This window comes from Prosopis cineraria, unplaced genomic scaffold (assembly GCF_029017545.1).
Source record: "Prosopis cineraria cultivar Desert tree isolate PC_DT_omini unplaced genomic scaffold, ASM2901754v1 PC7, whole genome shotgun sequence".
NCBI lineage: Eukaryota > Viridiplantae > Streptophyta > Magnoliopsida > Fabales > Fabaceae > Prosopis > Prosopis cineraria.
In genome coordinates this window covers 2193221-2265309 of record NW_026555338.1, presented here as the reverse complement: position 1 = coordinate 2265309, position 72089 = coordinate 2193221, and the positions used below count along the sequence as shown (strand labels likewise).

At 34.3% G+C, this 72089-nt stretch overlaps 1 non-coding gene across 1 annotated transcript; it reads left to right on the top strand.

Moving 5' to 3' along the window:
* The first annotated feature begins 37500 nt into the window (after positions 1 to 37500).
* Positions 37501 to 37607, top strand: LOC129316982 (small nucleolar RNA R71). The gene has a single exon (XR_008594890.1). It is a non-coding gene; the product is annotated as a small nucleolar RNA R71 (small nucleolar RNA).
* Positions 37608 to 72089: the final 34482 nt, after the last annotated feature.

The following is a 72089-nucleotide window of genomic DNA, read 5'->3' as shown; positions in this document are numbered from 1 at the left end:
TCACAAGCAAATTCGTCAACCTGAATGGCATTACCAAAAACTTAAAATGGCCATATTGAGTATGAAATGCCATCTTAGGAACATGCTCAGCATTAACCTGTAGCTAATGGTACCCAGATTGCAGATCGATCTTAGAAAACACTAAAGCTCCTACCAATTAATCCAACAAATAATCAATCCTCAGAAGCAAGTATTTATTCTTCACTGTCACCTTGTTTAATTGCTTGTAGTCAATGCACAACCAAAAGTTGCTATCCTTCTGTTGCACAAATAGGACTTACGAACCCCAAGGTGACACACTAGGGTGCATAAAGCCTTTCTCTAACAACTCTTCAAGCTACTTCTTAAGTTCCACCAATTATGAAGGTGCCATTCAATATGGAGCTTTCAAAATAGGCTAGATACCTAGTATTAAATTGATAGAAAATTCCATTTCCTGCTCCGATGACAAACCCTAAATTGCATTCATAAATACCTCCAAAAACTTATTCACAACTCAAATATCACAAACATTACTATTACCATTACCTTCCATTGTTCTATGTTTTAAAGCACTAAAAAAATTCAATGGAATAAAAAAAAAAGCTCACAACTAAAAACACAACAACACACAAGATGGTAAATGAAAATGAAAATAGAGCACACTTGTTTTTTGAATTTTTTTCAAGTAAGAAAATGACAATATTAGCAAAAATACAAAACAAAAAAGAATGAATTTAAGATTCCAAAGAAAATTTAAATATGAAAACCACAAAAATTGGAGTACTAGAGAGTAAGAAATGCTCATTTAAAGTTATATTCAGTATTCTAGAGGTTCTGGTGTTGGTACTCTAGAGTCAATGAGATTGTGAGCTATGCATTAAACATTACCTATGTCCAAATCCTTTAAAATTTTGAAATGATGTACCCACAAAGTAGAGGAATAGTTTGTAAAGATTTTAGCTTAATAATCATCTTAGTAGTTCCTAGAAAATCACAAAAAATGGTCAATAGCTCTGAAGAATCAAAACTTTCTCCAAATGACATAGTAACTTTCTAACATTCTTTGGTAAAGGTTAATGGCAAAATTAAAGAAAATTACAAACATAAGGAGCCAAGATAATACAATGAAGAAAATTTTGAGATAAGAATCAATTAAGTTAGACACATAGAGAAGGAGATATGCTCACTCAAATTTAGCTTAGGATTTTAGACTCCTCTAGAAAGGATTCTTGGACCCTATTAACATGTAACATTTGTGTAGAGCACCTCCCACGTCCAAAAAATGTGAAACTAGTCTTGAATTAAAGCTAAGATGTGTAGCTTTTGAATAAATAAAGTTTCAATTCCAAAATCCATTGGAGTCATTTTCCAGTTCAATTTAGAATTTGAATGATAATCCTGGTGATAGAAGCAATATTGAGTCTTGTCTAGTTTGTGCCTATCTCATCCTTTGCTCTAAAATTCAATGAAGAAAAGTGAAAATTCAAAGAGAAAAAAATTAAAATAATGGTCAGTAAAATGATATGATTGGTTATGTTGCTATTAAATGCTCAAAATAACAAAAGGAAATAAGAGAAATAAATATATTAAGATGATATAGAACAAGAATCTTGCTCTATATTTCTCTCAATAGCCACGCTTAGGAGAATCTCCAAAGGGTTCGAAAGACTATTTTATTAATGATGATATGCTAGTTGTAACATTTTGAATTCATGATTCTAGAATTAAGTGTCAATAGGGATAAATTAGTAATTTCATGTGAGATTAGGGTTTTAGATGATGAAATGTTATTTTGACTCTTTGGGATAGTGCATGAATAGATTAGAGTGGGAGAATGTTGTTGTGAAGTAAAGAATGTAAGCGCAGTGAGGAGTTTCCTCACTGTGCCACATGCCGCGGCTAATGCTAAGTGTGCTGGGATGCATGGTGCAGAATTCTAATGGATGAGAATGTGTCCAGCTCATGAAAAGTAAAGAAAATAGAGAGAAAGAGTGTGAGAGAGTGAGGAAGAGAGGGAAGCTCTATTAGGGCAAGATATTTTAGAAGCAAAGATGATGTTTTCAACTTGTTGCTTATTGAGTAAATCTTGGACTGCTTTAACCTTTAATTCTATACTAATTTCTCTTAGTTTAAACTACCAAAAAATTGAATTTAGAGGTTTTATGGGGTTGATTTCTTATTTTATAGTAATAAAAAGGCTTTTTGGAGTAAAATTAAGACTTGGCAACAAGTTTCAGCTTAAATGGTAAAGCTTTGAAGCTATAGACTCAAATTATCTAAATTAGAAAGAGAAAATAAAGAAAAATTTGGAATGATCATTTTAAAGTTGCACTAGATAACGTGAATGGTTGGAAGGTTGGAAATTGATTTAGATAGGGAAGTTGATAGCATTTAGGTGTTTAGTTGTTGAAAATGGAATTGTTAGTCAATGAGATAATTGACTCTAGTTGTCCTTAATTGTGTAGATTACTATGTGCAATGTGTTGAATAGTAAAAGGAGTTTTGTGTGAGCAAGTGTATCATGGGTAACTTTTCTTGAGAATAGAAGGGTTGAGGTAATTATATAGTTTGTTATGTTTATTAACTATTATAATTGTGTAGAAGTAAATATGTAATTATGATTTCAATGCTTGCAAGTTTTCTATACATGGCTTTGCATTATAAACCAGTTTTGGCATGTAAAGTGGTTTTTGAAATTCTTGCTGAATAATTATTGGGTTTCGAATGAAACAAATATATGTTATATATATGGTATATATAAAGTGTGTAAAATTTTATATTTATTAACTATTATAATTGTGTAAAAGTAAATATATAATTATGATTTTAATGCTTGTGAGTTTTCTATACATGGCTTTGCATTATAAATCAGTTTTGGCATGTAAAGTGGTTTTTGAGATTCTTGTTGAATAACTATTGGATTTCAAATGAAACAAATATATGTTATATATATATATAGTATATATAAAGTTTGTAAAATATGAAAAAGGTAATTTATACATGATAAAAGTATGATCATAAGGGTGAGAGTTGACCTTATGTGTATATAGGGTGTGTGTGAAAATAAATCCATATAGTCAGGCTAGCACCACGGGACATTCAATGCAATAAATTATATTAGACTAGCACCATGGGACATTTGGTACAACACTTTATTGGGACTGTTACCATAGAACATCCAGGTAATCTGGAAACTCCTTGTGCCTAAAAGGATGGGCGAGTTTGATTTGAGTGTTCATCAATCGAGTGGATCCATATGTTAGGTGAGACGAGGTATAGCGCAGTCTAGTCAATGTATCTATTTCAGGTACAGAAGGCTTTAGGTTTGAATCCTTTTACCATGATGTGATATTCTGCAGTGCATAGACCCACCTATAAAACACCTTTATCATAAGTACATGTGAAAGGGGAAACCATAGTTTGGAAGTAGGATAGAATACCTTTGGTTGAGTGTTTTTACCATTAAAGGTCTGCTTGGGTCAATATGTGATTGACCCATTAGAGTTTATGATTTCAAATCAGGGAGCTTTGGAAGATTGGCTAATAGATGATCATGCTAGTAGTGGTAATTGTGTAAAAACATTTGGAAAGAGGAAGATTATGTTTATATTTGATATATGAATTATTATTTTGGTTTTGTTTACTTATATGTGATTGTTTGTGTTAGTGAGCATTTAATGAATTATTTTAGTTGTTGAGATTTTGATCTCACCCATGGTTATTTATATTTTTATAAGTTTTGACATTAGCAATGCTAAAGGGAAGGATCTGGGTTGAGATTAAAGATTTCTCATTAAAGCCCATTGTAAGAATTTGTGGAATGACTTTAAGATATAAAGTATATTTGTATACATAAGTTGCTATAGGGAATTGGTATGTGTGCATAGTTTTGTGAATGTGTATGTGTATGTGTGGCTTTGGCATTCTAGCCCTATTGTTTGTGTTCATATGTGGTTGAAATGAGAATGACAATGTGGGCTGGGAAGGAATTATATGTGCATGTGGATAGATTAAAAGTGTGATGAATGGGAAGTTTGACCAATTATGTAAACTTATGCAGAGTAATGTAGTTATGCCCAAGTATATGATAAATGGACAATTTACCGGCCAAACTTGAATATATGTGTGATAATGTATATATGAATGGTTGATCATATATAAATTGTCTTATTAGACATGGCCAAGGCCCTAAAAGTGGTTAATGACTTATGGTTTCAATTGGTGACGCTTAAGTGGAAGATTTTGACTTAAATTGATCAAAATGCACTTAGGTGTCCAACTTTTAAATAAGATATTGAATTTAAACAAAACTAGTGTCATTGATTAGATTATGAAACAGGCTTTATATGGGTACTTTTATTACCTTAATCAGACATCGAATGTGAAAACAACACACGTCTAAAATTTACATTAAAACTGTTGTTTTGACAACAGAATCTGATGTGCGTGGCCCAGTGCATGTGTCAACATGCCTTGGTGCATGGCACAGAGCCAATACCAGTGCCTCTATGGTATGTACCGCAACACATGCGGCACATGCCATGGTATATGGCTCACAATTTGAGTATCTTAAAAATGGTTTTAAAATGCTTTAAGTTGGGATTCTAGCCCTTTAGAAAGATTTTAAATTTATTTGTTAGATGGCATGAAAGATTGAATGGTAATGTTAGAAAAGGGCATTACACTAGCTTTTAAGGTGCTAGTCATATATATATATAGAGCCAAGTACAATTCCAAATATTAAATGAAATATAGATAACTAGATAATGGAATAAAATATCCCAAAATCTATATATGAATAAAATACTGAATAAAATATAAAAACTAATCATCTAAATATAGTGTCCTGAAATCTACCCTAAAATAATCTTGAATTGAATAAAATCAAATTTAAAATATTCCTAAATCAAATAAAATCAAATTTATCTTCTGACACTTCCTTCTTGAATAAGTCTTTAATGGAATATTATCTGGGATCTTATCATTGCCCTCCCCTTGAAAACTCAACTGTCTTTAAGTGAAAAAGAGGGAAACTGAGCTCGTAAAAGATTGTAGTCCTCCTAGCTTGACTCTTCCATAAGTCATCCTTGCCATCACACCAATAGGTCTAGCAAGTAATGGTGAGTCCAACGATGACCTAAGACTTGATCAAGCAACACATGTAACTCAAAATAAGCAAATAGTAGTAACGAAGTTGGGATAATAGGTAAAGCCATCCCATAAGCAAGTCGAAAGAGAGAGACATGGAAAATAGGGTGAATCTGAGCATTTAAAGGATGTTCTAATTCATAAGCTACCTTCTCAATCTTCCACAGGATCTTGTAGTGAGGTGATAATTTTTCAAATTTTTGCTTAGAGAGTACTATTGGCAAAAGGGCTGTACTCACAACTAAACATCACCCTCTACATATTCAACTTCTCTCTTATGCTTGTTAGCATGAGCCTTCATTCAATCTTGATCCTTACATAAATCATCTTTTAGAAGCTTGCCATAACTGAGTTGTTCATGTGCAAAATAGCAAAGATATGCTTCAAGACCTTAGTTGACCACCTCTGTTTAAACATTTATTTAGGGATAGTAAGCAATATTCATCTTTAACTTGGTTTGGCTCAGTTGAAATAATTTTTGCCAAAAAGAGATCATAAAAATAGGGTCCCTATTAGAGACAATTGAGTGAGGTACCCTATGTAGTCAGATAATTTATTCACAGAAAACTACCACAACATTCTTTGTAGTGTAAAGGTGTGCAAGAACAATAAAGAAGGGATACTTAAACAATCTATTACTACTAATATGGCCTCAAAAACTCCTAACTTTGGCAAACTAGTGATGAAATCTAGTAAGATGTCCCCCCAAATTTGAGAAGGTATACAAAAGGGTTGAAGAAGTCCTGTAGGGGCTAAAGTTTGATACTTATTCTGCTAACAAGTGGCATAATGTCGCACATAGGCCTTCACATCTGCCTTCATTATAGGCCAATAAAAATTCTCTGAGAGTTGCTTAAATGTTTTGAGAAAACCACCATGCCCACCAATAGTAGAAGAGTGAGCCTTTTTTAGTAGCTTTGGTCTCAACTAAGATGTGTAAGGTATGACTACTTGGTTATCATAGAAGAGCTTTTTAGTCAACTAGATGGAATCTTGGTCAACATGACCAATCCTTTTGCAAATCCAAAATTACCTCGTTAGTGAAGGGATCTAAAGCTAACTCAGAGGAGAGATCACATAATTCAAGGCCAAAAGGCACTGCAATTTAGAAAAAATCTGCATGTTAGGGTTGTCTAAATAAGGAATCCGCCCCTTTATTTTCCACACCTGCCTTGTGGATGATAGAGAAATTAAAGGGCAAGAGCTTAAGGATTAACTATTTTTGAGTATTAGTTGTATGGCGTTGTTGTAGTAGATATTAAAGACTAGCATGGTTTGTCCTCACAAAGAAATGGCTTCCAAGGAGATAATAGCGCTATTTTTGTATTGCTAAAACTAATGCTAGAAGTTCTCATTTCTAGGTAGACTTATAGTAGTTAGAGACAAAAAACCCTTTACTGAAGTAATCAATGGGATGATTATTTTGCATGAGGATAGTCTAATCCCTTTTGTAGATGCATCACATTCAATTGAAACTCTTCCTTAAAATTAGGCAACTGTAAAATGGGTGCCATCATCAATGCAAGCTTACGGTGATTAAAGGCCTTATGAACTTATTCTAACTACAAGAAAGGCATCCTTCTTAGTCAACTCAATAAGGGGTGCGCTATAATCCCAAAATCCTTCACAAAACATCTGTAATAACTTGCAAGGCCCAAGAAACCATGTAACTCCTTTGCACTTTTAGGAGTAGGCCATTCCTATACTGCCTCCACCTTTTTAGCCTTGACTTCAACCCCTTGGGTAGAAATTTTGTGTCCCAAGAAGGGTACTCGGGGTCTCCTGATAAAGCATTTTTTAAAGTTGACATAGAACACATTTTCCTGCAAGGCTCATAAAACTATGCACAAGTGATCCTAGTGTTGTTGAAAACAGGAACTATACACCAAGATGTCATCAAAAAATACCAATACAAATTTCTACAAGTAAGGCTGAAATAAATTGTTCATAGCTAGTTGAAAAGTGGTTGGGGCATTAGTTATGGTGAGTTCATAGTGCCTAGAATGAGTACAAAATGCTATTTTATGAATATCCTCAGGCGATATCTAAATTTGGTGGTATCCAAAATAGAGATTAAGTTTGGAAAAATAAACTAACCCCATATAACTCATCTAATAACTCATCAATTTTGAGAATGGGATACTTATCTAGAATTGTAATGCTATTTAATTTTTGATAATCCACATAAAAATGCCACAAACCATCTTTCTTTGTAGTCAATAAGACTGGGCTTGCAAATAGGCTGGAACTAGGTCAGATAAACCCTTTTTTTTTTGTAATTCTTCAACTTGGTTCTCAATTTCTACCTTTTGGTAATATGGGTACTTGTATGGTCACAAATTAAGAGAATTGACCCCTAGTAGCAAGGGAATGGCATGTGAGTGGTTTCTAAATAGAGGCAAATTGGTGGGTTCTTCAAAAATCGATAGGAATTCTTTAAATAGTAGTTCTGGGTTAAAATATTGAAATTGGTTAGAGACAGTAGAAGCCTATATTTGTTGTAGTGAATTAAACTAAGCAGCTTTAGTGTTATTAGGGACTCCTTAGAGCTTATACCTCTTGCCATTTACCTAAAAAATCATAAAGAGTTTATTCCAATTAGCTTGCACCATATTGAGAGATTCTAGCCACTTAATACTGAGTACCAGGTCAATCTATCCAAGAGTAAAGGGGTAGAAGTCTTCCTTAATTGTTAGCCCAATTAGTTGAAATTTAATATCTTTACATATTCGATTGCAACAAACAACATTACTATCCCCAATCTGAACTTTGAAGGTGGAAATAAAATTAGTAGACAAGAAAAAATCTTTTACTAATGAGTCTAAACTAAAATTATGAGTGGACCCATTATCTACTAACAATAATATTTCACGTTTTCTTAAAATGCCTTTAAGCTTCATAACAAAACCCATGGTACTTCCCAGGATTGCATTTAAAATGATTCCAGCTCCTTTATTATTATTTTCTTTGACTCCAGTATCTTTAACAGGGGTATCAGTTCTTTGCCTTCTTCAATAATTTCCATAAACAAGAAGGAGTTTTTGTAGTGATGCCTAGGCCTAAATGTGTCCCCATAGAGAAAACACAAGCCTTTCTCTTTTCTCCTCTATTGTTTGGCATCTATGGAAGAATTTTAGGCAACGTTGAAGCCACAAATCTAAGCACAAAGGAAGACAATGCTATCGGTTTGTGCATGCTCGCTAAAAATACAGTCTTAAAATTCTTTTAATCTCATGCGGGAGGAAGAGATGTAAGATTAGACCTGTTTTGAGTCTGAAAAAAATTAGGCTTAAGCCCTCATGGTTGTAGCTTGCCTTTAAAGTCTAGGGCAAGACTCATTGCCTAATAAAGTAACTTTAGTATGTGGATATGCATGTTAGCTCACAGCTCTTCATGCAATCCATTCAGAAATACTCCAACCAAGCAGTGTTCAAGCCCATGTTTAACTCAAACAGATCGTTTGGCAAACTCTTGGTGATACTCATGTACTAAGCCTTCTTGTTTGATACTATATAGGTGTTCATCAGGATTCAAGTATTCTGGGGGTCCAAAATTTTCTTGAAAAACTATAATGAGTTCATCCTAGTAGTGCAATATTCTCCCATAGTTAATCTAGGCAAATAGATCAAGGGTATCTTCTTCCAAAGCTATCAACGCCACATCCACCTTCTCTTCTTCTGGTGTGTCATAATAATTAAAATATTTTTATGCCTTTAAAAACCACCCTCATTGATCTCCTCATTGAATTTTGGAAAGTCAATTTTAGTATGGTGATATCTACTGTATCTGTGGTTTTCTTGTTTGTCTTCACTTTCATCTTTACAGTAGTGTTTGCGATGGGTCTCCTTTGACTTCTTGTGACTTGTTGCCTTTATTGAATGCAAAGGCTTCAAGAGCCTTTACTTTCTCTTTTAAAAAAATCAAGAGTTTCGAGTCTAGAAGCGATTGTGGCTAGATGAGTTGAGTCACTCAAGTTTTGATTTTCTGGGGAGTTGGATGAGTTGTTAAGGGGGTTGGTTTCCTAACTAGTACGTGTGGTAACCATGGTTCTGATACCAAATTATTAAGTGCTCAAAATAACAAAAGGAAATAAGAGAAATAAGTCTATTAAGATGATATAGAATAAGAATCTCATTCTATATTTCTCTCAATAGTCACACTTATGATAATCTCCAAAGGGTTTAAAATACTATTTTATTGATGATGATATGCTAGCTTTTAAGTTGCTAGTCATTTATATAGAGCCACATATAATTCCAAATATTAAATGAAGTCTAGATAACTAGATTATGGAATAAAATATCCCAAAATCTATATCTAAATAAAATATTGAATAAAATATAAATAAAATAAAATACTGAATAAAATATAAAAACCAATTATCTTAAATATAATTTCCTGAAATCTATCATACAATATTCCTAAATCAAATAAAATCAAAATTAAAATATTCCTAAATCAAACAAAATCAAACTTAATTTATCTTCTAATGCTTCCTTTTTGAATAAGTCTTTAATGGCATATTATTTAGGATCTTATTAGTTGCTTCCAGCAATGGCACCACTTGAAAGCCCTAAGTTGTTTTAAGCTTCTAAAAGAAACTAAGGTCTAAAAGTATGAGCACCCTAGGTCATTCTATCCTTAAGGAGTAAGCATTTTGCAACCAAATCAAGCCAATGACCATGACAAATTAAAATTCTAGAATTGAATTGAAGAGTTTAAAAGAGAATTTAGATGTTTATGTTTGATTTTAATGTGAAGAAAATATGTAAAATCAACCAAGTATCAAAGTGGCTTTCCAAGATTAGAATCCACCAATTCCATCCTTGTTCTTCCTCTTTGTTTTAGATTCAATTGCCTTCTTCAATTTGTTTCTGAAGGTGTCTTAATGACCATCAAGATTAGGTGATAGCGATTAGAACCTAGTAACAACTTAGAATCCAATGTACAAACCACCTAAATAGATGCACTAATTTGTGATTCAATCCTTGAAACTAGTCCTAGCTCTTGGCTTGATCATGTTTATTACCTTAAACAATTAAGATTATGATATTAACAAGAGTTTAAGACCTAAATAATAGCTAATGCATCTACAAATAACAAGAGATTGAAATGAAAATATGTATTCATTCATCAAGACCTTGTGGCATAAACACAAACACTTAGAGTGCATAACTAGTTTGAGAATTAAATACATATCTCCTCCTCTTTAAAACATGAATTTCAACCATAATGATTAATGTAAGACCTATAATCAATCATTAAGAGCATAAATTACATAATTAAAGAAGGAGAATAGAAAAATTCAAAACAATTAAAAGCAACAGAAAAGGTTTAGAGAGCTTAAGGTGTGGCTTCGTCTTCCTTGGAAAGCTTTAATAATCTAGCCTCTCATGGTGAATTGTCCTTCAATCCAAGCTTGAATCCTCCCTGAGGTGAGTTCAATGACTTCGATAATTAATTGAGGTGAAGGTTTATGGCTAGAAAAGTGTGAGAAAATGGAGGAAAATGAGAGAAAATTCAGATGAAGTGGTGCTGAAAAATTTAAAAAAGTGAGAGAGAATAGGTGTGAATTGTAATGTGAGAAATGAGTGAATGAGTATGTGCATGACCAAAAACCCCTATATTCAGCTTGTGATGTTGTAAAATGAGTAGAAATGAATGGGTTATAGGTGATTAAAGCCATAAAATATCTGAAACAACTTAACAAACTTGGTTAGGAGGTTCAAGAATTAATGTGGCCACCATTCAAGCTAAGTTAACTTGGATGCACATGTAGTACTTGGAGGATGCTCTATACATAATTAGAACTCACTAAAACTTATAAACAGATAATTAAAGGGTGATTAAGGGCTTTTTGGTAAAAATCCTCAATGCTTAGTTCCATTAGAAGCTCTTTGAATTAACTCTTACACGTGTCACTCTAGGGGTCTTCTTGCTTTATAGTTTGTCTTATAATCCCATCTCTTAGACATTTAATCTTCATCCAAACCCTTGTTTGCACCTGCAATTATACACACAAGAGTGATCAAAGCATGTGTGGAAAATTTCAAATCAAAACTCAAAGCCAATTGCAAGATACAATGCCATTTCCAAGCTCCTAAGTTATAAAATATGACAACATAGTATTAATCTCTTTGTCTTGAAACATCCTATAACTTATGTCTTTTGATGTCTCTTTATAACCTACAATGAGTTTAAATCTCAAACTTGTTTCATTGATCTTAAGAACATAAAAGACACAAACTAAGCTAATATCCCAAATTTGCCTAAAAATTGTGAAAATGACTAAAATACCCTTAGGTTATGAATGAATCCTAATTGATTCCAAAGGCCTAGAAATACCTAAATATGTAAGAATTGAGTTCACATGGATGTAATAATGTAAGAAAATCATCATAAAATGTATGTAAATAATAAAATACGTCAAAGGATTCCTAAGACAAATAGGAAATCTAGATCTAATATGATAGGACCCAAACAGAAATGGTACCTATATTTGAACTGAATCCTAGTAATGAAGTTAGTGGAATTTTTAGAGATCACTCTTTCTCAAGATCAAAATTGAGAATGCCATCAAAAGCAAGGATGTGACAAATATTGTAAACTCCTAACTCAAACCGGACTTTACCATTTCAAATCACACAAACAATAAATCAAAATCAGAGTAATAGCCCTTTTATTTGTTTTCAAATCACAAGATCTTGACTTCCTAAAAAATATATTCAAATAACAGGGCTAGTGGAAGCACAAACACAATCAAAGACTCAATAAGATACAACTTCTCAACCCTAAAAAAGGGCCATGCACCATAATTTGTACCCCATGCACTGTGGCATATGATACAAAGCAATGTGCTTTGTTTTTATCTATGTCATGCACTGCAGTGGGTACACTGTGCATCACAGTGCATATGACAGCAAATTCTGCCATCATATGACAACTTAAAAGATGAACTTTCATTACATGCCATTTCTATATCCGACGTTCGATTAGAGTGATTCAAGCACCCATACAAAGCTTACAATATACACTAGCTAATGGAATAAGTTTGAACTCGATCTAACTGTCCGATCTAAAAGTAGACACCTAGGTGTAAAAAGTCACTTTTTCTTTCAAAACTTTCATCTTAAGTGCTCAATTCTCATTTCTTATCCCATTAGACTACTTCAAGCCTTAAACCAATTCTAAAAAGACCACATATAACTGACTGACACCTCATACCACAAATATCACATCAATTGCCCATTTTGGCCTCTCAAGGCCATATTACACAATTGTAGACTTATATGAGGAATACACATATATAACACATATTCACATATATATAACTAGACTTGTTCTACTTTCAACCCTCCGACTCTCATATATAGGGCTCCACCTCACCATATGGTCAGGAATCACATCTTACTCGACTCTTCCAAATGGGGCTTCACCTCACCATTTGTGTCAAGTTCTCATATAACAACACAATTCACAATAAATACATAATCATCACATCAATTCAAATATATATAAGTAGAACAAGTTACATAACAACACAGATTTATTTGAATAACATCTAGGGCTACCCATGTATCCTTCACTGGGGCACCCTCGGCGAGATGCACATCATATACATATATAAGCAAGTATTCATAACATCATTCATGTACACATTCACTTATGTATCCTAGTTGGACTCTACTATCACAACTTATCATACATTCATTTACACAAATGGTAGTCATACTACTACCAAGTGAGGCTACTCTTTCCTCAATTCCTTTCCCAGCCTTCTTGTGCTCTCTTCACCTATGTTCAAAAATAACGAAGTGAGACATACGTTCCAGTAACTCAGAGGTAACCCCAATTACTGGTTAGTAAGCAAAATTATAAACAAGCGATAAAGTAGCATGTGTAATAGTAAAAGCAATATTGTATGCATACACATGAATTCATTCTCATCAATCTCGTTATGCTCATACAATGCATTCTTGGTTCCATCCAGCTGAGTAATCTCTATGCCCAGACCAAGACTTCAAGTGATAAAGAACAAGGCCCACTATACCACTGCTCAAACCAGATAATCTTATTTGCATATGGGTGGTCTCCTAGGTCTATTATGGCAAAATCAAGCTCTACACTCTAGATCATCAGAACTTCCTAACCTTATATACAGTAGGACCATGACCCCCTACCCCAGTCTAGGGTAACCTTGTGGTTCATTCCATATCTTAGGTTCATCGTGGCAGAGTCAAGCTTTATGCTTTGGATTATTAAGATTCTTGTCCTAGGTTTGTCCTAGTAGAGTCAAGCTCTACGCTTTGGATCATTAGGACTTTCTGAACCTCTTTATAGTAGGGCCACATCCCCCCACCATAATCCAGGGTATTCTTGCAAATACGATGCATGGCAATGCACATGCCACCTCAAATTTATTTTAATCAATACTCACATACCCGCTTGCATATACTTTCATAATGTTGCTACTCTATCAGTTCACAATACAATGTATGTAGTTATATTAAAATACTTGCAAACAATTTCACAAACAAACAAGTAAAAGGGTTACTCCAGTTACCTTTAACCCTTACTGCAAAGGGTTACCAATCACTCTAAGCTCTTAGGGGCATAGATTTTCACAAGCAACGCTACAACTGTAGATCGTACACAACACAATGCCCCCTCAGTCAATTCTTAACCTCTCACATAAGCATTAATTTAAATCAACCAAATCCCTTAACATATAAAATAGTTCAATTGAATCCTTTTGAATTTACTTATCCATTATTTATAGTCATTAGCCCTATAGGCTACTCAAACAACCATATCAATCTCCTAACACATTATTCAACCAAAATCTTGCCATTTAACCTATCTTTTAGGCTATATTGAGCCTAAATCCTCAAAGCTTATCCATTCAACTCCATATTAGTCACAAAACCTTAGTTTTATATTCAATATCCCATTTTAACCCCTTCTTTTAGATTACAACACCTTAGAACTTCATGATTTGATTTCTCAACTAATGAAATTCAACAAAAATAGGGTAGAAATGAAGCTTATGATTGCACGATACTTACCTAGCAAGTTACTAATAAAAACAAACTCTTAATAGTTGGATAAGGCTTGCCCTAGTAGAGATGGACTCCTCTTCCCCTCTAGATGCATTTCCAGCAATTCCTCTTCTGATTTCATCAGCTGATCATGTTAGCTTTAAGTGATCCCTAGACAATGCACAGTGGCACATGCCATTTTCATTATGGTGTATGGCACAGTAAGTCCAATCTTACTTGTGCTTGTGCATTATGCCTCGAATTGTCATTCTACCTTCAATCTTATCAATACAACATCCAAACAATACAAAACATCAACTCAACACCAAATCACAATCAATTCACTAATTACTAATTTATCCTTGATTAGCAACTAGTTCATGGGATTGAAATTCAAAATGTTACAAATATCAACCCATCAATATAACACACACAAGTTCTTGTTGTAGTTAGGGCCAGTCCCATTTTAGACTTCAAATGTGTGTCAATAACGAGCTTATAGATCTTGGGTGAAACTTGGCTATGATACTACTTATTAGGAATAGGAGATGATCACTATCTAGTTCTAATACTATTTGTTAAAAATGAGGAGCGATCACCTATAAATGGGGGGAGAAGGTAAACGAGTAAGAGTTTAGAAGATGTAACATCTTGAGTTTTCAATTTAAAAATTTTTAGTGTTCAAGAAGGGTAAATTGGTCAAAATAAATAATTTATGAATTAATGATGTTTATAGGTCATTAATGAGATTTTAGGATCATTGGACAGCCAATTGAGCTATCACATACCTAATCAAAATGATACTAAATTAACCCTAATATAATATAGGGCCAACCTTGGTCATCTCTTAAAGAATGGTTTGAGTTCAACTAAAGGTTATCTAATCGAATAAATGACCTAATGAGTGAAAGTTTGATTACCTAATTACCTACGTAATTACCTAATTCACAAGTAATTAAAATTGCTGGCTAAGGTGAATGGTGTGGACTTCCTTTTTTAAGAATGTGGAACCTTAGAGATTAGTTAATTTTGAAATCATTATCCTCTTATGATTAGGCTAAATTAAGCTTCCCTTTCCTCTTGACCAAAGTTGTCTTGACCTAAGTATTGGATCATGTGTTTTAATGATTATAAAACTAAGAGAAAAGGCATTTGGTATGTGTGCAAATATATAGAATCATGGATGAAAACAAAACCTTAAGAGTATGAAGAATCAAGAGAAGATGAAGAAGTTTAGGATAACTAATTTAAATTCTCTTAGATTCAATGTGAAAACTTAGAGAGCCAAATCACTTTTCTTAATCATAAAATAAATGCATCATATGTCTCTCTTATATGTATTAAGACTCATCTAAGTATGTTAAATCTTGTAAACAATGTCCTTCTTGCGTGTTGATTTTCATAAAAGTTGATTGCATGGTGAGAGGCAGAATCACACGTGATTTTGCAGGTTACTCATGAGTTTTTGCATGTTAAGCATACTGGCAGCTAAATCACGTGAGTGTGAAGAAGTGCTTCGCGCATGATTAAGTACTTGTATTATGTGTTGACTTAAGCTTTATCTTTGTATACAAAACCACATGTGAAAGGTTTTACTATCCAGGCAAGTTTTAGCATCTATGTTTCAATGCATTGTGTCAAGTGTAATACCACGCATGAGATTGATGGTAGCCACGCATGATTTGTCACTTGTTGAACAATTACACTTTGTTTTATTGAGTCTTAAATCTTCTCAAGTCAAGCTAAAATTGTTCACTTGTTTGATCATTAATTCATAAATCTATATCTCTTGATCATGCAAAATCTTGCTTGAGTTATGTGAAGTTCCAAGCATGAAATTGCACCAGACAATTTTATGCATTAATGCTTGTAATTTCACGTGTGATATCATTCTAGTCTGACACAAGTTTTGATCACAAAAAATGGCTTTGGCATCCTGCCAGCCATTTCATGTGTGAGACAGTAGAAGTTCTATATGTGATTTGTCACATAGAACTGATAATAGTTTCTTATGTGCAAAACCACGCATAAGAGCTAATGGTGCACTCACAAGTTTTAGCACTCTGATATGTTAGTATATTCATAAGTGTAAAACCATGTGAAACAGCAATGAGGTGCCACACGAGAGAGTAATGAGGTACCACACAAGTTTTAGCACATAGAACTGAATGTATATTTATAAGTGCTAAACCACATGAGAGAACAATAAGGTACCACGTGAGTTTGAGCACACAAAACTGAATGTATATTCATAAATACTAAACCACGTGAGAGAATAATAAGATATCACATGAGTTTTAGCACACAGAATTGAATGGTTATTTAGAAGTGCAAAACCACACGTGAGAGAATAAGGTATTCACACATGATTTATCACATTCAATTCTCTGAGACCTCTTTAGTGCAAAATCATGCATGATTATACCAGTTACTCACAAGAAAATGCACCAACAGATAGAATTGAAGGTATTGCATAATATGAAATGAGTATGTTGTGCATGGAAAATGGCTTCAAAAAAATGAATCTATAAAGGTATCTTTATATGAGTAATATATGGTTTGGAAACAAGCATACAATTTGTGTGAGAAGTGTGCGCATGATCATGTTAGGGGCTAGGAGTTCACCTGTAGGAAGGAATAGTGAAAGTTCATATAGCAAACATTCTCCTTAGTACCTGTAGATGTACAGTGTTAGAGAATCCTCTCCTTAGTGCCCATTTGAGTATGGTGTTGGACATTTGTGCTGATGCGGTGTGTATTGAAATTTGGAATCTTTTGATTCTCTTTTTCGATGACTTCTTTGATAAGGATATGACAAATTTTATGGCATGTGTTTTGATGTTTTTATTGTGAGATTTCAAGAATCTTTATAGAGACTTAAATTAATCACATCATCGTGTGGGATAATAAATCCTCACAGATGTCATGATTCTTAATTTCTATAATAAATAAATGATTTTTGTAAATAATGATATAATACACAATTTATAAAAATTAATTAATAAAATTAATATATTTAAATTGTAATCACATTTATCGATTATATCTTTCAGTCACGTGAGGTTTTTGAATTTTCGTAGACTTCTAAGATAATCATATTATCGTATGAATCAGTAAGACTTTATAAATATAATGATTAAGTTTTTAAAGAAATATGTAAATTATATACATACATAATAAATCTAGTAAATTAATAAAAATATATTTAAATAAATTTAATTCTTTTATCGTGTGAGATTTTAGAATCTCTACAGATATTTAGGATAATTATGTTACCATATAAGTTAGTAAGGTTTTGTAAGTATGATGATTAGTATTTTTCAAAAAAAAAGTATGTACATACATACTTAAAAAAACTATTACTAATTTTAAAAATATGCATAAGAATATAAATAAATAAATTAAGTTGCTAAATTCTTTCATCGTGTGAGATTTTAGAATCTCCACAGATATTTAAAAATTACATTACCATGTGAACCAATAAGGTTCTGCTAGTATAGTGATTAAATTCTCAATCATAAAATATAAAAAAATAATTTTAAACCCCTTTCTTTTCTTTATTTTAAAATTTTAAAATTGAGAAAATAATTAAAATTAAATTACTTTTTACAATTTAAAACACACATCTCAAAATTTTATAATTTGTTTTATTTACAAAATGGTGAATTACTTCTGATTAATTTCTCTTTAAAAAATATTTTCACCAATAATTTTTAATCTCGAACTACATGGACTTTGATCCCTATCACAGGGTAAATAAGCCTCAGAATGATTCTGAGTCAAGTCCTCCCTTGTAAATAAATAAATATTTCTCACTTAATTATTATTATTATTATTATTTTATATCAAAGACGTGAATAAGAAAGGGATAATTAAAATAACTTTAAAGCCATATTAATTTAGCATAACAAATTTCAGGTAATTGTTCTCACAAATGGGTGTTGTAGGGTGCCTAACATCTTCCACACACTCAATCGACTCTCGAACCTATTTTCTGATTTTGCAAATCATCCTTATTCTCTTTTTATTGGTTTTTCAAGATTTATTTCAAAATTTTAGTAGCGACTCCCGTTTCATCTAGTTCCTACCTCAAAGGCTGGAACCTTTGCTCTCGCGTGCTGTCCTTGTCACATTTTCGGGTGTGACACTATTTATTTTTAGAAATTCTAGTATGAGTTTGCCTAAGTTGTATCAGTAAGGGAAAATTATTTCATAGATCCTTGTAGGATTTAGAAATATTTGCTGAAGTTAGTAATTTATGTACTATATAGTAGCAACACAAGAAAATTGTTTATAGAATTTGAATTATGCAACTGCTTGTTAAGTGGTGTTTTTCTATCTCTATCACCACCATGTTTGGCTACAATTTGCTAAATTTGGTAAAGCTTAAAATGTTAAGAAGATGTTAGGTGATGCGAAACTATTAATGTTGAGTCTATTTCCTTACCATGTCCTTATGTGGAGTCTAGTGCATAATTTGTCTTTTTATAGTGGACTTTGAACATTGATTACAAGCCACCCATTGTTAAAAGTAGAAGCGGTGATATTTTTGTAATATTTGCTACCACGATAGGACTTTTAGCGTCGATTTAAAATTAAACTGCTATAGGAAAAACTTCTAACATATGGTGTAATTTAACCTAATGTCAAAAGGTTTGAAAAATTAAAAAATAAAATAAAATTTTTGACTTTCAATATCAGGTGCTAAGTCACTCGCTGTTGAAAATCAACTTTCAACAAGGGGTACCACATCACCGACTGTTGAAAGTGTTTTAGAATATTAAAAAAAAAAACCCACCTCCTGCCTCCTTATTTCTTTGTCCTCTCAAATCCCTTCATCTTCTTCCTTATTTGTCTTCATCTCCTTGGCCCCCTCCCCCTGTCCCTCCATCGGCCTTGTCCCCCAACTCCCCTATCTTAGCCCCCCCTCTCCTTTCATCGGCCCCCTCCCCCAGCTCCCCTCCTCCTTCTTCCCCCCCTCGGTCGATTGGCCTCCCTCATGGCTCTTCCTCCTTCTTTCCTCTGTCCAGGTAATTCTCCCTTTCATTTCTTTTTTTAATTTTTAATTTATATATATTAATTATTATTTAATTGTAGTTTTATTTTTACTTATTTTTTAATTACTTTTATTATTATTTTTATGTAAAATTGTTGTTCTTGTTATTTTTAGATGTCTAATATTTAGGATAAATATGCCAAAATTTTATTGATATTAATTGTTGTTGGGAGTACTGTTAGTGGCTTCATAAGGCCTTAATTACTTAAAATATATTATTTAAATATATTATTTTCCATAAATTACTTAAAATCTTAGGTTAATTAGGAAGTTACATTTTTGAAATAGTTTGAAGATGATGATATGTACATTAACTTTATTCTAGTTTAGGTAGTGACATAGAAATTGTAGTTGGATGAATGCTAGACGAACAAGTGATGTGTATGTTATTAGGTTGATCGAGTTTTTGGAACTTGCTAATTAAGAAAAATGTTGTTGACAATAATGGGAGGTTCTATTGTCCTTGTGTAAATTGCTTAAATGAGAGGAGACTAAGTACTTCTAAAATAAGAGAAAACTTGATTTGTGATGGGATTTGCAAGAATTATACGATATGATTTGGCTTGATGGACGATTGAAAAATCATAGTAGTTCATCTTAATATGTGGAAGTTGATCATAATCTTGATGATGAAGTAGATATGGATGAAGATCGATTAGAGGACATGATCCATAATTTAAGGAAGATGCCTTTGAACGAGCACGTGTGTATGATAACTTATGTACTGATGTAGAGAAGCCTTTATACCCAGGGTGTACAAATTTTAATCTATTGTCTAAGGTGTTAAAATTAGTTATGTTGAAGGCAAGAGTTAGGTAGAGTGACCAAAATTTTACATGGTTACTAGAATTACTCCAAATAATGTTTTCAAAAGGAAATGTACTACCAAATTATTATTATGATGCTAAGAAGATCTTGTGCCCAATGGTTATGAATTTTAAAAAGTTACACACATGCCCTAATGATTGTGTGCTATATAGAGAAGAACTTGAAAAGGAGGAGAAGTGTTTAAAATGTGAGGCACTATGGTACAAAGAGAAGGGGGCTCCTGTAAAGGTCTTGTGGTATCTTCTGATTATACTAAGGTTTAAGTGCTTGTTTGTAAATACTAATGATACGAAGAACTTAAGATGGCATGTAGATGAGAGGATATCTGATAGAAAACTTTATCATCCAGTCAATTCTCCTTAGCGGAAGAAAATTAATCAATTGTTTTTTGAATTTGGCAATAAATCAAGGAACCTAAGGCTTGAACTTTCTACTAACAGAATGAATCCTTATAGTAGCCTTAGCAGTATACATAACTTATGGCCTATTCTTTTAATGATTAATAACCTATCACATTGGCTATGCATGAAATGAAAGTATATAATGCCATCAATGTTGATTTTAGGACCAAAGCAATTTGGAAATGATATTGATATTTACTTAAGACCATTTGTAACATCTTAGAAATATAAACCCGATCAACTAAGTTTAATTAGGGTAATTAAGTGAATTGATGTGTGTATGTCTAGAGGGGTTTAATTTGTGTAATTGATTGTGATTTTAGCCCTAAATACAAGTTTGAAGTGAAGTCGGGCAATTTATGCATCAAAAAGGGAGAAAGAATTGAGGAAAAGTCCTCTGTGTCATATGTTATGGTGTAAGGAACATTTGTCGCAGTGCATAGAGGCAACTAATATGAGTTGAGCCTTTCTATGCCATATGGTGTGGTGTGGGCTATGTGTGCTGTGGTGTACGGCCAAAATCTTGGTTAACTAGCTTGTGTTTATTTGAAAAAAATAAGAAGAGAGGAGTGAAGGAAAACAAGAGTACACCCATTCCTTTATTAGGGCACAAATTTGGGGATTATTAGAGATATTTTGAAGCTTCCCAAGAGACAAAGTAAGAACACTATGCTTCTCCCTCCCTTTTCCTTCCATTTTTATGAAGGTTGAAGGTAGGGTTTGAATTGGGAGAGTGATTCCATATGAGCTATGGGTCCAAATCTAATGGCTAAAGCATGAATAATAAGAATGGTTTAGAGTATTTAAACCCTACATTAATGAGTTTGAGAGTTGTTGATTGTTGGGAGCCATTAATATCCGAAAATGGAAAATGGCAATAATTATAGTTATTAGGGTTGTGCTGAAGTCATTAATGGTGGTTTAAAGAATCATTTATGTCAATGTGGGTCAATGGGACCTAGTAAACCCGTTGGGTATGCTTGGGAGTGATCTTATGACTTTGATGAAAGGGGGAATGTGGAATTATAATGTTGAAAATTACCAAAGATAGGGTAATGATGTTATCCTTATGACATGATTGTAGATTAACTCAATTAGCACCATTCAAGCTTGAGAATAAGCTTTGGAAGTTAGTATTTTAAGGGGTAAACCTTTGAACTCTCAAAGGTTTGAGGTAACTGGAGGAAATCTTATTGTATAGTTGTATGTTAATTATTTGTTTATTGAACTAAATTGTTTATAGATTTACTCGGGTGCTTGAGAACCCATTAATAAAAATGTAGCAATATGATGTATTGTGATGTGGATTTTATATAAGAGTATAGAGAAATAATATGCATGTTTGTTCAATTATGACTAATGTTGATATTTGAGAACATGCTTTTATGGAAATGATGAATTTTAATTGATATGTGTTGTATAATGGAGAGAATATGATTATAGATGATATATGATAAGATTGTTGGTTGAATTACATAATATGTGTACTACGTGCATAGCATGATCATTAGCAGGAGTTCGCCTAGGTAGAGGAGTAGATTGATAAATTCACATGGTATTGGCAGTTTACTGTTGGAATTGAAAGCTTGCCTTAGCACCGACTGTAAGAATCAAGAGGTAACCATTATCCTATGGTTGATTCAGGATTGTCCTACTTGTTCTTCAAGGGACTCAAATCTAACTAGTCTCTACTAGTTCATGAGAAGGCTAGATTAGGAGTACAACACCCTATGGTTGTTAGTGTTGGGGGAAACTGTGGTACACAAGTGAGTAAGTTAACCCTGACCCAGTAGTTCCTCACAAGTAAAAGGCTAGATTAGTCCAAGTTACGGATATAACCACTAATAGCCACCAATTTCATGTCGAATGTAACAGGAGGGTATAAGGTTAGCATTGATTATGTATTTAGTTCTAACCACATGGCTGTTATTATTGTGGTCCGGCATGTCTTAAGGGTGCATTGTTGTTATTTTTGTGACCCCAAGATGTGAATAATCGTGATATGTTTAATGATTGCATGCCCAGTAACATGGTTTTTATTATTGTGGCCAAGGCTATATTTGCTATATGTATGTTATTTGAATTTATTACCATTTGCATCCATTTTTAATTGATATGCAATTATATAAACTAGGTCAACTTTGGTTACTGAGTGGTTATATACATCCCTCATTTTTCAATATTTTCAAGGCCTAGTTCATCGCATTAGGATTAGGGAAAACAACCAGAGGCCTAAGGCTAAGTGAAAATTGTTTTAGTAGGCCTCTAGTTTATATTCATATGTGTATTGTGATAGTTAATTTGCCAATTAGGATTTTATTCCATCATTTTTACTAGCATTATTGTTGTGAAAATCATGTATATTTTATACCCTGAGTTAGTGAGATGTGGTTGTGAAACTTGTATAAGGTTGAAATACTACTGTAAGTAGGGAAAAGTATGTTTTGGTAGTTTGGATGAATATTAATGATTTATGCAAAATTACCTCCCTCTTTATGTTGAATTTATGATATATGTGTATTGGAATGGTTGTAGTATGTTGCACGAGTCCTAAATGGTCTACCAAGTATGGTTTGAAGGTTGGTGTAGGCTTTTGGCACATGTATAAGAGTTTGTGCACCCTAGTTATGTGTATTTGTGAAAAAAGAAGTGAAATTGATATTTGGTGTCCAACTTTTGATAGAAAAATAATTTGATTTTAAAACTTGTGCCATTAGCTAGAGCTGAGAGAAAGCTCTTTATAGGCATATAAATCCCCTTAATTGGACGTCAGATGAAAAATTGGAATGTGTTAGAAGTTTGTCCCTGGTACTATCATTTAACAGCAAAATTTGTTGTCAAAATCATGCAATGTGCCATAGCATATAGTACAGAGGCAACACACCACGGCGCACCTACTATTTTCTGGATAGTTTAATCTTTTGAAGTTATATGCAAATGTTTTAATTCTTTCTTGATTCTCATGCTTCCGTAAATATTTTAAACTCTGATTTGAAAATATTAAAAGTGTATTGATCATTTTAAATTGTGAAAACTTGGTAATCCTTATTGGCTTTAGACCCTTAATTACCTTGGAATTGATAATTAATTATGTTTAAGCAATCAGATTACAACTTGGTATCAGTTTCTCTTATTTTGAGGACTGGTATATGGTTTGTATATTAGAAGTTAAGTTTGCTTGTGAATTGTGCATTTTCATATAAAAAGTTAGCAATTAACATTATATACATATTGTTTTCCCTATTAAGCTAGTGCTAACCCTTTTCCTTTTATGGGATAACTTCCATCCTTAGGAGGGAAGAATAGTACAGATAAGGAATAAGGCCAGCAACATCCTGGCAAATGTATCAAGGCAAGAGTAAGAAGTCTTGATACAAGAAGAGTATATAGTTTTGAGTGAGCAACAAGTTGAATTAGGACAAGGCTCGGAATGAGTTGGTTTAACATCCTCAATTTTAAATCCAGATTTTTTAAGCTTAAATAGACTAATAAAGTATATCTATGAGGTGTGTGGCCAGAGAGGCCTAACAAGCTTATTTGGTCTTGATTTAAGTTGTAAACATGAGTCTAAAGGAGAATCGGGTCACTTGGGAGTAGAAGAGGAAAAATTTTTGAAGGGAGTAATTCTGTGCCACGTACCGCTGCGTGGGGTTGGTCCGCCAGGGCGCATGTGCGATAGCGCGCCTAGAAGAGGCTCTTTGTGCCATGTGCCACGGTTCATTATGCATTCGCTACGGCGTATGGTTAGAATTTTACAATATTAAGTCGTGAATCTGAAGTGAAAAAGAAGAGAAAATAAAAGAGAACAAGAGAGTGGCAAAAAAGCTAAGCTACGGCTTGAAGAAACTGATTGTTAGGAGTAACTTAGAGCTCATAAACACCAAAGGTAAGATTCCTCACTTAAACCTTCCTCTCTTCCATTTTCTTGATGGTAGAGGTTAGGGTTTGATTGCTAATGGTGATTTTCAGTCCATAGAAGTTATGGGCCTAAAGCCATTGACTTAAATAGAGTTAATGGGGTTAGATTGAGCTCAGTAAACTTGATATTTATGATTTTATGATGATTGGTGGTTATAGGACATTAAATGTTCAAAATTCCTATAAATTTGGTGGTTAGAAATAATATGGCATCATTAATGCCCATTAAAGAGCTCAATGTTATAGATGAGAGTTAAAGGAAGCTAAGAAGCCTTATAGGTACTTCTACATGGGTCTAGAATAAATCTTGAGTATTAAGAAACGATGAAATGTTAGTGGAAAATAGCTCAAAATGGATATTGATGTTTTGCATGGTAAATGCTTGTAGTGTAACTACCATTGGCACCATTCAAGCTTCTTGTAAGCTTTGGGAGTGAATAGTTGAGGGGTGAAACCTTTGACCTCTCAAAGGTTTGAGGTAACTGGAGGAATTCTATCTTATGCTTGTGTGTGTCTATTAGTTTGTTGATTTATGAATTATTATTGAAATGTATAAACTAGAGAAAATGCAAGTATGGCTTAATTTGTGAAGAAATCCACTAGACAAAAATTTATGAGTTTTATACCGTGTGATGCAAAATTTTTCCTTGAGAACAATAGTGGTAGATTTTCATAATGATTGTGAATTAAGAGTTTAAATATTTTACAAATAGAGGAGTAAAATGAATCTTTGTTTAGAAGGAGTTCAATGATGTTTGAAAATAGGGAAATTCAATGATTTTAAAAGTGTGAGGTACAATGATTGTGAATTGAGAGCTCAATGACTTGTTTGGTTTTAAAGTTCCATAAAATGTGTTTGAGAAGTCCAATGATTGTGTAATGATGAAGTTCAATGAAAAATGATAATGTGAAGTTCTATGAATTGTATATGTGTGAATTATAGCATGAATGTCCATTGCATGATCTCGAGAGGTAAAAGTTTACCTAGGAAGTGGAGTAAATGATAAATCCACGTGGTGAGGCCCCATCCGTGTGATAGATTGCCTAGATTAATTATATCCATACTGTCCCACTTATTCAATGAGGGACTGTCCCACTGGTTCAATTAAGGACTTGAACCTGGCTAGCTATCCACTGGTTTAATGAGAAAGCTAGTCTAGGGTGTATGACAGTCCATGGTATGAGAAATGGGAAAAATCGTGATCCATGAGTGGGTCGAGTATGCCTTGGCCGGGTAAACCCTTTACAAGTGTTTAGGCTAGGGAAGTCAAGAAATATAGACTATGCCATTGAGTTATAGCCCACGGTTTTGTGTCAGAGGAATAAGGAGCATACAAGGGAGGTGTGATCATGCATATAGTGAAAAAAGGCACTTGTTGTCTATATTGAGTCCATAATGTGGATATGTTGAGTTGAGTAATAATTTTTGCCATTAGGCTTGTCAATGTTTTGTGTGATCAACTCTATTTATATGAAAGGTGCTAAAACATTGTTTTTCTAAGTGGATGCCATTATGTGAGCTAAATTGTGAATTCTTAATTTCAAATGTTTCTTACGGGTTAAAGTATTAATATTAATTGCCACTTGCATTTAAACTAATTAATGCATTAGTATGGGCTAGTCGGACCTTGGTTACTAAGTAGTTATACTCACCCCCTTATTTTCAATATTATAGGGAATAGCTCAGGAAGTAGAGACAGAAGAAAACAACTCGAGGCTTAGGATCGCGTTTCTTTTGTAATAAGCCTCCTTATTTTGGGTAACTTATGTGTATGACAATTTCAAGTACCAACTAGGATCTCCATTTTTATTACTTACTTGCATTAAGTGAAATGTAAATTGTAATGGTATTTTGGGCCCTAAGGAGAGAGTTGATTATTCTGTGTTATAATGATAGGGCCAAAATATTAATGCAAGTGAGGGTAGAGAATAATATGTGATCATCTGGGAAATCTTAATGAAGATCATGGTAAACTCCCCCTTCCTATGTTTTTCAAGGGGTTGAGTAGTGAAAATTTAATTTAAAAATATTTCTTGTGTCTTGGTGCATTGCACAAGTTGGTCGTGATGATCTGTATGGGGTCATATTGTTGTTAGAGGCTTATGGTCCTTGGTATTTTGTTTGGACGCTTGATAATGTGAAATTGTTGTAATAATGTAAGTTTTGAAAAGGGTGTCCAATTTTTTTTAAAGGAATTTGAGTCTAAGACTGATGCCATTAGTTAGGGCCTAGAAAGAGCTTCCTGTAGACTCCTAGTTCACATCATTTGGATGTCGGACGGAGATTTAAGGTGCGTTGGAAGTTGGCCCTAATGCTGTCAAATTGACAACAGAATTCACTATCAAAATTCATGCATTTGCACTGCGGCGCATGGTGTCATGAGTCACAGTGCATGTCACAAAGGCGAACACACTGCAGTGCATGTCCAGTGAGCTACAATGCATGCCTTATAATTTTTTTAGAATTTTTCTTGTTTCAGATATTTATACAAATGCAATCACTTATAAAATGATCACTTACTTCCACATGTTTGTGAACTTTGATTTGCCTCTTTATCAGACTTGAATTGATTTTAGTTTTATAAACTTGGGATCCCCATTTTGTTAACAAATGATAATTTTTAATTTAATGTTTACTATTGTCTCATTTTCCTAATTACTTGTGATCTGGGTTTAATTATGGGATTAAAATGAGGAGGATATTACAGTTGGTGAGCTAAGGCTTGATACAGACAATGAAAACATATTACTGGATTTGAGGATAATGATGAGGAGGATTAAGAAGAGAATTAATGAACATAAAGAGATCTTTAAGACTGAGCAAGACTAGCAAGACTGTGGAGAAGGTCGAAGGCAGTCACGATAAAGTGGGACGTGATAGGGAGGCACATGGCACCCTGATAATGATTATTATGGGGAGAGTAAACCAAGGAGGCTAAAACCAATAAGGCCTATAAGGAGAGAGCAGGAGAACTCTATTTGATCTAGCACATAAGAAGTTCACATGACTAAATCCTCCATCATTTGAGGGTTTAATGGAGACTAGAGCTAGTGAGAAATGGATAGATCGGTTGAAGATGATCTTTTTTATTATGACTTGCACATCTGAGCAGTGAGTAATCCTCACCATATTCCTACTTGAGGATGCTGCTAAGTAATGGTGGGAAAGCGTGAGGCCAGCGAATGGCTCCTTATTTACATGGAATTAGTTCAAGAGGAAATTTTTCTCCTACTACTTCCCTGCCTCATTCAGAGCTAAGAAAGAGGTTAGGTTTCATCGACTCCAATAGGGAAGCATGAATAAAGAAGAATTCATCATAAAGTTCAATGAGTTGTCCAAATACTCAACTTACTTGAGAAACCATGATGATGAGTACTGGAAGCCCAAGTAATTACTCAAGAACATGAAGCTTGATTACAAATAGCAACTGGCACCTTTCGACATCGTCTCCTATTGTGATATGTGTAGTAAGCTGAGGATAATGGCCAGATGTGGTTGTGAGGTTGAAGATAGCTAGAGAAGAGATGGTAGGGGCTATTTCTCTACCTATACAGGTCTTACTAAAGGTATGAATAAGAGATCTAGATTTAGTTCTAGACATTCTGGGTTTAGTAGCAGTAGAAATAAGAGGAAGAGCTTTCAAAAGGGGTCCTAGTCTAAGGGACCTCAGATGAGGAGTAATGCCCCTCAAAACATAGGCAGAGGAAATCAAGCAGCTAGACAAGACTATACTCCTACTGTAGCTAGACTTACTAGAACCCCACAATGTAATAAGTGTGGGAGACATTACATCGGGGAGTGTTGGACATGTTTTAAGTGTCACAAGGTTAGGCACATTGCTTGATATAGAGAAATTGTATTAAGAAAATTTTAGGAGTTTGTTTCTTATGCTTTAGTAAAGAAAATGTTCTGGTAAGTTAAATTAAGACTTTACAACTAGTTTGGGGTTGAATGATAAACCTTTGAATCTATAAGTTTGATTTGGCCTAAATAAGAAAAGAAAAGGGGTGGAAATTGAGTAGATATGAAATGGGATCACTAGAAATGGTAAAATGTGTCGGACATAATGGCTTGTGACATTATGTTTAGCTTAAATTTTGATGATGACAAATATAGATGAGTTAACTATACTTATGCCTAATAGTTTTCATATATATAGTAGTTAACTATATCTGTGGAACAAGTGCTTTAAAGTGTTTTTACTTATATTATTCCATATTACATGAGATTTTGAAAAACGATTTGTGTGCATCAAAGTTATTTTACACTATCATATTTTTTCTTTTCTTGAATTGATTATATATTGGTAGGAAATTAGTCGCTTATCCTCAAAATTACACTAAAGCTAACCCTAATGCAATATAGGGCCAACCCTAGGTCATCTCCCAAGGAATGGTTTTAAGTCTAATTGAAAGTTATCTAGTGAAATAAATCAACCAAAGTTTGTAGGAATTTAGTTATCTATCTAATTATCTAAACTAATTACCTAATATGCAAGTAATTAAAATGCTAGTGAAAGTGAGTGAAATGAACTTCCCTTTTTACAATAATGGAACCCTAGAGATTAGTTGATTTTGGACTCATTATCTTCTCATGATTAGGCTAAGTTTAGCTTCCCTTTCCTCTTGACTAAAGCTGTCATGACTTAAGAAAATTATCCTAAGCCAATTAACCTAATTAGCTAACCTCCCTAGGTCTTAGATTAAAGTCCCTAGTTCAATTAACCAATTGGTGAAGACATTAGCCAAGTGATTCATTCAAAATCCTCTCTCAACAGCCATGGTCAAACACATAAATTGAGCAACCACAAGATTATGTCAAGCTACTCAATAACACAAGCATTAACACCACAAGATTATGCAATATTAACACAAGAAATTCACTAATTGAAAAACACAAGATTATGTGCCAAACAAAGAGTGGCAAAATTCAGTCATGGCTGTCCAAGGAAGAAATTAAATGAAACAATCCTCTCTCTTTACATCAACATCAAATTCAAATTAGAATTTATAAGCTAAGATGATTAGACCCTAGATTAAGGAATCTAACCATCTAGTAAAAAGAGAAGAGGATAGGAAACAAAAGAACTTAGCCAATTTGAAGCTCAAGACTCATCCTCCATCTTCATCTCTCTAGGATTCCACAAAGAAACTTAGCCAATCTTCATCTTCAAGAACCCTAGTGATTGCTTGTGAAGGCCAAACTCCATAGCTCTTGAATGATGGAAATGAGCTTCAATCCTTGTGAAAATGGAAGGGATGGAACGAAAATGAAGAGAGGAGAAGAATGGTATGAGTTTTGTGGAGGTTTGGTGGCTGAAAATGGAGGTTAGGGTGCTGGAAAATGAAGAACAAAAGAGAGAAAATGAAGAACACTATGAACAAGAGAGAGAGAATGTGGAAGATGAATGAGATATGTGTTGGATCCCATTTGGGACTTAAAATGGCGTGCTCCTTGGTGTCTCCCATCAGCTGAAGCTTAATTAAAATAAGGAAAAAGAAATTAAAATGTAAATGGGAGCCTTGTCACACTTGCAAGGTGGCAACTTCCTATTGGTTTGTAGATGATTCCAATGTGTGCCTAATTTCTCATGTGTCATCCACATCATTTTAGCTGATCTAATCCCTCAAAATAATCATAATTCACGTGCAAACCATCAGCCATTGTCCTCAAGGAGTGTTGACCTCAATTGCCCAATTGATGCACAAGTCACATGCCACCTATGTCACATAAATCACATAATTCAATTAAATAGCATATGATATAATAAAATCTAATTCATGTCCAGAATTAAATTCATAATTAGAAGGGAGAATTTATTAAATTAATCAAGTTTCAGGCTGCACAAAATTATATAAAAATTTTCACACAAAGGCAAACCAAAAACTAGGACAAACTAAGACACTTAAGAAAGTGTTGACTTTTTTATTTAATTACTCCCAAACTAAAATGAATTTTAAAAATATAATTTCACCATTCATCAACTGGACATAAAATGCACTTTGTCAATTTTTCTTGTACATTTTCTCAAAAGTTCATTTTTTGGACCAAAATGCCCCTAGTGCACTGATCTTAGAAACTTAGGCAAAGTTCCAAATCTAATGCAATGTGTGCACTTGAAGGTGATAAATCATTAATAAAATGGTCCTAATTGACAAATAAAAGTGGGTAACAAATGTGTTCTATCAATTCCCCCACACTTAGCTTTTGCACTCCGGGCAAAATCAAGTGAAAAAGGTCCCAAAAGAAACTATAAGACAAAGAAATAAAAGAAAAACATTGTTTCAAGTCACTAAAATACTAGCTCATGAACTTCTACAAATTATCAATCAATGTGGCAATAATTACGAAAGAATTATGCACATCACAAACAAACCCTTACCAAGAATCAATGTCAAAGAGTAAGCCTCTCTAGGTTAAGTGTTTGCTCTCATCACTCAAAGTGTATAAGGTATTAAATTTCACTCAAAATTTCTTAGGATAAACCCTACTATGAATTTGTAACCCTTCTACATCTCCATCACTAAATAACACTTGCAATCAAGAATCAAATGGACTTTATTAGGTTGTGATATAGGTAATGAAAGGATGTCTAAGAAATGCATGTATATAAAAAAAAAATAGGGTTAGCATCAAAATAATGCTAAATCAAGATATATCCCCTTAATATGAAAGCATAACCTAACTCAATTGAGTGAACACCTTAACACAATGAGGATGGAAAGAAATGATAAGAAATAATAAAACAAATGGAATGGATGAGCTAGGCAACTTTTTATTTTTATTTTTATTTTTTTTTCTTTTCTTTTTTTTTTTTTCTTTTTCTAGCAACTTTATTTCTTTTCTTTTTGACTATATTTTTTTTTTCAAATCTATCTTTGTTGTTTTTTTTTTTTGGTTGCCCCTAACTCTTTGAAAACAATGGAAGTAATGGATAGAGAAATGATAATAGGCATCCACTCATTTGATCTAGGACATGCAATGAATATTAAAAAGACATATAAAAGTGTAACATGCATTCCTTGGGGAAAAATAGGGTGAATATTTTTTTTTTAGGAATCAAACCAAAGGCTCAAAGTGGCTAACAAAGGATAATAAATAATAATAGGTTGGCTATTTGGCTCTTGGCTATTTTTTATGAATGCCATCTCTCATCTCCTATCAAACAAGTGCAAGATATATGGTCTTAATTAAGAAGTGAAACAAATTCTAGAGGGTAACATCACTAAGGAATTAATCACACATGAGTGTTTAGCCTCTTCCATGAATGGGTAATATGCCACTCTAATCCATTAATTCAAGGTAAAAGAATGTTCACTTCACACCTATTCAATCCTAAAAATTACCACATCTCAAGAATCAAAATATCCATTCAAGAGCTAGGTAATTAAGTAACCTCAAACAAAACAAAACAAAGAAATTTTTTTTTGAATTTTTTTTTTTTGCAAAACCAAACAAAACCAAACAAACAAAACAAAATGTTTATTTCTCTCCCCCACACTTAAATCATGCATTGTCCTCAATGTATGTATAGACTAGTGATAAAATAAGGTGAGATCAATAATGAATGCATAACAAAAGTGTGGTGCAGATATTTTTTTTTTTCAAACTAAAACACAAAACAAAGAAGTCAAATAAAGCAAATAAACTCTAATTTTCCTACTAGGTTCATCTCCCCCACACTTGAACTATACCTATCATTAAATATATCAATTAAAGGAAGGTAAAAGCTCAAGGTTAGAGAGATACAACCTTATCATGGTGGTTCAAAAACATGTTGAGAGAAGTCCTCCTCCTTTTGAAGTGATTTGGCATCTTTGTAGAGCTTGCATAGGTGACCATTGATTTGCATAGTGGAACCCGTGGCTTTATTCAAGAGTTGCAAAACCCCATAGGGAAACACCTTGGTCACTAATATGGTCCCTCCCACTTAGACTTCAACTTGGCATGCTTATGAATAAACCTTGTTTGGAACAAGAGGACTTGATCTCCTTCTTGGAACTTTTTCCTCAAGATTAGCTTGTCATGAAGGATCCTTGTTTTCTCCTTATAGATTCTAGAAGACTCATAGGCATCCAACCTAAGCTCCTCAAGTTCTTGCATTTGAAGAAATCTCTCCTTAGCCGAAAGATGGAAATCCAAGTTTAGTTTCTTGATGGCCCAATAGGCCCTATGCTCTATCTCCACAGGGAGGTGGCAAGCCTTTCCATACACCAATCGAAAAGGAGACATGCCAATGGGAGTCTTATAAGCGGTCTGATAAGCCCACAAAGCATCCTCCAAGTGTAAAGACCAATCCTTCCTATTTGTGTTCACCACCTTGGTTAGGATTTTCTTGACTTCTCTATTTGATACTTCAGCTTGGCCATTAGTTTGGGGATGATATGGTGTAGAGATTTTGTGATGCACTCCATATTTAGCCAAGAGAGCCTTCATCATCTTATTGCAAAAGTGGGATCCTTGGTCACTTACCAAGGCCTTAGGAACTCCATACCTACAAAAAATATTAGATTTGAGAAACTTCAAAACAATCTTAGCATCACAAGTTCTAGTAGGAATGGCTTCAATCCACTTTGAAACATAATCAACACCAAGTAATATGTACTCAAAACTAAAGGATGGTGGAAAGGGACCCATGAAGTCAATGCCCCAAACATCAAAAATCTCACAAAATAAAATGGGTTGTTGAGGCATTTCATGTCTCTTACCCCAACTACTAACCTTTTGACATTTCAAGCATGCTTTACAAAATTCATAAGAGTCTTTAAACAAGCTAGGCCAATACAATCCACAATCTAAAACCTTCCTAGCTGTCTTATTTGAGCTAAAATGACCACCACATGCATGAGAGTGACAAAATTCAAGAACAGAAGGCACATCAACATCATCAACACACCTCCTAATCACTTTATCACTACAAATCTTCCACATCAAAGGTGGTTCCCAAATGTAAAATCTAGACTCTCTTTTCAATTTTTCAATGGCAAAACGTGAAGCACAAGGAGGCAAGACTCTACACTCAATATAGTTAGCAAAAGAGGCATACCATGGAGGCTTAGATGAAATGGCACACAATGCCTCATCAGGAAATGAATCACAAGGAATAGTAGGGTTAGAGTTTACCATAGTAGCTTTTAAATGAGGTAGTCTAGACAAATGATCCGCTACTTGATTGGTAGAACCACTCCTATCCCTTATCTCCACATCAAATTCTTGCATTAAGATCACCCATCGAATCAAGCGAGGCTTAGAATCTGTCTTCTTAAACAAGTACCTCACAGCAGCATGGTCAGTGTACACAACAACTTTAGAGTTAAGAAGATATGATCTAAATTTATCAAGTGCAAAAACAATAGCAAACAACTCTTTCTCAGTTGTGGTGTAATTAACCTGAGCTGAATCTAGGGTCCTAGATGCATAAGCAATCACATATGATAACTTGCCCTCTCTTTGACCAAGCATAGCTCCCACAGCAAAATTAGAAGCATCACATGACAACTCAAAAGGTAAAGACCAATTTGGGGCTTTAAGAATGGGAGGGGAAATGAGCATGCTTTTCAAAGTGTCAAAACTCCTTTTGCAAGCATCATCAAAAACAAAATCAACATCTTTTTGTAAGAGTTTAGACATAGGCAAAGCAATTTCACTAAACCCCTTTATAAATCTCCTATAAAAGCCTGCATGTCCCAAAAATGATCTCAAATCTTTCAAACAAACAGGATATGGCAAAGAAGCAATCACATCTACTTTGGCCTTATCCACCTCTATGCCATTGGAAGAAATCAAATGGCCTAAAACAATTCCTTTATCTACCATGAAATGGCATTTTTCAAAGTTAAGCACAAGCTTCTTTTCAATGCACCTACCAAGCACTTTATCTAAAGAATGCAAGCATGAATCAAAGGACTCACCATACACAGTAAAATCATCCATAAAGACTTCCATGCAATGTTCAATAAAATCACAAAATATGGACATCATGCATCTTTGAAAAGTACCAGGTGCATTGCAAAGACCAAAGGCATCCTCCTATAGGCAAATGTACCAAAGGGGCATGTAAAGGTAGTCTTATCTTGGTCACTAGGAGCTATAGGAATCTGAAAATACCCACTAAACCCATCTAGGAAGCAATAATGGGACTTGGAAGCCAATCTCTCAAGCATTTGATCAATAAAAGGCAAAGGAAAATGGTCCTTCCTAGTCACATTATTGAGCTTCCTATAGTCTATGCACACTCTCCAAGCATTTTGAACTCTAGTTGGAACAAGCTCTCCTTTCTCATTTTTTACCACAGTAATCCCCCCTTTCTTAGGTACAACTTGGGTTGGAGACACCCACTCACTGTCAGCTATAGGATAGATGATCCCAGCACTAAGTAGCTTAACAACCTCTTTCTTTACCACATCTAAAATCAATGGGTTAAGTCTCCTTTGTGGTTGCCTAATGGGCTTAGCATTGTCCTCAAGAAAAATTTTATGTGTGCACACAATAGGGTCAATACCAGGAATGTCAGCCAAAGTCCAACCAATAGCATGTATGTTCTTTCTCAACACATCAAGTAATGCATTTTCTTCCTCAAGAGATAAAGAGTTAGAAATTATTACCGGAAGCTTCTCATTCTCAATGAGATATGCATACTTGAGATTGGATGGTAAAGGCTTCAACTCCAAGGTAGGTGGCTCTACACAAGAGGGAATGAGCTTCTTCAAGTCTAATTTGGTGGAATATTCCATGGTACTATCTTGTCTTTTAGGCTTCTCACTTGTTTTTGATTTCTCCTCTTCTTTCTTTACAGCCTCCCCCTTTTCTTGCAACTTGTCCTCAAGTGCTTGGACTTGAGCCACGGCCTCGACATGTGAAAGTGTAGAATTTTCCTCCAATAGCTTGGGAATCCTAAGAACATCAAGCTCGAGTGGAGAAAAACTCATAGATTCGGCCTTAATGGCTTTAGTACCTACAACACAAGAAGATATACCCTTCTCAAGCATTTCAAGATCAAGCATAGGAGATATTTTAAACAAATCATGAGAAGAAGTAGTTGCATCATTCAAGCATGCATCAATCTCTAAACAAATAGGACAACTACATCCATCAATACATGTAGTAGTAACAAGAGACAAATCATCATCAACATGTGAGAAAGAATCAAGCATGTGAGACTCACAAGCATCATGAAGCAATAACTCAATGGAACTTACACCTAACAAAGAATAATCCTCAAAAGGATGTTTCATTGCTTCATATATATTAAAAATAACATGATCCTCTCCACATTTCAAAATCAAACTACCTTTTTCCATGTCAATCAATGTACGGGCAGTCCTCATAAATGGCCTTCCTAAAATCAAAATATCATCCCCACTCCCTTCTTTTGACATATCAAGCACATAGAAATCCACAGGAAATAATAGACCTTTAACACAAACCAACAAGTCTTCTACTACTCCATGTGGTCTTCTAACACTTCTATCCGCTAATTGGCATATCATAGGTGTCTTATGCATGCAATCAAGACTCAAGGCATGATAAATTGAAAGAGGCATAACATTAATGGCTGCACCTAAGTCTATCAATGCATGAGAAAAATGTGTGTTGCCAATCTTGCATGGAATTGTGAAGGAACCGGGGTCCTCACATTTTATAGGGAGTTGAGGCTTCATGATAGCACTCACAGATGAGGGTAATTGTACCCTTGCATTAGGCCTAAATTTTCTTTTATTTGTACAACAATCTTTCAAAAATTTGGCATACTTAGGAAAGTTCTTAACTACATCCATCAAGGGTACATTAACATGAATCTTGTGGAAGAAATCATATACCTCTTGATCAAATTGTCCCTTTACTTGCTTAGGGACCACTTGTGCTTGTGGAAAAGGAAGCTTCTTCATAATCTCTTGACTTTGCTTTCCTTCTTCCTTCCTTGAACTCTCCTTTCTTGTTTCACTTTGCTCGGCCTCTCCCTCTTTTTCCTTACTAAACAACTCGGCCATAGTCCCCTTTTCCACCTTAGATGGTGGTTGCTCACATATGATCTCCTCAATGTTTTCATCCTCATCATCTCTACAAAAAGATGCATCATTAGGAGCAAAAGAAGAACTAGAAACATTAACATCAATTGAAGAATTTAAAGAGGGCTTCTCGGCCTTCCCTTGTCTTTTGTCTTCTTGTACTCTTTCTCCCAACTCCTTGCCACTCCTCAATGTGATAGCATTAAGATTAGCTTTAGGATTAGCAACGGTGTTGGATGGTAATGTAGAGGCTTGAGCATTGGCTGCACTTAATTGGTTAGCAAGCATATTCATTTGAGAAGTAAGGGCATCAATTTTAGAGTTCATGTTCTCACACTTGTTACCCATACTCTCTACCTTGTTCCCTAAGCCATCATACATGTTTTTATACAAAGAGTTCATTTCAATCAACTGCTTACGTAACACATTCACATCATTAGAAGAGTTCGAATTAGAAGAACTCTCAATTGGAACAAGCCTCCTATCACTATAAGAATTAGAAGAAGGTGTAAGAGAATTACCACTTGGATTGTAGCTTTGAGAAGAGCTACCTTGAGACAAATGAGGTGGAGGGTCACGGCCAAAGGTGTTTTGATAGGATCCTCTTTGTTGATTGTCTTGTAAAGCCACATTTGGATTTGAATAGGAGAAATTAGGATGGTCTCTCCATGAAGGGTTGTAAGTATTAGAATAAGCTCCTTGCCCTTGCCTCCCACCATAGGATTGTTTTCCATTGTAGATAGCATTTACTTGTTCAAACTTAATAGGACAATTGCTTTCTACATGCATAGGTGAGTCACAAAAAGTACAAGAATAAGGGACAAGTGCTTGAGAAGTACTTACATTGCTCACTTGAGATATTTGTGGAGCCAACATTCTCCCAATCTTGGCAGCTAGCAAGTCCACATATGAATCATTAAGAACTGAGGAACCTACCATATTCACATTTCTCTTTTCCCTTGTAGAGTATTGAGCACCACTTGAAGCCATCTTGTCAATTAGTTCCCAAGCCTTTAAGGAAGTGAGGTCAATCAAGCATCCACCACTAGCGGCATCAATGTTAACTTTGTCTCTTGGAATCAAGCCCTCATAGAAATATTGGACTAAATTCTCACTAGAAATTTGATGGTGTGGGCATTTAGCCAAAAGGCCTTGGAATCTAGTCCAATACTCATAGAGACTCTCATCCTCTCCTTGTTGGACCCCATAGATTTGCTTTCTCAAATTGGTGACCTTGGAATTTGGAAAGAATTTATCTAAGAAGAGTCTTCTTAGCTCAGCCCATGTGCTCACTTTCACATAAGAAGGGTAGTTGAAATACCATTCCTTTGCTAAACCTTCAAGAGAAAATACAAAAGCCTTAGCTTGAACATCATCAACATTTACATGCATAGGCTTCATAGTATCACAAACCAATAGGAAAGTATGCAAAAACCTATGACAATCCTCTCCTGGTAACCCATGAAATTTAGGCAATGCATTAATCAAGGAGGATTTAATTTCAAATTGAACATTAGTAGGAGGAACATATAAGCCATAAGGATTATCATGCCAATTAGGTTGAGTTAATTGCCTAATGCTCCTCTCCTCTCTAGGGTTATGCAAGCCTTCAAATTCATTATTAACATGGCCATCATCATGCAAATTCTCATTCCCATTCCCATGGCCCTCATTATGCACATGCTCATGTCCTAAGATACCTTCCATTGTTGAATTACAAACCAAATGAGAATCAAGAATAGGTTGTGATCTTCTCAATCTAGAAATAGTCCTTTCAATTTCTGGATCTAATTCAACAAAAGAGGTATGTTTTCTTCGGGTCATGCACTAATCAAGCTCAAGAAAATTAAGAACAAAGAACAAGCTAAACTAAAATGCAAATCAACATGAAACAATTCAAAACACACAAAAGCAAGAGAAATAATTTTTTTTTTATTTTTTTTATTAAACTCAATAGCAACAAAATGAAAAAAAAAATAACACCAAACAAGTAGAAAGAGAGTTAGAAATGCTCAATCAAGAAGCTTTGGCAATTCTGGAATTCGCACAGTAGGCTCTCTGGAGACAGTGAACTTGTGAATTTTCTATCAGCAAATCCACATGATAAATTCCCCTGAAACTTTTATGAGAAACACAAGAGATATACAGGAAAATTATATAAAACTTTTAGATTAAAAATCCTTCCCAATCGTTCCCAGAATTTTTCACAAGTTGGTCCTCAAGTCTGGAGAAACAGGATTTCGTCCAGAAGACCTTCAGAGCTTCTAACAAACTTTCAAATAGGAAAATGGAAAAATTGAAGAAAATCCTAAACACAAGAAACAAAGATAAGACAGCGATAAGAAAAATGAAACTGGAATCAATCAATTTGAACGCACAAAGAGGAAGATATGCTAACTCAAAATTGAAACAGGGTTTTGGAAATCCTCTGTAATGGCTCCCTGGACCTTGTTAGATTGTAAAATTTCCACAGGACACTTCCCACGTCCAAAATTGACCAAACCAATTTTAAAGTGAAGCTAGGATATAGAGCTTTCAATGAAATAAATTTCAAGTTCAAATTCCCTCAGACTCATTCCCAGTTAATTTTTCAATTTCAGACAGAGACACTAGAAACAGAGTATTTTCAGCTCTACACCAAACCAACGAAAATTGCATTAATTTTTTTTTTCTTTTTCAAAACAGAATAAAAACACTCAAAACACACAAAAAACACTAAACAAAACACAAAACACAAATTTTTATAATTTTTCAAAAAAATTTTCAGGAACACTAAAAATATAAATTAAGTACTAAACAACCTTAGAATTAAACTTAAACCATTCCCCGGCAACGGCGCCAAAATTTTGATAGGAAATTAGTCGCTTATCCTCAAAATTACACTAAAGCTAACCCTAATGCAATATAGGGCCAACCCTAGGTCATCTCCCAAGGAATGGTTTTAAGTCTAATTGAAAGTTATCTAGTGAAATAAATCAACCAAAGTTTGTAGGAATTTAGTTATCTAGCTAATTATCTAAACTAATTACCTAATATGCAAGTAATTAAAATGCTAGTGAAAGTGAGTGAAATGAACTTCCCTTTTTACAATAATGGAACCCTAGAGATTAGTTGATTTTGGACTCATTATCTTCTCATGATTAGGCTAAGTTTAGCTTCCCTTTCCTCTTGACTAAAGCTGTCATGACTTAAGAAAATTATCCTAAGCCAATTAACCTAATTAGCTAACCTCCCTAGGTCTTAGATTAAAGTCCCTAGTTCAATTAACCAATTGGTGAAGACATTAGCCAAGTGATTCACTCAAAATCCTCTCTCAACAGCCATGGTCAAACACATAAATTGAGCAACCACAAGATTATGTCAAGCTACTCAACAACACAAGCATTAACACCACAAGATTATGCAATATTAACACAAGAAATTCACTAATTGAAAAACACAAGATTATGTGCCAAACAAAGAGTGGCAAAATTCAGTCATGGCTGTCCAAGGAAGAAATTAAATGAAACAATCCTCTCTCTTTACATCAACATCAAATTCAAATTAGAATTTATAAGCTAAGATGATTAAACCCTAGATTAAGGAATCTAACCATCTAGTAAAAAGAGAAGAGGATAGGAAACAAAAGAACTTAGCCAATTTGAAGCTCAAGACTCATCCTCCATCTTCATCTCTCTAGGATTCCACAAAGAAACTTAGCCAATCTTCATCTTCAAGAACCCTAGTGATTGCTTGTGAAGGCCAAACTCCATAGCTCTTGAATGATGGAAATGAGCTTCAATCCTTGTGAAAATGGAAGGGATGGAACGAAAATGAAGAGAGGAGAAGAATGGTATGAGTTTTGTGGAGGTTTGGTGGCTGAAAATGGAGGTTAGGGTGCTGGAAAATGAAGAACAAAAGAGAGAAAATGAAGAACACTATGAACAAGAGAGAGAGAATGTGGAAGATGAATGAGATATGTGTTGGATCCCATTTGGGGCTTAAAATGGCGTGCTCCTTGGTGTCTCCCATCAGCTGAAGCTTAATTAAAATAAGGAAAAAGAAATTAAAATGTAAATGGGAGCCTTGTCACACTTGCAAGGTGGCAACTTCCTATTGGTTTGTAGATGATTCCAATGTGTGCCTAATTTCCCATGTGTCATCCACATCATTTTAGCTGATCTAATCCCTCAAAATAATCATAATTCACGTGCAAACCATCAGCCATTGTCCTCAAGGAGTGTTGACCTCAATTGCCCAATTGATGCACAAGTCACATGCCACCTATGTCACATAAATCACATAATTCAATTAAATAGCATATGATATAATAAAATCTAATTCATGTCCAGAATTAAATTCATAATTAGAAGGGAGAATTTATTAAATTAACCAAGTTTCAGGCTGCACAAAATTATATAAAAATTTTCACACAAAGGCAAACCAAAAACTAGGACAAACTAAGACACTTAAGAAAGTGTTGACTTTTTTATTTAATTACTCCCAAACTAAAATGAATTTTAAAAATATAATTTCACCATTCATCAACTGGACATAAAATGCACTTTGTCAATTTTTCTTGTACATTTTCTCAAAAGTTCATTTTTTGGACCAAAATGCCCCTAGTGCACTGATCTTAGAAACTTAGGCAAAGTTCCAAATCTAATGCAATGTGTGCACTTGAAGGTGATAAATCATTAATAAAATGGTCCTAATTGACAAATAAAAGTGGGTAACAAATGTGTTCTATCACGCGGCGAGTGGTTGGTCTGCCGCGGAGAGTGGTCGGGATTGATGCATGGACATAATTTAAACATAACAGGCTCCGCTATGCCATGCGCTGCGGTAAAGGGCATCGTGCACAGTGGCATACAGCAAAAAATCTAATAAATTTGATTTATAAGCTGCGTGAAACCAAAAGAGGAAGAGAGGAGGAAAACAAAGAGCTTAGTTTTGGCTCTACTAGAGCATAATATTTGGCCCCATTATGGATGGATTGAAGCTCCCAAACACCCAAGGTAAGATTATGGTGCTTTCTTCTTCCCTTTCCTCCCTCATTTATGATTATTTATGGTAAGGTTTGAGTTGGGAGATGGATTTTCGATCCATAAGAGTATTGGTCCGATTTTATTGGTTAAAATGAGATTAATGGGAGTGATTTAATGTATTGGAGTACCGCATTAATGAGTTTGGAAGTGGTTGGTCCATAGGAGCATTTAATATTCGAAAATTGCTATTTATGAGGTAGTTGGGAGAGGTCAATGTGCATTAATGATGGTTTGAGGTGTTGTTAATGATAATGTGCATTAATGAAATCTAATGAGTCCATTGGGTATAAATGGATAGTGGTTATGAGTTGGTAAAATAGTGTATAAGGATTTTTTATATTGAATAGAGCTTGAAGAGCTAGATGATGATGATATCCTTATGATTTGGTTGTAGAGAGGTTCATTTTGGCACCTTTCGATCTTGTTTAAGCTTGGGGAAGTTGCTATAGTAAGAGGTAAAGCTTTGACCTCTCAAAGGTTTGAGGTAACTGGGAGAACTTAATTTTTATAGTTAAATGTTAATTATGTTGTAAAATGTGATTTGTGAGTTAATTTGATGATGCATATTGGCAAATGCTTGAGTATGAAATGGTTTTAAGAAAGAAAAACCTTGATTCTACCACCCTTGATGTTTTGTGAAATTAATTGTGATTTATTACTGTGGATAGAGAATTGTGATGAATTATGTGTTAAAATGTGGAGTATATGCGTTATGTGAGTTCATGTGTTGAGTAATGAATGTTGAAATGCATAAAATGTGTGAAATGTGCATGGCATGATCATTGGTGGGAGTTCGCCTAGGGAGAGGAGTAGTTTGATTAGACATCTACGTGGTATTGGCAGTGACCATTGGAATCGAGAACTAGCCTTAGCACTAACCGTTGGAATGAGGAGGTAGCCCTTGTCCCATAGTTGATTTGAGATTGTCCAACTTGTTCTACGAGAGACTCAAACCTAACTAGTCTCCTTCGATCAATGAGAAGGCTGCTAGATTAGGCGTACGACACCCCATGATTGTTAGTATTAGGGAAAACCAGATTACATATGTGAGTGAGTTAACCTTGGCCCCACAGCTCTTTACAAGTGGAAGGCTAGGTTAGTTCGTGAAGGACGTAGCCTCGTGATAGCCACTGGTTTCGTGTCGGAGGTAACAGGAGGATATAAGGTTGGCACATGATCATGCATATAAGTTCGGCCACATGGTTGTTAGTTTTGTGGTCCTGCACGTGTTAAGGGCACATGGTTGTTATTTTTGTGACCCTGAGTTATGTTTTTGAAAACAACATAATATAGTGTTTTGTGGCAAGCCTGGTCACATGGTTGTTAGTTTTGGGAACCGTGGTCGAATACTATGTGATATATGTGTTATGTGCCTATTTGCATCTATTTACAATTAATATGTAACTGTAAGGCTTAAGTAAAACTTGGTTACTGAGTGGTTGTACTCACCCCTCAATTTCTCAATATTTTTAGGGACTAGCTCATTAGATCCGAGTAGGGGAAAACACACAGAGACTTAAGACTTGTGGAGTAAATCCTCTTAATGTCTCTCTTTAGTAGTTTACATGTGTAATTGTTAATGTAGTTGCCAACTAGGATAAATTGTCATCATTGGTGTACTACTTGCATGATTTTGTGTTTAACTAGTGTATTTTGTGCCCTGGGTCAGTGAGTTTTTGTTGTGAACCTAAGGATAGGGCAAAAATACTTATGCAGGTAGGAACATATGTATTTTTGAGAAATATGAATGAAATGGTTGATTTTGTGCAACTTTTCCTCCCCCTCTATATTTTATGAAAATTAGGGTTGAGAGGTGATTTTTTGAAACAAGCGTTTTGGTTGTGTGTAGTGTGTTGCACATATTCGTAAGAGTCCATTGAGTGTGGTCAAAAGGTTGGTGTGGCCTATTAGCACGTGTGGTTAAGTTAGGATACCCCACTTGGGAAATTTTGTGAAAATATGTCCAAATGGGTTTAGGTGTCCAACTTTTGATAGAAAATGAATTTGAGTATGAAACTGGTGCCATTAGCTAGAACTAGAAGAATGCTCCGTGTAGACACCAAAACCACCTCAATTGGATGTCAGACGGAGATTTGGGGTGCGTCAGAATTTTGCTCCCTGTGCTGTCGAATGAGAGCACTGATCTGTCAAATTTCGTGCAATGCGCCGCGGCGCATAGTGACTCATGTCGCGGCACACGGCATAAAGGAGACATGCCATGGTGCATGAACCGTAAGCCATGACACACGTGTCAAATTCTGTGTAAAAATCTGTTGAGTTTTAAAACTCATTATTTAGGTCCTAATTGATTTTCAAGCTTCTGCTTTGTTTTTAAAACATTCTTTTGGAGTCCTTAAAACATGCTTGAGATTTGAACAGTTGAAAATTGGGATTCCTTGAAATAGATTTTGAGAAATTCTTTTAGAGACCTTACAGTTTGGTAATTCTTGTGAGTTAAGCCCTAAATTACTATAATTTAGAGTTAAGTATGATTTAACCTCAGGAAGGTTATAGTTTGGTATCAGTTTCTCTGGTTCTGAGAACTGGACTGTAGATTTATGAACTAAGTAAGAATTTGTTTTGTGAATGGTGCATTTGCATATAGAAAGTTGGCAGTTGATATTATACACATGTTTTCCCTTTTGAGCTAGTGTTAACTATTTTCCTTTTATAGCACAAGTTCTATCTTTAAGAGGGCAGAATGGTGCAAACAAGAAATACTACTGGCAACTTTCTGGCGAATGTATCAAGATAAATGCGGGAAGTCTTGGTACAAGAGGAGAACACTATCCCTAATGAGCGTGTTGAGATGGGACAAGGCTCAGGTCAAGCTAGAGAGCAACCGAGGCCTACAACAGGCAATGAGAATATATTGTTTGAGTTGAAAAGCATCATAGAAAGAATTGAACAGAGAATAGATGAACATGATATGATTCTAAATAAAAGACCGAAAGAGTCAAGCAAGACCGTATAGAGAGTTGGTGGTCATGGTGGAGAAAGACTTGAGAGGACACAAGAAGAGCATTATTATGAAGAGAGTAAACCGAGGAGGCCTAAACCAATGAGGCCTAGATGAAGAGAGCAAGAGAGCTCTGTTGATTTAGCATTAAAGAAGTTCATAAGGTTGAATCCTCCATCATTTGAGGGTTTTATAGAGAATAGATTGGCTGAGAGGTGGATAGATTAGTTGAAGATAATCTTTTCCGTTATGACTTGCATGTCTGAGTAGTGAGTGTTACTTACTACATTCCTGCTTGAGGATTTTGCCAAGCAGTGGTGAGAGAGTGTGAGACCGGTGAATAGGTCTCCATTGTCATAGAGTAAGTTCAAGAGGAGATTTTTCTCCTACTATTTTCTTGCCTACTTTAGAGTTGAGAAAGAGGATAAGTTCCATCGGTTGCAACAAGGGAACATGAACGAAGAAGAATTCATAGCTAAGTTCAACGAGTTGTCCAAATACTCAACCTACTTAAGGAACCTTGATGATGAGTATTGGAAGACTGAGTAATTACTTGAGAAGATGCAGCCTAATTATAGAAAGCAACTAGCACCCTTGATATTGTCTCATATAGTGATATGTGTTGTAAGTTAAGGGCAGTGGCTAGACGAGGTCGTGACGCTGAGGGTAGCCAGGGGAGAGATGGCAGGGGCCATTTCTCTACATATTCGGGTCCTACTGGAGGTGTTGGCAAGAGAGTTAGTTATAGCTCTGGACCACTTGGACTGGGTAGCAATGGTAGTAAGAAGAGAAGATTCCAAAGGGGTTCACATTCTAGAGGTTCCTAGATAAAGAGTAATGCCCCAGGAGTATGGGTGGGTGAAGTCAAGCTTCGAGACAGGATTCTACTCTTACAGTAGTTGGACCGATTAGAGCCCTATAGTGTAGTAAGTATGGAAGACACCATATTGGGGAGCACTAAACATGTTTCAAGTGCCATAAGGCTGGGCAAATCACTCGATATTACCCCGAGAACGCTCCTTACACCGATCAGAGGTCCGCTATTCCTGGTTATGTGTTTGCTATGACAAGGGAAAAGGCTGAAGCTTCCCTGAAGATTATCTGAGGTATGATTTCTTTAATCATTCAACAAATTTTACTTTGTTTGATTCTGGTGCTACTCACTCATTTATCTCCAATAAGTGTGCACAAAGACTGAAATTGCATGTGGTTAAAATGCCTTTGGTGATGAATGTGTCTATACCGGCTGGTGCTTCAGTGAGAACCAGTCAAGCTTGTTTGAAAGTAGAGTTGAAATTTGGTAAAATAGTCACAATTATTGATTTGATTTGTTTGCCCATGTTGGGAATTGATGTGATAATTGGCGTGGATTGGTTGTTTGCTAATGGAGTGACGTTAGACTATAATAGAAAGACAGTTTCATTACCAGTATACACGGTGACTATGATGAATGATAATATTACATCGTTTGTACCTATTACTAGTTCGGAGACTCCTAAGTCCCTATCGGCGGTACAAGTGGAGAAATCAGTGAAGGAAGGATGTCAAGCTTTCATGGTGTTTTGCTCAGTGCACAGAGTATACAATTGAGCAATAGATAAGATTGCAATTGTCAATGAGTTTCCTAAGGTGTTTGTAGACGAAGTGTTAGGATTGCTACTAGAGAGAGTTCTCAATTGACTTAGTACTTGGTACTAAGCTAATCTCTAAGGCTCCGTATTGGATGGCTCTAACAGAATTGAATGAGCTTAAGAAGTAGCTAGAGGAGTTATTGGAGAAGGGGTTGATTAGACCTAATGTTTTACCTTGGGGTTTACTTGTTCAATTGTTCCTAAAGAAAGATGGTAGCTTGAGATTGTGCATAGACTACTAGCAGCTAAACAAGGTGACAATTAAGAATAAGTACTCATTACTCCAAATTGATGACTTGTTAGATTAGTTGGCTAAAGCAGCAATATTCTCTAAGAATCTTGCTATCACCAGTTGAGAGTAAAAATGGATGATGTGCCAAAGACTACTTTCAGAATGAGATACGGGCATTATGAGTTTCTTGTTATGCCCTTCAGGTTGATGAATGCACCCGCAATCTTCATGAATTATATGAATCGAATCTTTAGGCCCTACTTGGACAAGTTCGTAAGGGTCTTCATTGATGATATTTTAATATACTCGGTTGATAAGGAAGAACATGCTAAGCATTTACGGATTATGTTGCAAATTTTAGAAGAGAAGAAGCTTTATGTGAAGTTGAGCAAATGTGAGTTCTGGTTGTGTGAAGTGAAGATTTTAGGCCATGTAGTATCGTTCAATGGTGTTGCAGTTGATCCTCATAAGGTGGATGCGGTGCTACAATGGGAAAGACTGACTTTTGTGATTGAGATCCGAAGTTTCTTAGGTCTAGTAGGATATTATAGGAGGTTTATTCATGGATTCTCCTAGATTGTATTTGCTTTGACCAAGTTGACTAAGAAAGATCATCCCTTCATATGGACTGACAAGTGTGAAGAGGCTTTCCAAGAGTTGAAGCAAAGATTGATGACTGCACCTGTGTTGACCATTCCAAATCCAAAATTGCCTTTCGTGGTTTATGCAGATGCTTCACTTAAGGGTCTTGGATGTGTTTTAATGCAAGATAATAGAGTTGTGGCATATGCTTTGAGACAGTTAAGATCGCATGAGAAGAACTATCCTACCTATGATCTTGAGCTTGCGGCAGTGGTGTTTGCGCTTAAGATATGGAGACATTACCTTTATAATGCGTAGTTTGAGGTATACAGTGACCACAAAAGCCTCAAATATCTAGTTGATCAAAAAGAGTTGAATATGCGGCAGTAGAGATAGATAGAGTTCTTGAAGGATTACAATTTTGAGTTAAAGTACTATCCTGGTAAGGCTAATGTAGTAGTTGATGCGTTGAGCCGGAAGACATTATACGTAGCATTCTTGATGATGCAAGAGCACAAGATGCTAGAGGATTTCTCTAATGAGCACAAGAATGTTCCCAATTTTGTGTCATGCAACTTGAATGTCACGGTGATTACAGGTGAATTTTGGAAAGAATTGAGAAAAGCACAATTAGAAGACCAGTATTTGTTAGAAATCTGGGAGGACATTGAGGAAAACCAAATGACCCACAACCGTATGTGTGTTCTTGATGATAAGGAGATTAGAGAGATTATACTATCAGAAGCTCACATGAGTAAGCTAACAATTCACCCTGGCACCACTAAGATGTACTAAGATATGAAGAAGCAGTGGCAGTGGCACGGAATGAAGTGGGATATGACTGAATTTGTTTCTAGGTGTTTGACATGTCAGAAAGTCAAGATAGAACACCAGAGGCCACCTGGGCTATTGCAACCCTTAGAAAGCCTAATGTGGAAATAGGATAGTGTATCTATGGATTTTATATTGGGATTGCCTTGTACTCTGGTGAGTCATTATGCTATATGGGTAATTGTAGATAGACTGACTAAGTCGGCGCACTTCCTAGCCATTAGAGTAGATTATACCTTAGAGAGATTTACTGAGGTTTATGTCCAAGAAATAGTATGGTTGCATGGGGTACCGAAAGAGATTGTGTCAGATCGCGATTTGAGGTTCACATTGAACTTTTGGAGAGCTTTACACCAGGCTTTAGGTACTAAATTGAAGTTTAGCAGTCCTATCACCCACAGATCGATGGTCAGACTGAGAGAATAATTCAAACTCTCAAGGATATACTACAAACATGTACTATTGAGTTTAGTGAAAGTTGGGATAAACACTTACCACTTATAGAGTTAGCTTATAACAACAACTTTCATGCAAGTATTCAAACGGCTCCATATGAAGCTTTGTATGGTCAAAAGTGTCGATCACCTCTTTGCTAGACTAAGTTAAGTGAGAGAAGTGTTTTGGGTCTGGATTTGGTGGATCAACCCATAGAGAAGATAGAGGTAATTCAACAGAAGTTGTTGACTGCCCAGAGTCGGCAGAAGAGTTATGTGGATAAGAGAAGGAGACCGTTAGAGTTTATGGTCGGAGACTATATATTCTTGAAGGTATCACCTATGACTTTTATTGGGAGGTTTATTCGAGCTAAGAAATTAACTCCCAGATACATAGGTTTGTTTGAGATTCTAGAGAGGATTGGGCCTTTAGTGTATCGGATTGCATTATCCCCATATTTATCGGGTATACATGATGTGTTTCATGTCTCACAAGTCAAGAGGTACTAACTCGATCCGTCTCACATTATTGAACTAGAAGAGGTAGAGCTATGGGAGAATTTGTTTTATTGGATTGAGCCGAAAAGGATAGCTGATGTGAAAGATAAGCAGCTAAGAAGCAAGACTATCCGTTTAGTGAAAGTGATATGGAAGGGAATGACTCCTGGTGATGCTACTTAGTGAACGGAAGAGAAAATGAGGCAACAGTATCCCCATATTTTCAGTTTGGTAAGATTTATATGATTTATTGAATTTTGGGGATAAAATTCTTAAAAGGAGGGGAGAGTTGCAACATCCAGAAAATTTTAACCCTGATTTATCAACTTAATTATGGTAGTTAGTGAGTTAATGAGGTTTGTGGCCAAAGGGGCTTAACTTAGCATAATTGTTCTGATTTCAGCCCTAAAAATGGGATCGGATTGATGGCGGGCTACCCGAGCAAGGAAAGAGGACGAAAAAGTAAAGATTTGTGTTCTGTGCCATGCATCGTGGCACATGGTTGGTTTGTCATGGTGCACAACTGTGCCATGTATCGTGGCAGAGGGCATCATGCGCCGCAACACACAGCTAAAAATCTAATAAATCTGATTCGTGAGCTGTGTGAAAACAGAAGAGGAAGAGAGGAGAAAAACAAAGAGCTTAGTTTTGGCTCTGCTAGGGCACGATATTTGGCCCCATTGTGGATAGATTGAAGCTCCCAAATACCCAAGGTAAGATTATAGTGATTTCTTCTTCCCTTTCCTCCCTCATTTATGATTATTTATAGTAGGGTTTGAGTTAGGCAATGGATTTTCAGTCCATAAGAGTATGGGTCTGATTTCATTTGTTAAAATGAGATTAATAGGAGTGATTTAATGTATTGGAATAGCATATTGATGATTTTGGAAGTGGTTGGTCCATAGGAGCATTTAATATCCAAAAATTGGTATTTATGAGGTAGTTAGGAGATGTTAATGTACATTACTGATGGTTTGAGGAGTTATTAATGATAATGTGCATTAATGGAATTTAATGTGCCTATTAGGTATGAATGGGTATTGGTTATGAGTTGGTAAAATAATGTATGAGGAGTTTTTATATTGATAAAGCTTGAAGAGCTAGACGATGATGATATCATTATAATTTGGTTGAAGAGAGGTTTGTCTTGGCACCTTTTGAGCTTGTTGAAGCTTAGGGAAGTTGCTATTGTGAGGGGTAAACCTTTGACCTCTTAAAGGTTTGAGGTAACCAGGGGAGACTTAATTATATAGTTAAATGTTAATTATGTTGTAAAATGTGATTTGTGAGTTAATTTGATGATGCATATTGGCAAATGCTTAAGTATGAAATGGTTTTGAGAAAGAAAAACCTTGATTCTACCACTCTTGATGTTTTGTGAAATTAATTGTGATTTATTACTGTGGATAGAGAATTGTGATGAATTATGTGTTAAAATGTGGAGTATACGTGTTATGTGAGTTCATGTGTTGAGTAATGAATGTTGAAATGCATAAAATGTGTGAAATGTGTATGGCACGATCATTGGTGGGAGTTCGCCTAGGGAGAGGAGTTGTTTGATTAGAAATCCACGCGGTATTGGCAGTGACTATTAGAATCTAAAACTAGCCTTGGCACCGACCGTTGGAATCGACAGGTATCCCTTGTCCCATGGTTGATTCAGGACTATCCCACTTGTTCTACGAGAGACTCGAACCTCACTAGTCTCCACCGATTAATAAGGAGGCTAGATTAGGGGTACGACACCACATGGTTGTTAGTATTAAGGAAAATCGGATTACATAAGTAAGTTAACCCTGGCCTGGTAGCTCCTTACAAGTGGAAGGCTGGGTTAGTTCGTGAAGGACGTAGCCTCGTGATAGCCACCGGTTTCGTGTCGGAGGTAATAGGAGGATATAAGGTTGGCACATGATTATGCATATAAGTCCGACCACATGGTTGTTATTTTTGTGGTCCAGTATGTGTTAAGGGTGCATGGTTGTTATTTTTGTAACCCTGAGTTATGTTTTTGAAAACAACATGATATAGTGTTTTGTGGCAAGCCTGGTCACATGGTTGTTAGTTTTGGGAACCGTGGGCGAATACTATGTGATATATGTGTTATGTGCCTATTTGCATCTGTTTACAATTAATATGTAACTGTAAGGCTTAAGTGAAACTTGGTTACTGAGTGGTTGTACTTACCCCTCAACTTCTCAATATTTTTAGGGACTAGCTCATTGGATCCGAGTCAGGGAAAACACACAAAGACTTAGGACTTGTGGAGTAAATCCTCTTAATGTCTCTCTTTAGTAGTTTACATGTGTAATTGTTAATGTAGTTGCCAACTAGGATAAATTGTCATCATTAGTGTACTACTTGAATGATTTTATGTTTAACGGGTGTATTTTGTGCCCTGGGTCAGTGAGTTTTTATTGTGAACCTAAGGATAGGCCAAAATACTTGTACAAGTAGGAATATATGTATTTTTGAGAAATATGAATGACATAGTTAATTTTGTGCAACTTTTCCTCCCCCTCTATATTTTGTGAAAATTGGGGTTGAGAGGTGATTTTGTGAGACAAGCATTTTGGTTGTGTATAGTGTATTGCACGAGTCTGTAAGAGTCCATTGAGTGTGGTCGAAGGGTTGGTGTGGGCTATTAGTACGTGTGGTTGAGTTAGGACACCCATTGGGAAATTTTATGAAAATGTGTTAAAATGGATTTTAGTGTCCAACTTTTGATAAAAAATGAATTTAAGTGTGAAATCGGTGCCATTAGCTAGAACTGGGAGAAAGCTCTGTGTAGACACTAAAACCATCTCAATTGAATGTCAGACGGAGATTTAGGGTGCATTGGAAGTTCGCTCCCTGTGCTGTCAAATGACAGCACTGATCTCTCAAATTTTATGCAATACACTGCCGTGGCACATGGCACAGAGGAGATACGTCGTGGTGCACGAACCGTAAGCCATGACGCACATGTCAAATTATGTGTAAAAATATGTTTTGAGTTTTAAAACTCATTATTTGGGTCCCAATTGATTTTCAAGCTTTCGCTTTGTTTTTAAAACTCTATTTTGGAGTCCTTAAAACATGTTTAAGATTTGAACGGTTGAAAATTGGGATTCCTTGAAATAGATTTTGAGAAATCCATTTAGAAACCTTATAGTTTGGTAATTCTTATGAGTTAAGCCCTGGATTACCATAATTTGGAGTTAAATGTGATTTAACCTCAGGAAGGTTACATACATGATATGTCACCTTTGCTTGTGAAACCTCTGAAACACTCATGATTTTGCTCTAATTGCTCACAAGATTTTTTACCAACAACTATAATCACTGTGCAACGTCTCTAACACTTATTTCACTCTATAAGCTATAAATTTAACACTCCAAATTGATCTTAATAAGAGATTAACCTCAAAAATCATCAAGCTATGAAATTTGTGATTCTTTATTAATCTGCACACATAACAAACACATCTTCTCTTAGTTTTGTAATAATCAAAACACATGATCCAACAATCTTTCCTTTTTTCATGATGACAAATCCTTAAGATCAAGGTTATTAGTTCTATTTAATATAAAGCTCCCCCTTAATTAGACATGGGAGTGCAAGAGTTAAGAGTATAAAATCATTTAAACTTGCAATCAATAAATTGAGCATATGAATGAAAAACATGAAACATTTCATTAATAAAAAAAATAAAGTAAAAAGCATATCAGAAGAATTTATTAATGAAACGTTTACAAAAGATTTCTTTCAAAGGCTATGTTCTATAACTCCCCCTTAAGTCTAGCCTATCTCTCTAGTATATCTTCTCCCCCTTAGCATCATCAAAAAGATATAGGCCTCTATAAGAGAGAGGAGACTTAATGTCTAAGATAGGCTTCCAAGACTTCTCTATCAAATAGAGAATCTGGATTGAAAGGCTAAGAAGATAGAACCATTATCCAGGTGGAAGAGTTATTAGGATCCACTAGAGGAATGGGATCTAAGTTAGTAGCAGAGCCATCAATAGCTTATGGAGAATATTGAGGCAACTCAGGATCAATATCTTTAAAATGACCTTCAGTGGTCAGAGGGAATTGACTTTGCTAAGGTTGATCTTCAGGTCCTTGATCCTTAGGTTCTTCAACAATTATTTCCTCAACTGGCTAGCAAAGGGAAGGTTTGGTTTGTTTAAGTTTTGGGATAGTGATAGAAAACATTTGTTACCCACTTTTATTTGTCAATTAGGACCCTTTTATTAATGATTTATCATCTTCAAGTGCACACATTGCATTAGATTTGGAATTTTGCCTAAGTTTCTAGGTTCAATGCACTAGGGGCATTTTGGTCCAAAAAATAAACTTTTGATAAAATGTACAAGAAAAATTTAAAAAGTGCATTTTATATCTAGTTGATGAGTGGAAAAATTATATTTTTAAAATTTATTTTAGTTTGGGAGTAATTAAATAAAAAATTCAACACTTTCTTAAGTGTCTTAGTTTGACCTAGTTTTCGGTTTGCCTTTGTGTGAAAATTTTTATATAATTTTGTGCAACCTGAAACTTGGTTAATTTAATAAATTCTCCCTTATAATTATTAATTTAATTTTGGACATTAATTAGATTTTATTATATCATATGCCATTTAATTGAATTATATGATTTATATGACATAGGTGGCATGTGACTTATGCATCAATTAGGCAATTGGGGTCAACACTCCTTGAGGTCAAAGTTGATGGTTTGCATGTAAATTAGACTTTATTTGGGGATTAAATTAGCTTGAAAATGTGGATGACACATGGAAAATTACACACACATTGGAATCATCTGCTAACCAATAGGAGGTTGCTACCTTGTAAGTGTGACAAGGCTCCCATTTTCATTTTAATTTATTTTCCTTTTTTTAAATTAAGCTTCAGCTGATGGGAAACACTTAGGAGCATGTCCATACACCTCATTTTGATATCCAATACTCATCTCATTCATCTTCCACATTTTCTCTCTCTTGTTCATAGTATTCTTCATTTTCTCTCTTTTGTTCTTCATTTTCCAGCACCCTAACCTCCATTTTCAAACACCAAACCTCCATAAAACTCATACCATTCTTCTCCTCTCTTCATTTTTGTTCCATCCCTTCCATTTTCACAAGGATTGAAGCTCATTTCTATCATTCAAGAGCTATGGAGTTTAGCTTTCACAAGCAATCACTAGGGTTCTTGAAGATGAAGATTGGTTAAGTTTCTTTGTGGAAACCTAGAGAAATGAAGATGGAGGATGAGTCTTGAGCTTAAAATTGGCTAATTTATTTTGTTTCCTATCCTCTTCTCTTTTTACTAGATAGTTAGATTCCTTAATCTAGGGTTTAATCATCTTAGCTTGTAAATTCTAATTTGAATTTGATGTTGATGTAAAGAGAGAGGATTGTTTCATTTAATTTCTTCCTTAGATAGCCATGATTGAATTTTTTAACTCTTTGTTTGGCACATAATCTTGTGTTTTTCAATTAGTGAATTACTTGTGTTAATATTGCATAATCTTGTAGTGTTGAGTAGCTTGACATAATCTTATGGTTACTCACATTGTTGTTTTGATTGTGGCTATTGAGAGGAGATTTTGAGTGAATCACTTGGCTAATTTTTACACCAATTGGTTAATTGAAATAGGGACTTTAATCTAAGACCTAAGGAGGTTAGCTAATTAGGTTAATTAGCTTAGGAAAATTTTCTTAAATCATGACAGCTTTAGTCAAGAGGAAAGAGAAGCTAAACTTAGCCTAATCATGAGAAGATAATGAGTCTAAAATCAACTAATATCTAGGGTTTCACTCTTGTGAAAAGGGAAGTTCATTTTATTCACTTTCACTAGCATTTTAATTACTTGCATATTAGGTAATTAGTTTAGATAATTAGCTAGGTAACTAAATTCTTACAAATCTTGGTTGATTTATTTCACTGGATAACTTTCAATTAAACTTAAAATAATTCCTTGGGAGATGACCTAGGGTTGACCCTTTATTGCATTAGGGTTACCTTTAGTTTAATTTTAAGGATAAGCGACTAATTTCCTTGTCAGATAGATTTCTTCCTCAGAAAAGTTTTGGTTACAGATTGAGCTGAGGAAATAGCTAGTGAGGGTATTGGCATAGGCATGGATGAAGGTGTGGAAGGTTCTCCAACATGTTGAGTGAGTTTACTAACAAGTTTGGTAACACTTATATCACCTATATCTTTATATAGCTCCTTAAGGGTTGGAGTCTCAGTTATCTTGGCTATGTCAAGGGATTTTAGTGGAAAGGGAATATGAGGGATTGGCATATATTAAAAGGATGGATAGGATGGGAAGTGTCTTAATAGCTTTAGGATTTGGTTTAAGAATTTGTATGTTCAGCTGAATCATAGGGTTGAGGTTCTGGGTGAAGGTGAATGAAGGAGCCTTAGTCGTATTGGGAGATAAGATTTTCTTGCTCTAAAGAAGAAAGGTCAACTGGGGAAGGCATATGGAAAGGTGAGTGAGGCTAGTCATAGGGGGTTTTAGAATTGAGGATGAGTTGACAGTATGGACTAAACCTTCTTTGAACCTTGATAGACCAGCCTCATCTTCTTGTTTGATATTTTCTTCTTGTGCGTTAGAAATTCCAAGGTGATCCATGATTCTATCTAGTTTGCCATTTAAGTAAAGCATCATGTCACTAAGGCCCTTTATATGATTCTTTAGATGTACCATCACTTGATCAAATTTGCTATCAATTCCATTTAGAATTTTATAAAGAAAGGCATTAGACATATCACTTGCTAGAGTGGGCATCTGTGGCAGTGATTGAAAGGTATAGGCTCTAGTTGCTTTAGAGGTTCTAGCAGTAGCTTTCTTTTTCATTTTTCTTTTCTTTCTTTTTGCAGTAGGGGTCAGCATGTTCATCTTCTTCTCGTGGAACAAACTTGTTCCCTTCCAGCTTAAACTTCATTTTGAAGGGAGTAGTATCTTTAAATTCTTCATGTTTTAGCACTACTCAGTATGGCAGATATAACATTAAGGAAGTAGAGATTTTTGTCCTTCTTCTGTTCCTTCTTCCCTTTTGTGTCAACCTTTGAGGCATACAGCGTTTTGGTCAATATGTAGCGACACATATTGATCTTCTGCTTTTTAATTAATCTAGTCAATAGATCTGTCTCAAATTCAGTACATTTTTTGAAGGCAGTCCTCTTGTTGACAAAGAATCTTATCACAACATAAGCAATTGTTACGTGCTTAAATGGGAAGGATGTTGGTCAAAAGATAAATTCTAGTTTTAGTACGTCATCTGGAACTTCTTCTGTCATCATTATAACTTTATATTTATCTTTCTTTGAATGAAATCTGGGAACATTCCTTTGAGTTGCTCGGTCAAATTCTTGAAGCTTTAGACCTCTTGCTTCTAGCCCCAGGATGTGTCCCAAGCTTTTGGTAGTGAAATACATAGGACATCCTCTAATGTTTGCCTTATAAGTTTCCTTTGCTTATCCCATCCAACGCTAACATAGAAGGCTTTAATCACGTCTGCTGAGTAGCTTAAGTTTAGCTTCAGTAAGGTCCTAAAGTCACTTAAATAATCATCTATATCAAAGTTGTGACCTTTGATAAAGGAATCATATTTAGTGTAGTGACCAGTTACCACTACGACTGAAGAGAAGAATTGATTGAGTTTTGTATGGTACTCAGAGCTCAAAAGCATTCCCTATCAAATATTTACCTTAGAAATATCACTGGGAGGCATATTACTACCATCCAGAGATAGTTCTCATCCTATTCTGATAAGAGCCTCATCATGTTGATCAGTTGAAGCAAGCTCAATCATTGTAATAGGCTCTCAAGAAACGATCATAATTAGGAGCAATGATTTTTCCTAAGCTCACATTATATATATAAGGGTTAAAACTAAATATCTTTTAGAAATAATTGTGGAATATTTGGGATTCCATAAAAACCCTTTAAATTTGTATTTGAGCTCAAACTTAATAATTTATAAAGGTATGGAAAGTACGGAAAAGTTTTGAGAAGCAAAACACTTCAAAATAGGGCCAAAAATGTCATTTTTTTGAGTATTTTGGCACATGCGCCCGGCTTATGGTCCATGAAATGCAACATGTGGTACAAAAAGGCAAATTTAGCTGATATATCATACATCGCGGCGCACGTGTCCATGACAGCGAAATGTTGTCATGATAGCTTTTCAGGACAAACTTTGAACGTGCATCATTTTTGCATTCGATGTTTGATTGGAGTGATTTAAGTTTCCACATGAAGCTTATTCTATACTAACTAATGGTACAAGTTTCGTTACGATCTAACATCGTATAAGAATTTTAGACACTTAAATGCAAAGTCAGTTTTTAAAGTGATTTTCAAGCATCCAAGTACTCAAAACTCAAAACTTATACCATTAATCTATTTTGAGGCTTGAACTAAGTCCAATAGAACAAAATACACCTGATTGAGCATTCAAACACACAAAAACATACCAAATACAAAATTTGGCCACTTAATGCCAATTTCACCCAATATGGCCAAAATAAAAAATCAACACCACATACACTATTTGGCCTCTATTGCTACATAATACACCACATATATAAAATATTCCTTGCACTTGTATTAGTATTTTAGCCCATTACCACAAAAATCACCACATGTACACATCATATATAATGTTGGGCTAAAATATAAAATATCATAGTATAATACAAGTACAACTAATCAAAATGACGTGCATTCATAGTTGGCAAATCATGTTATCATCTATATAAGTTTATGTACAAAACTCAATAAAATCGGGCTTTACAATGATAATGTAGCAAGTATGCTAGCCCTTGCTCGATTCCTTCACTTGTTCATTTTAGTGATAGAACCTGTAAAATGATAACCATGGGATGAGATAAAAATCTCAGTAACTAAGATAATCTATATTATTGATTAACATGCCAAGTTATAAACAAGCCTTAAAATAAGCATAATAAAAACACCATATAAAATCACCACAAGTTACATGCATGATCACTAACCATCCGGTCCTCCAATACTCCTGACCGAATCGATAGGCTATTTCATGGAACTATACCATAGGTATGGTCCTCAAGCTCACCATCCATGATAGAACTACTTGGCCAAGGTGTTCTAAACTACTTCTGGACTATTGGTTCCCCTATTACAAGTAATTGGGGTGTCGTTACTCTAACACTGCATTCTATGAATGCTAAGGAGCATAGTCTCCAATTCTGCACCCTTTTGGGTACTAAGGAGAATAAGTCTCCAACACTGCACCCTTTTTCAAGCATTAAGGAGAAATATGAACTACACCTGGCCTCCCAAGGTGCCAGCAGTGCCATATGGACTTAACTTCACTAACTCTACTAAGGTGACCTCTCACCGTCTAATATGCCACATTTCATTACATATCTCCACTTGACCATGCATAAATCACTTTCTAAATAAATATAACAAATCTTACCACTTACTTCAAAAATATGAAATTTCACAAACCAATACTCTACTCATTTTCTAAAATAGTTAACTTTTACGAAATTTATACATATATACATAACAAATCATAGAAAAACAACTTGAGAATAACTTATACAAGGTAATAAATAATGCAAATTATCTAGTTACCTTAACCCTTTTGTTACTAAAAGGGTTACCCAAGGTACTAAATCTCTTCTTGTGTCAAGGCAAGTCTTCCCACACTATAATTTACATCAACAAGTACTATATATTAATTTTTCAATTAATACAAGTACTATTAGCTACCAATAACATCCCAATTCTCCCACTTCTCACTCATATTCTCAATAAATAGGCTTGTCAAGATTACAATTTGCTCACACAATCCCCTTAAGCCTCCCTCTCATGCTATCACAACATAATACTTGGCATCTCAACTTGTCACACCTCAAAACCCTATAATCAAGCTAGGGCTTGATCCAACTTTCACCAAACAATAAAGTAGCTTCATATTACCACTTATATAAGGTTAAGAAACTTAAATCAAACCTTTAGAGTCAATAGAAACCTTTAAAACCTAGACCCATAGCTTAATCTATTCAGAGCAAATTCTCTCACTTCCAAATCCTATGGAAAATGAGATGAAAATGTAGAGGAGAAGGGTAGGAAACTTACTCAAGAGTTTGAAGGCTCAATTTATCTTTAAAATCCTCCCAAAATGATGCCCTAGCAATGCTCAAATCTTCCTCCTTCGAGTCCTAGGTCTTTCCCCCACAAAACTGACCTTTTCTGATGATTTTTGTTTTTTATGCTATCTGTGCTATGTCGTGTGCCACAGCGCACGCCACACAAGCCACGACTCATGATGTAGCAAGTAAAATATCAATTTTTTCTCCCCCTGATGCCACCCAACTTGATCCAACTTCCATCCTAACTCAATTTAGAGCCAAATATGACCCAAAAAGCCAATTAGTAACTCAAAAACATATTTAAATTAATTAATCATATTTTTAACTAATTTATCCCTTAATTAGTCAATTTTTTTTAGATTTGAAGTTTTTGGATGTTACATAGCATCGCATAGCATGACCACTACCGACTAAACCTCCACATCACCCCGACACAAAATCATAGGCTCGCCTTAGATTAATGTACACTCTCATTGGTCCTGAGCTCACCTGTAATGGTTGAATCACCAGGCTAAAGGTGTTCTATCTTACTTCAAGACTATGGTTTCCCCTAATACATATAGTGGGGTGTTGTTGACTCCAACACCGTATCACATAGACATTAAGGAGTCCTAGATCTCCAACACTACATCTCAATAGGCACTAAGGAGATCTTCTCCAGCACTGCACCTATAAAGGCACTAAGGAGGTATAATTCTCCAACACTGTACCTCATAGAATAATAAAGAGAATATACCATATGGTCTTATCACCCCCTCTCTACTTGGGTGAACTCCCACCCCTATGATCATGCTTTCTGAACCATTCATAGATTCCCAATCACCACTTTACTCATATATATACATACACACATTTTCACAACAAATTACACAAGTTTCATTACTCGTTTAACTAAAATCTTTGTTTATGCAAGAAACACTAAATGCTACAAAACTTGGTCAATTCAAAAATATTTCATGCATTACATAGCAAACTCACACAGTTACAACAAATAGTCAAATAAAGAAAGTTATTTAGTTACCTCAACTCTTCTGCCACTAGAAAAGTTACTCGTGGATTTCAATCACCATTATAGCTTATCACAAGCTTCCTTTCTCAACTGACAAGCTCAATATGCCAATTTGAACAAATTTGGCACAATTTAATCATTTAGTCTAATTTGACAAAAAAAATATATTTACTACTTATGGCTATATTTAGCCATACATTCTTTTCCACTTATCCATCTTATGTCCATTACTACTTGATTACTACATTATATCATCTCAACCGGTCTCATTTCACTCAAACATGATTTTTACCTCTCTCTCTCTTTTAGGGCCAAATTGAACCTACGAGTTCAAAGCTCTATCATTTAACTATAAACCAGTTGCAAAGCTCCAATTTAACTCCCAAGGACCTTTTTATTACTATTGAGCAAGAATTAAATCTCTAAAATTTCACTAATTCAATTTCTCTATAACTCATATTTAGAGAAATTTAGGTAGAATGGAAGGCAAGGATTACACGTAGCTTACCAACTAAGTTATTGATCAGAATCACCTTCTAATGATCTAAAATGGCTTGCCCTCGCTGACCTATCCTTCTTCCCTTCTCCTCTCATGTGTTTTCATATTTTCCTTTCTAAAATTCACCTAGATTTCATGACTTGAGGGATTATTTTTTGGTCTATGCACCACAATGCATGCAGCACAAGCCGTGACGTGTGGCACAATAAGAAAAATTCTCACCATGCGTACTTGCTTCAACCTAAAACACTATTCTCTCACCCATATCTGTCCATTTAGCATTCCAATGAGTCAAATCATCACATAACCATCCAAATTTCTAATCCCACACTAATTACCACTTTACCCTTAGTTAATAGCTAATCACGGGATTAAGAAATTCAAGATATTATAAGCTACATGTGGACACTTGAATCACTCAAATTGAACGTTTGATGGTGATTTAGTATGCTCTGAAAGTTGGCCAAGAGTATTGTCATGACAGCAGATGCATGCCATGGCACATTGATCAGCACGCCGCAACATAAGACACAGAGAGGGAATGCAGTCCCTCTGTGTTGTTCGCCATGGCAGGTTAAGGCTGCACCGTAGCATATTGTGTTAAATCTAGAATTTTCCATATTGTTTCAATTACTTTTCTCAAGGCTATTTTGGATTGCTATGCTTCCATTATCTTGCATAATTCATTTTAAAATATTATTTGAGCTTAAATGACCTTTAAAAAGGATTTTTCCTAAGATCCCGATTTCTTAAAAAAAATTTATAACCCTTGTGTTATGATGACTATTTTCATGGGATTTGATTAGTCTAAGTTATCATAATGGTGTTTTATGTGTTTGATAATATTAAGGATGACGTTACACCGATAACTACAAGCTTCAACCACCATATTTTTCTCAATATTGTAAAAGTAGAAATCATCATACAAATTCACCAAGAGCACCCTATCTTTAAAGCTTAAAAGGCCCGTCATATGTTCTCACTTAAATCTACTCCATATAAAATGTCTCTCTTTAATTTGTTATTGAACTTAGGATTTCTACTTCCAATATCAACTAAGGATTTCAAAACCTTCTTTTTGCATTTAGCTTCAATGTAATCTTCAAGATACTACACATAAATGCCTTTTCCTGATATCATAACATAGTGAAGAATCCTCTCCTATTCTCCAGTGCACGTGACTCTAAATCCTAGCAATGAAGTTGGTGGTGAAATTGCCAAACATGACTCCTTGTCAAGATTAAAAGTAAGAATGGGACCAACATCATAATTCCAATATAAGACACCCTTAATGTAAATTCTTAAGACATTCTCCAATACCTTATGGTTGAATTTCCCATCTAGAATACCAAGTTATCTATGTTCTTAAATAAGAAATATTCATAGTTGTTTTCTATTCAACAACACAAATTTTCTCTTGCTTATCTAAATATGTGTCCAACATATTTTTTTTTGTTGCAGGATGGTGCAAATATTGTGAAAAGAGCTCTTAGCTATCCTCTAAAATTAATTGTTTCTAACCTGTTCATAGGCCTCAAAACTTTTGCCACTACCTACTTTCATTTGATTGATTTGCTTTTGTAAGAAAGGAAAAAAGGTTGTCTATCTCATAAGCAAGTGTCAACCTTAAACAAGGTGGGCTGCTATTGAAAACAAAAGGCTAAAACTAAACTTTTACTAAAATTTTAATTTACCAAGTGCTTTATTATGTGAGTATAGTTTTTGCTTTTATTTCCACCTTATATTCACACTTATTCATGTTTTACAATTAGGTACTACTCTTTTTATGGAGTAAAGTAGAGCAAGGAGCTTATGGTGGAACCAATCAATCAGCTCCTCTTTTCAAGAAACTAATATTAACCTAAAGTTCCCTACCCATCCAAAAGAAACCAAGGTACTGTTTGCAACCTCCTCCTATATCCTCTAAATATAGGAGAAGATTAACAAAATTACCTTTTAAACACACAATCAGTAATAAAAGAAATTTAGTTCAAAAAGCTTCAGCCGAAGACTTATTTCATAAAATCATCAAAAACCATAATACATCAAAGAATACGCAGCGGAAATAACCTATATACATTCACCTCAATCGTTGCATGCCTTGAAACCATAAAAATCAAGTTGAAAATAGGGCCATGCACCGTGGCATGTAGTATGTGTGCTGCGGCATGTGGCACAGATCCATATACCTAAATTTTATATGCTGTGTGATGCAACATGTGTCACCATATGCCATGGTGTGCCTATCTGAATTTCTACTATCATTTTGATAGCAAAAATTATAAACTTCTGGCATGCACTGTTTTGATATACAACATTCAATCAGAGTGATTCAAGTGCCCACACGTAGCTTAACTCATAAGCGAGCTAAAGAGATAGGTTTAGATATGATCTGATAGTCTGATCAAAATTTAAACACCTAGGTGTAAAAGATCATTTTTTCTAAAAAGTTTGCACACCCAAGTGCTCAAATCGATTGCTTTCTCTTATTAAACCATACAAGGCCTTGAATCAAGTCTAAAAGGACCTAATACACTTAATTGACCACAATATATCTCAATCATATGCTTATATCGAAATTTGACCTTTCTATGGCTAATTTTCATATTTCACAAACTTTTAGAATTTGCCATTTCTCGGCATAACATAGTCCACTTGGCCTTTTTATCAACTTAATCACATACATTCACATTCATAACACAATTATAAATTCAATCTTAGCCCCAAATTACTCATTTTATCATAATTTCTCACTTTTGCTTAAGATTCACTAACAATCACAACAATTTCAACACAAATACTCAAATCATAGCCCTTTGATTCATTTCATCACATATGCATACAATTGGCTAAGATTTCACAAAATCATTACTCAAATCATGCATGCAACCCTATGGCAACTCATTTACACATATATACACAATATTCTTAGTTTAGTTCATTACATAACTCAAAGTTCACACGACTTTCAACAACTCAAGCCGACCCAGACTTTCTTCCCTTGCCCTGATCATCGCCTGGTCTTGTAAACATTTAACCACGGGGGTGAGACAAAAATCTCAGTAATAGAATAACTCACTCCTATTGACTATCACATGCAACAATATGAAAGTAAAGCATAATATACCATTTAAATCTCATTAAAATAGCATATATCACAAATTCTACTTAAATTAAATTCATGTTTCACATTTCACCTCTTTACTCTACTTTTCACCACTTTCTCACATATAACATTCAATAGCATGATCATTACCAACCGAACTTTCAAATCACCCCGACACGAAACTATAGGCTTGCCTTAGACTAATATACACTTTCATTGGCCTTAAGCTCACCTAGAATGGTAGAATCACCTGGCCAAAGATGTTCTTTCTCACTATTGGACTATGGTTTCACCTAATACACACAATAAGGTATCATTGACTTTAACACCATATCACATAGATACTTAGGAGTCTTAAATCTCTAACACCACACCTCATTAGGTACTAAGGAGATCTGCTCCAACACCACACCTTATAAGGCACTAAAGAGGTATATCTCTAATGCCGTACCTTATCAAGCACTAAGGAGAATCTTCCATATGGTCTTATCACCACCTCTCCACTTGGGTGAACTCTCGACCCTAAGATCATGCTTTTTGAATTATTTAAGGTTCCTCATTACCATTTTACACCTCAACTAGTCTCATTTCACTCAAATCAAATTTTTGCCCTAAATTCTCTCTTTCTCTCTAAAGGCCAAATTAAGCCTACAAGTTCAAAGCTCTACCGTTCAACTTTAAACCAATCATAAAGCTCTAATTTAACTTCTGAGAACCGTTTTATTACTATTAGGAAAGAATCAAACCCCTCAAATTCCATCGATTCAATTTCCCTATAATTCATTTTCAGAGAAATTTGTATAGAATGGAAGTTAAGAGTTACACATAGCTTACCTAACAAGTTATTAATCAAAAGCACCTTTCAATAACTTGAAATAGCTTGCTCTAACTTCTCAGCCCTTCTTCTCTCCTTCTCTCATGTGTTTCTCAATTTCACTCCTTTAAAATTTATGAAATTTCATGACTTAAGAAGTGATTTTCTGGTCCATGCACCACGGCACATATAGCACAAGTTGCGGCACGTGGCACAGTAAGATTTATTCTTACCGCACATACTTGCTTTGACCTCAAATGTACTCCTTCCACACATATCTGTTCATACAACACACTAACAAGTCAAACCATCAAGTAATCATCCAAATCTCTAATCCTACACCAATTATCACTTTACCCTCGATTTACAACTAATCTCAAGATTAAAGAGTTTAGGATATTACATTGTTTTTCCTATGTCTTTGTTTGGGATATATTTCCAAAAGAAATTTATTTTAAGTTATGCATTACATTTCTTTAGACCTTTTTGTATGGTGTATGAACTTTAAACACAAAAAACATGGAATTGCTCTTTTCCTCTAAGCTGGATTGACAATCATCTATTTGGTCACATAGGTAGGACTAGCTCTGTTTGTAACTTTATTTTTAATTGGTTTGAATGGCTGTGGTTTATCACCCTGCACAATACTACAAAAGCAATATTTATTTTGTCATGTAAATGATGACAAAGAAATTTCCTTGAAACATAAAAGTAAAAGCTGATAGCAATCGTAGTAATTTCTCTTAGAGTAGAAAAGTTTCATAGTTAAAGGGATGGTGGGAGATAGACAATAAGAGAGCACGAGTATGTGGCTTTAGCTTTCATGATTTGAGGACGAGTCATATGTTAGTAGACAATGATGATGAACATGTTTAACTTTTGGTCATACATAGATGTTGAAAAAAGTAATTGGTAGAAAGCCAGGTTATAAGAGATATGTTTTATAGTTTTGATTTCTTTTTATGTCTTTCATTTACAAATTAAGAAAATAATGTGATCATCTTTATCTTATTGCTTTTTTGTTATGAACTATGAATAATGATGAGTAAAATATTGCTTTAGCCCTTTTACTTACTTGGAAAGATTTACTTAAATTATTTGAATGAATTAATGAGATATGAAATTTGAATACATATCTCATACATATTATGACAATAAACACCTACTAGCTGATGGAGCACTTCTCCAAGAAGCCGCTAATAACTCCTTTTCCGTTCATTTGATTTTTGGCAATGTAAAACATCAAATCCTACATAATATGCACATATCTTGCCAGCGTAGGAGCTCCACTTTTCCTTTTTGTGCAAAGTATATTAGGTCAGTATACATTGTGTGGGTAATCTAAATTTCTTTCCTTAGTAAGTGTGTATATGGGTATACTTTCTAGGAGACAAGATTCACAAGACAACAATTATTGGCCAATGTCCAAAAAGAATTTTTATTATTAAGTTATTTATAATATTTAAAAACATAAAACAAGTTCAGTTGCATTGGCTTCATTTCTTTAATGAACTCAAACAGAGGAGAAATTGCTAACTTTTTCTATCACTTTTTAGTGTTATAATGTTTGTTTTCCTTGCATTTAAGTTTTTAATAGTACATTACACTCTTGTTGTTTCTTCCATTTCATAAAAATTGTAATTGATGCTTCCTATGTGCATAGTGTGAAAATAATCAAAATATGCCATTTTCAAGAGTCTAGAAGGGAGAGGAAGGGGAGAAGAGGGCATGATTTTCAAATATTATGTCCTATCAAAAGGGAAAGGTAACAGGAAATAAAGGAGAAGATTTGAAAGAACTACTGTTGCTCAAATGATGGTAGCTTGAATGAAAGGATAATTGAATTATACATAAAGGCATGGCTTTCTCTTGCATCCCAATGAAAGAATGTATAATATGTTGTATTGTAAGTAGATCAATAGATGATAGAATAGTTGCTATACTAGAAGGGGGGAAGTGGAAGAGAAATGTATTGACTTCATATTTCTTGTATGTAGTAGAGGTAGAGAAGTTCAGATATTGAAAGAGAAATCACTGCCTTATGTTTTTCATGAATGGATGATAGATGATATGGGGGTATATAATATAGCAACTTTTATAGGGTCTGAAGTTAATACAGGTCACAAATATAAGGTAGCTCATTTCCTTTTTACCCAATATTGTACTCCTATCTATCAAACAACTTTACTTTCATTATAACTTCTTTTAGGGAAATGTTCTTGGAAAAATTGCCAATTGACAAGACTTTTGTTGTCATTTATTGTCCTATCAAGAATTTTACAGGACTTTACTTGCATTACAACTCCCTAAGGTGACTTGTATTTGAATGTGAACAATCTGTTTGGCGGAATCCCTTCCAAGATGGGCAAAATGGACAACCTACAAGGTAAATGCTTTGTTTATGCTAAAATGATATGAACAAATGAGTTCTTAAATAAATGAGACAAGTCTTGCTGAAATAAAGATGGGCGCTTCTAGATGAAAAAATAGCCAAAGTTGCATAAGGCTCATTATTTTTGGAATAATTTTATTGAATGCAATATTTTTTAATTTGTCCTCATTTTAATGGAATCAGTGGATGAAACTTCAAATCATTAATCAACAAGAACTTATTCATAGATTTTGTTATTTTATCTTTTCTCTTTTATCTATTCAGTTATTTAAAATTAACATGTCTTTTCTTTTTCTTTCTTTTTTAATTAGGAGGGGTGGGATTCAAAATTTCTCTTGTATCTCACTGAAAGAATGTATAGTATATTATATTGTTAATTGGTTTTATATTGAGTTTATAATTGTCTTACTACCATATATAATTTTTTCTCACTATAGGTGATAAGTTCAAGCTAGCAAGAAAATGGTCTAATATGTCATTGTCCTTCTTTTCTTTTCTTTTTAAACAGCTAAAAAAATTTAGGGCCTGTTTGAAACTATTTTTATTTTATTGTTATGAGAATTAGTATTTTGTAGAACATGTTCTAAAAATAAAAAAATAATAATAGGTATTTTTCTCATTCTCCCTTGTTCTCCAGAACAATAATTCTAAAATACTTAAAAGATATTTCTATTTTATTGTTCTCTAGAACAATATTTAATTTTTTTGTTCTCCAAAGTACCTTTTGAAAACACATTATTAAATAATTTTTTTTGTTTTGGAAAATAAAAACTATTCTCAGAATAGATTGTCAAACAGGCCCTCAATATTCAAAAATTCCTTTCTATCACTTTATCTCCATGAACTAAACATTAATTAAATGCCTCTCTCCCATTGATTTCGAATGTCTTTGCATTCTCTTTGTCTCAATTATTAGGATCATTAATGTAAATGTATGCAATGGCCTATAAACTTTCTTATACTTTTTGCATTATAAAAGAGGTGGTTGAATCATTTTCTTATTCTAGATGCATATAATTTTCCCTACTATTCTAATTTGTATAGCCTACTCTCAAAATTTCTAATGTTTCTTTGATAAAAAATTGCTTATTTATTCTTTAGTGCTACTATCCAAATATATATCCTCTTGCCAAATCTTGCGTGTGTTTCTTGATTTGTTCTATAGAGATCGAACTCCCCCAATTTGAATTCATAATTGGAAGTTCCTATGATAGAATAGATCAGTGACTCTTGAAAAAAAAAAAGAAAGGGGAAAATGCTTTTTCATATTATTTGATTTCAAAAAGACACTCACTCTATGCAAATATTTGTACTTTCAAGCAATGAGTTCAACTCCACTAACAATTGGATTAAATATTTGATGGCTCTTCTCCTTTTCTTTTGTTTTTTTACAGTTTAAAAGACTTAAATTTTTATGTATCTTTTTGTTTCTCTTCCTCCTTATAAGCTGGATATTAAATGCTTTTCTCCCTCTGCTCTTGAATCTATATGTGCATTCCCTTTGTTTAAATTATGCATGTTTGTGCATAATTAAATACACATGCTTAAAGCCTTATGTGTGGTTTATTGTGCATAAACTTTAGGGTAGTATCGCCCATCTTGTTAGGCCTCCATGTTATTATTTTTTCCCTTGGCATTGAAGCATGTCATGGTTTGTTATATTGATATAAATTCCTTATGTTGATTATGACTTATTGATTGTGATATTGCTGACTATTAAAAAATTTTATATTAAAAAATTCTTATGTAGTTATTGCATGACTATCCATCCAAATAGGTCTTGTGATAGAGTTGGATCTTTAAAATGTTTCTTGCAGCAAAAGCATACTTGCATTCAAAGTGCCTTATACCTATGGAATAAGTAGTGAAATTGGAATTTATTAGAGCACCATTATCTTAATGCAAATCACTTCTTTGACTGATTGTAGATTCAACTGGGGAATATATTATTCTATGTGCAGTAGTTTTGAATTTGCCATGATTGTAGGTGTTTGATGGTTGCACTCACACTTGAAGTTTAATCATAATCTTGTATCTCTAAGATTCATTGAATTTTTTTTCATAGTTTAATTTTTTGAATGGAATCAAATGTTGATAACTTATTTGCAATCATAGGATGAAATTAAATTGTTAGTTTCATTACATGTTGCTTTATTCCTAGTTAGTTAACACTAATAGCTATATAAAAATTCTTATCTTATTCTAATCAAATATATCGGCAACAATTGAATGTGTAATTTTTATTTTAAACATGCTCGATCCCATGAAATACCTCTAAATGGATGCATACTACTACTTTGTTTTATCTATTCTTTTGTAAATAAGCTCTTTTCTCCCAAACCTGAAATTTTAGTTTCAAGCTTCCAGCATGCATTACTAATTATCACTTTAAAACAAGATGACATTAAAACCATTTATAGGATCAAGTAACTTAAAAATTCAAAACTTTGGGCAATACTCATTAAAATATCATTTAAAAAAATACAACGTGAAATAAAAATATGATTTCTAAACAATAACCCTAGTTGTAAATTTATTTTATTTAATGTTTATAAATCCCAATAACAATTTGTCTATTACATATAAATTAAATTAATCTAAAAAAGATTTGCATGTACTAAATTAATACGTACATATTAACTGGAAAAATAAATGCAAAATGAGAAAAAGAAAACTCTCAACCCTAAAATTTTAATAATTATATACACATTATACGTTTGATGTTGATGATGCAGGGGGTAAAAGACTAGGTATTTATATACGTGAAATAATGATATACAAGGAGGTATTTTTTTCAACATTATTGCATGCAAGCTTCTTGTAAGTGGAAGCTTGTGAGTTCAATCTTGTTTATAATCTCAAGTTATTAGTATCTGCCCCTCTAAATAAAAAAATATTTTCTAGAATAAAATTTTAAATATATCTTGGAAGAAAATGAGATAGACATATTTTTCTTTTTTCTTTTTTAAAAACATTTTTTCTACTTGTCAAACATTCCATATATGCTTAATCCTAACATTTTTTGTTTGAACTCTTATCTAAGTCTTCTTTTCTTTTCTTTTCTTATTGAAAGGGCTCTTCTTAGATTCTCCTTCAAAGGAGATGATACTATTGGGTGTGACGTAAGTGGGTGAAAAGGGAAGGGAAGGTGAGATTTAGAATGATTGTACACTACTACATAAATAGGTATATATGACGGGCCTTATTAGACGGTTATAATTGTAACCATCCAATAAATTATAATATTGGATGGTTCAATAAATAACCGTCCAATATAAGAGATATATTATACAGTTATTTTTAGAACCGTCTAATATATGTTTGAATTTTTCAATTTCGTATAATTTTTTTAGACTTTATTGGATGATTATTATGAATAATCATCCAATAAAGCTAATTAATACTGGACAATTAATATTTTAACTGTCCAATATGTGCCTTTACATCAGCTCCCAAGTTCAGTTTCATTTTCAGCGTCCTCTCTCCCTCCAGTTCCAGATCTCATTTCGGCATCTCTCCTCCAATCTCCACTCCTCTCATTTCGGCCATTAATCTCTTCCAAGCTCTCTTTTGCTCTCCCACGCCTCTCTTCTCTTGCTCTGCCATCGAAGACTCGTCTCTCACAACTCTTGTCTCTCTTCACGCCTCCATTCCGTAAGTGCATGCATTTTCTCTTCTCATTTCTTCCGAATCTCTTACTCTCCAAAACAATCAAACTTGGTTTTTATATTTGATTGTTGTATGGATTACTGATTCTTGATTAGGCTTTTGGTTTGTTAGATTAGATTATATTGATTTTGAGTGTTATTGGTGTCGCACGCAAGCTATTTGATGAAATGCTTCATAGAAAAAAAAGCCTTTGGCAAGAACCCACATAAAGTTTAAGTTATGGGTCACTTGAAAATACATGTTAGACTAATAATATATGATTAGAAGAGAGTTATATTTAGTTTTTATTTTTATCCAAATTTATTGCCTATTTTTTATGTATTTTTTGTTTAAACAATATTCAACTAGTTTGAGTGCAAAAATTTTATTATTTGATTCTTTGATTGATGATTGAGTAGTATCTGAAGTTTCATGATGATTGAAATTGTATATGACTACTTTTATCTTACTTGAAATTGTTACTTATATGTAATTTGTAGTTTTAAATAACATGTAATATTGTTGTTTTTGATGACGATGATAATGTGATTGGAACAAAGGCAAAATACTTAAAAAAAATTTATTTTATACCATTATGCTACCAAATTTTTGTTTGAAGTTAATAGTTTGGCATTTTAAGGGCCCTTTTATTTAATTTTTTTAAATTAAAAGGAAATTTTTTTATACAAGAAAAAAAATTATTTGTTTTAAATAGGGGAAGAAATTTTCAATGAAATCAGTTTTTATAAATTAATGATATATAATTTTTATAATAATTGGGCCTATATATTAATATTAATATTAATATATATATATATATATTTTACTTATTATTATAAGTAAAAAATGATTTTTTATGATTGTAACCAACATAAAATAATTTCTAATTTTTTAAAATGTTTACAAAATAAATCACTTTTTATAAAATAAATCACTTTTCTAATTTCTAATTTTTTTAATGTTAAACACATGGGCCCTAATGTTGTTTGGATTATATATATATATAATCAAATACAATGCCTAAAGAAATTATAAAAATAAATGTTATAAATTATTTTTAATTGATAAATAAAAGAATTCACTTGTTGGCAAGTTTTCACATAAGATAAAATACTTACAATTAATTTAATATAATTGTCAGTATTATCTTAAATTTAACTATCTTAGAGAGGGATTACATGTGTGTATGTGTGTGTGAAAGCATATGGCTCATGATTGATTGATTTAGTAATTAATATATTCATTAAACTAACTCTTCCAATATGATTGAGTCATTAATATCATTTCTCTCAACAATTATTGTTAAATTGAGAGAGATTATAGACAAGAAATGGATGTCTACGAATAGAGTCATAAAAGAATATGTCTATTGGTTGAAGGAGTTCATTAGATTCGCACTAGAGCATGAGGCAGACCATAATAGCATTGTGTGCCCTTGTATAAAATGTAGCCTCTTGAAGTGGGTTAGTGCGAACGAGTTGGAAGATCATTTAGTGTGGTTTGGAATTAGTCATACTTATACATGTTAGCATAAGCATGGTGAGTCGAGGGATATAACTGATAGAAGCCGTGAGCATAGCAATACGTACATATCATATGATTTTGAAACAAGTATAGATGAGGATGATTGTGTTGAAAAGATGATTAATGTTGTTGAAGAGGAACTCCAGGATTATCCAAAAATACTTGAGAGGTTGGGAAATGATGCAGGGACACCTTTATACACCAATTGCACAGAATTCTCAAAATTGACCACTGTGCTGAGATTGTTCAACTTGAAAGCAAGTGGTAAGTTGACTGATACGATCTTCACAGAATTTCTTTCACTTATTCATGAAATGTTACCGAAGGGTAACAAGCTTTCAACCTGAACATACAATGCAAAACAAGTGTTGCGATTTGTGGGCA